We start from the raw sequence: 72,089 nt of genomic DNA on the forward strand, positions 1-72,089 counted from the left end.
GGAAACTTATAAAAGTTATACTTTGGATTTTGGGCAAAATTCCGGGGTTTCGGGAACTTATTTCATTTTTCATGTTTTCCGCAAAATTGATACTCTGATACGTTTGTTTTAATGGAAGAAACGGTTTCTAAGTTTATTTAATTTTACGAGTGTTTTGAATGATTACCAACTGTGGGGTTCCCGGGGTTTGGGGCCTTACAAGTTGGTATCAGAGCCTTGGTTCGAGGGATCCGAGCATCCCCCCGAATGCTTGGACTCGAACTGTAAGAAAAGAGACCAGTATGCCCACCGCGAGTAGCTGCACGCTAAGAGGTAACTTTAAATTATTTAGTCATTCCTTTACATTTAAGATTTCCCTTATGTGATTAACTGTTAAGTGTTAGATAGAGTGCTAATATGGTTAGGGGCCGGGGGTGATTAGGACGGGCGGGTAAAGTAAACGACTAATCACACTTGATCAACATCATTAGCAGTTTACCCTTACCTTACATGTTCTAAATGCCACTTGTACTTAATCATATTAAAACTCTGTCTTTGTAGGGATAAGTCATGGTTAATACTCGAACAACCAGGAGAGGTGGTTCTAGCGGTCGTGGTCGTAGGCCACGTGCCGAAGCCGAGAATGAAATTCCTACTCCCCAGCAGGAAACTCCGATTCGTGAGGAGGGGGTAACCAGCCTTAGATCCTACTTTACGCGCGGCTATCGCGGATGAGGTTTACCAGGTGCTCCATAGCGCCATCCCAGAGATCGTTGCTGAGTCCGTCAGGGTCATGGAAGAATCACTAGTTGGTAAGGGTTCGGATAGGGGAAGGAAGAGTAAGGAGGTGCAGGTCGAAGAGGAAGAGGAAGTGTATGTACCGAGTGGGGATGAAGATGAGGTGCGGACTGTTAGTGTATCGACCCAGGGTTGCTCGTATGGTGACTTTAAGAAGTGCGACCCCCCTTCTTTCGATGGTACTAAAGATGCCTTGGCAGCACACCAGTGGGTAAGAGAGATGGAGGCCGTACTGAGGGTCAGTAAGTGCAAGGGGGATGATATGGTGACTTATGCTACTGCCTCGTTTCGTTCCGAGGCACTTTGTTGGTGGATAACTTGGCGCAAGCTATGGGTGATCGTACGATTAGGAGGATGACGTGGGATGAGTTGAAGAAATTGGTTCTCGATCAGTTTTGTCCTCCGCATGAATTGGATAAGATAGAACAGGAATTCTTGACCTTGGAGGCTGGTTCTATGTCGCATCGGGAGTATACCACCAAGTTTAACAAGATGGCTCGCTTATGTCCCGACTTGGTTACTCCAGAAGCCAAGAGGATTAAGAAGTACGTGAAGGGACTTCCGGTGGATATTCGTAGGGGTGTGTTGACTACCGACATGAACTCTTTTCACTCGGTGGTCACTCTAGCAGGTACGTTATATGATCAGAGGGAGAAGTTACTGCCTACCGAGAATAGGAGGGCATGGAACGCAAATTCGTACGGTAAGCGCCAGGGGGGAACAATTTTAACTCGTCTGGGAAAAGGGTAAAGACTGAGACTTCTGAGTTTAAAAAGGATGCAGCGCCTGGTAATTGCAAGAAGTGCGGGAAGCCGCACAAGGGGGAGTGTAGGATGGGATATGGCACTTGTTTTCGTTGTGATAAGGTAGGACACCCCCATTTCGAGTGTCCGACATTGACATGTTTCCGCTGTAAGGGTTCGGGTCACTTGGCATCAAACTGTCCTTCCTTTAAGGCGGGGGGGGGGGGGGGTCCGGGCAGGGGACTTCCTCGAGGGGGAAAATAGATGAGAAGCCGAAGGCCAGGGCGAGGGCCTTCAACATCTCCAATAAGGAAGCGAAAGAGGAGGCGGATGTCGTTTTAGGTACTTTTTCCTTATTTAGCTTTCATTCCATCGTTATAATTTCTTGTTCCTTTGAAATCGTATGTTTTGATCGTGTAGCTAAGCAGTAGTATAATATTGTCCTAGGTACCTTTCTACTTGATGAATTACAGGCGTCAGTTTTATTTGATTCGGGCGCCAGTAGGAGTTTTGTGTCTACCGCTTTCTGTTCCTTGTTGAATAAATCACTCGAGCGTGTAGTCGATGGGTTTGAGGTTGAGGTCGCCGTAGGAAAATCCGTGTCCGTGTCTAGGGCTATTCAGGGTTGTTCCATCGAGTTGTCTGGTTATAGATTTCCGGTGCGACTGTATCTGATGCCGCTTGGTTGTTTTGATGTGGTGCTCGGGATGGATTGGCTTGCGAATGTTGATGCTCAGATCATTTGTGGTCAGAAACTCGTTCGTCTAAGGGCCCCGGATGGGACTCGGATTACGATCTTCGGTGATCGGAATGTTGCGACGCCACATATTATATCCATGCTTAAGGCGGGGAAGTTGATGCAGCGGGGGTGCGGGGCGTATCTGGCGTATGCTATGAATGTGAATACCGAGGTGGCTACCGTCGGTGATGTTCCTATTGTTCTGGATTTCCCGGATGTATTTCCAGATGATTTGTCAGATGTGCCGCCGGATCGCGAGGTCGAGTTCCAGATAGACCTTGTACTGGGCGCCAAACCCGTTGCCCGAGCTCCCTACCGCCTAGCACCGAATGAAATGAAGGAGCTTATGGCTTAGTTGGAAGACTTGCTCGATAAGGGCTTTATTCGACCGAGCATCTCGCCTTGGGGTGCCCCGGTCTTGTTCGTTAAGAAAAAGGACGGTAGCATGCGAATGTGCATTGACTACCGTGAGTTGAATAAGGTCACTGTTAAAAATCGGTACCCGCTCCCGAGGATCGATGACTTATTCGATCAACTCCAAGGGGCTAATTGGTTCTCGAAGATCGACCTTAGGTTTGGGTATCATCAGCTAAAGATTCGGGAGGAGGATATTCCTAAGACGGCCTTCCGCACTTGTTATGGACATTACGAATTTCTGGTGATGTCTTTCGGTTTGACCAACGCATCATCGGCTGCGTTCATGGACCTTATGAACCGGGTGTCTAGACCGATGCTTGATCGTTCGATTATTGTGTTCATCGACGACATTCTTGTGTACTCAAAAAGTGAATCCGATCACGCCGGTCATCTCAGGGAAGTCCTGGAGGCTCTGCGAAAGAACATATTGTATGCGAAATTTTCTAAGTGTTCCTTCTGGTTACGTGAGGTTCAATTCTTGGGCCATGTTATTAACCTGAGTGGTATTCTGGTTGACCCTGCAAAGGTGGAAGCCGTGAATGAATGGGAGTCTCCTATGTCTCCAACCGAAATCCGTAGTATTATGGGTTTGGCGGGGTACTACCGCCACTTTATTCCCGATTTTTCGAAAATTGCTTCTTCGCTAACCAAGCTGACTAAGAAAAGTGTTAAGTTCGTTTGGGGTACGGAACTGGAGGAGGCTTTTCTCGAGTTGAAGAACAGATTGACGCATGCCCTGATCTTAGCTTTACCTGATGGCACCGACGATTTGGTGGTGTATTCTGATGCCTCTTATCAGGGGCTTGGGTGTGTTTTGATGCGGCGAGGTCGAGTCATCGCTTATGCCTCATGACAATTGAAGCCTCACGAGGCGAATTATCCTACCCACGATTTAGAACTGGCAGCGGTTGTGTTTGCGCTTAAGTTGTGGAGGTACTATTTGTACGGTGTTCCTTGTGTTATTTGTACCGATCATAAGAGCTTAAAGTATTTCTTCGAGCAAAAGGAACTGAATATGCGACAACGTTGATGGTTGGAGTTGATTAAAGACTATGACCTGGAGATATGTACCATCCGGGTAAGGCTAACGTGGTGGCCGACGCGTTAAGCCGGAAGGAGAGACCAAAACCTATTCGTGTGAAATCCTACCAGCTTATTCTCAAACCCGACATTTTGAAACAAATAGCCAACTTACAGAATGAAGCGTTGCAGGTGGAATGGATTATGTCAAAGCGTATTTGGGGTCAGGAAAAGTTGTTGGAAGACGTTGGTGATGGGGTGAAATATAAGGATGGTCGTTTATGGGTACCGAGGTATGGAGGATTCAGAGATAAAATTTTGGATGAGGCACACAAGTCGCGCTATTCTATTCACCCGGGCGCGACCAAGATGTACCAAGACTTGAAGAAAAATTATTGGTGGCGTGCAATGAAATTTGAGATGGCTCAATACGTGAGTAAGTGTTTGACGTGTCTACAGGTTAAGGCCGAGCATCAGAAGCCATTTGGGAAACTTCAGCCGTTGGAAATACCTGAGTGGAAATGGGAACATCTTATCATGGATTTCGTGACTAAACTGCCTCGTACTCCTAGGGGCAATTATGACACCATTTGGGTAATCGTGGATAGACTGACCAAGAGCGCTCATTTCTTGCCGATTCGAGAGACTTTTAACTCTGAGCAGCTGGCCGATGTGTTTATTCGTTAGATCGTCTCTAGGCACGGGGTGCCAGTATCTATTGTTTCGGATAGGGATACGCGTTTCACCTCCAGGTTTTGGAAAAGGTTTCACGAGGAGATGGGCACCAAACTCCTCATCAGTACTGCTTATCACCCGCAGACGGATGGTCAGTCCGAGAGGACCATTCAGACCCTCGAGGATATGTTGCGGGCTTGTGTTATCGACTTTGGTGGTAGTTGGGACCGTCACTTACCGTTGGTGGAGTTTTCGTATAATAACAGTTACCACGCCACGATTGGGATGCCACCGTTTGAGATGTTGTATGGTAGGAAGTGTAAGACTCCAGTTTGTTGGGGTTCCATTGGTCAAAAGCAGTTTGGTAGTTTAGAGGTGGTCGAGGCTACGACTGAGAAGCTCGACAAGATTAAAGCATTTCTGAAGGCCGCGCAGGATCGACAGAAGTCTTATGCAGATAAAAGGCGAAGGCCTATTGTGTTTGAGGCTGGGGATCGGGTTATGTTAAAAGTTTCTCCCTGGAAGGGCATTATTCGTTTTTGTAAGTGGGGGAAGCTCAGTCGAAGGTTTATTGGCCCGTTCCGTATTTTGGCCCGAGTTGGCGAGGTAGCTTATAGACTGGATTTACCCGTGGAGCTCGCGGGGATTCATCCTACTTTTCACGTGTCTCATCTGAGGAAATTCTTAGCGGATGAGGAGGCCCATGTGCCTCTTGACGATATTGAGCTCGATGGTAAGCTGAACTACGTCGAGCAACCGATTGCTATCCTTGACCGTCAGGAGAGACGACTGAGGAATAAGGTGGTTAGGCAGGTGAAGGTGCAGTGGAGACACCGTAGGGGTTTCGAGGCTACTTGGGAGTCCGAAGACGATATGAGGAAGCATTATCCAGAGTTGTTCCTGTTGCATCGAGATTCGGGAACGAATCCCATTGTAAGGGGGGTGGACTTGCAACACCCGTTAATTCCGAATTCAAGGGTTAAAGGGTGTAGAGTATGTATAATTCTCGGGATTTATCCGACGTTTCTCGGAATCCTTTATGTCACCCCGGTACGTTAAAGAACTTAACCATTCCTTCCATTTTGCCTTACACTTGAATTTAGAAGGACTAGAGTGTAATATCTTATATTATAACAAAAAAAAATAATAATAAAACCCTAAACCTAAAACCCTGCAGCGATTGGCCAAGAGGCAGCCCCCCCTTCATTACTTCGACTTTTTGATCGATTCCAAGTTCCTAGAGGTAGTTCAAGGTATGTACTACAATCCCCTACACTCTTTTTGCTCACCCCTAATCGTTTTGATGCTCAATTTTGCCGAAACTTTTCGTTGGACAGATTTCGGCTAGAGTACAATTGACCCACTTCCCGTGGATAAAAATTAGAGTTTCCGTTGTAGAATGATCCCCAGGTATGGCATTTACATCATATAAAAATTTCGTGGTCATTGGAGGTGTTTAGGTCGGTCAATCGATTTTAATTCGAAAACTAGGGTTTATCGGGTGTAGAATTGCAAATTGTTGAGTTTGATGCGTTAGTTGATCGGGTGACTGACCGATTCAGTTTGTGCAGCCCTAGGAAGGTTTAAGGGCTGTGGAAAAATTATTTTTTTGGTGCTCGGGGCTGTCGTGGTTAATGCCTCGTCAATCGAGTTGGCGGTGCGCGATTTTTCGTTTAAATGTTAAAGTAAGTGTTATAAAAAGGAACCGTCAACCCTATCAACTCGGATGACATAATTATGATGAATTAAAAGAGTTAAGATGGAATTTGGTCCATTCGGGGCTGATTCGTATAACAAATGGTTTTAAGGCTTATTATACGCGCATTCGACCCGATTTGACCATCCTTGGGCCTTGGGCCAAGTTGTTGGGCTTTGGGCCAGGTGTTGGGCCTTGGGCCAAGTGTTGGGCCTTGGGAAAGGTATTGGGCCTTGGGCCAAGTTGTTGGGCCTTGGGCCAAGTTGTTGGGCCCTGGGCCAAAGTGTTGGGCTTGTACGGCCCATTAGGCTAGAGTGTTCCTACAGTCTAGTTTTGTAACGCGCTATGTATAATTTACAGGCCCTTGCTTGTGATTGTGCCCTTAGGAACTTCCTAGCTCGTTGCAAGTATTCGATCGATCTCAGGTGAGTTCATGATGCCCTTTTTACTCATTTTACTTTTGGGCTGGCATGCACACCTAAATGTTTTCTTACTTGATGAAATGTTTTAAAATGATTTTATATAGGCTTGCTAGTATATGGTAAGCCTTGGGATGTTAAATATATTTATATGTATATACATTATTTCCTGGCCTCTAATTGGCGATGTGGTAGTCGTTTCGACTACTGATGTTGTGTATGCCTACTTCGTGTTTGCATGAACTGATGTTACGTGTTTGGGTTGTACGTTTGCTTGACCCTGATGTTATACGTGGATGTTATATATATATACTGATATGTATATAAGGATGTTATTGAATGGATGTTTACATATATATTTGTATATGTATGTATGAGGATGTTTAAGTTTGGTAATGATGATTAGATGGATGTACCCTTTTACTTTTAGAACACCTTTGGTATGACTATCATGATTTTTACTACTGATATCTTTTACTTAAAACTTGAACTCACTCAGCTCAAGCTGACTTTGTGTGCATGTTAGTGTAAGTTTCAAGATTTGGAAGAGGATGCCTTATCGCTTGGACGTGCACGGAGCTACTTGGATGGTGAAGGGCATACTGGAAGGAAGAATTGTTATGAATATTTTATTTTAAGGAAACTTATAAAAGTTATACTTACTTTGGATTTTGGGCAAAATTCCCGGGTTTCGGGAACTTATTTCATTTTTCATGTTTTCCACAAAATTGATACTCTGAGACGTTTCTTTTAATGGAAGAAACGGTTTCTAAGTTTATTTAATTTTACGAGTGTTTTGAATGATTACCAACTGTGGGGTTCCCGGGGTTCGGGGCCTTACATAACAACTCTAAAAGTTGTGGGTATGTTCTTACCACTCATATGCCTGAGGCATCAAAAGATGAAACTCTTGAACAACACAGAAGGCGATTGAAAACGCGGAAAAATGACGATTATATATGTCGCGAACATATATTGAATGGGATGTGTGATGCACTATTCATGTGTATCAAAATGTTGCGTTTGCCAAGGATTTGTGGGATTCTTTAAAAACCATATATATGGCAAAAGACGCTTCTAGTAAAAGGTTTCTTGTAAGTAACATCAACTCTGACAAGATGTCGGATAATAGGCCAATTATGGATCAATTTATTGAGTTGCAACACATTCTTGGTCAATTTGAACAACACTAGATGCACATGGATGAGTCAATTGCAGTCTCTAGCATTATTGACAAATTGCCACTATTATGGAAGGATTTTAAGCATACCTTAAAACACCAAAAGGAGGAATTAAGTTTGATCCAGTTAGGCAGCCATATTAGGATTGAAGAATCTCTTAGGATTCAAGAACCGGGAAAATTGAAAGAAAACTGTAAACGGGTCAAAACTCGAATAACTTGGTTGAAAAGAATGGCAATTTCAAAAATGGAAATCAACTTATTGGAAAGAAAAGGAAGACAAATGTGGCTGTCAAAAACCAAATAAGATATTTGATGGATGTTGGAGGTTTGGCAAGATGGATCACAAGAAGAAGGTTTGGTAAGGTGGAAACAATGGTTCAAGTGGAGCCGGTCCAAGTGGGTAGAAAGATCCACCGCCTCAACCAGGTATGTTATCTAAATCATCTTTCAATTCAATAAATTTGTTTGAATCCAACCTGAATAATCCAATTGAATCATACCATGGGTTAAAATTAATAATAATGAGTTTGCTCATGATTTAATTATTTGCACAAATGAAGTAAATTTTAGTCCGTGGAAAATTGCTCCTGTACGCAGCCCAATGAACTATTTATTTGGCAATAGGATGAGATTACTGAAGTTAATAAAAGTGAGTTACTTGACTTAGACTTTGATTCAAATTTATTAACGATGAACACTAATAATTTGGAAAAGTGTTCGGATATAAAGTTAAATAAAATTGAACACATTTTACTAATTGTTGAATCATTTTATGTGCAGGATGATTTGATAACTTGGTAGGTAGACTCGGGTTCTACCAGCCATGTTTGCAAAGATTCAAGATGGTTCGTAGAACTAAAATTAATTAAAGATGGATCTGTGCTAAGGATGGGGAATTTATCAACCGAGCCTATCGAGGGGATTGGATAAGTCAAACTTTTATTTACTTCTGGGAAACAATTATTGTTAGATAATGTGTTGTATGTATCGGGGATTCGAAAGAATCTTATATCCGAAATTGTGTTAAATATTCATGGATTTAAACAAGTAATAGAGTCGGATAAATATGTGTTGTCAAAACATGGTATGTTTGTTGGATTTGGTTATCTATCTAGTGGTATGTTTAAACTTAATATTCATGTATCAATTGATAATGAATCTGTTTGCATGGCATCTTCATCTAGTAATAACGTAGATTCTATATCTAACCTGTGGCATGCTAGATTAAGACATGTAAACTATTCTAGAATGCAAGACATGGCAAAATGAGTCTAATACCAGGATTTGATATGAGAAATAATAAATATCTCACGTGTCAATTAACTAAAATAACTAGAAAACCTTTTAAAACTATAAAAAGGGACTCTAGGCTACTAGAACTTGTTCATTCTAATTTATGTGGTTACCATAATGCACCATCACTAGGAAATAACAAATATGTAATAACATTTATCGATGACGCAACTAGATATTGTTATGCTAATTTATTACATGCATAAGATGAGTCTTTTGATAAATTTAAAATTTATAAACAAGAGGTTGAACTATTTCATAATAATCTGATTAAAACCTTCAGAACAAATCACGGAGGTGTGTATTATGTTCCGATATATTTTCAATCCATCGGTATAATACATCAGACCATAGCACCGTATACACTTCAACAAAATGGTATTGCGAAAAGGAAAAATAGAACCTAAAGGAAATGGTTACTTCCTTATTATCCTACTCTAGTTTGAGTGACGAGTTACGGAGAGATGCTATGCTAACTGCATGTTATTTATTAACTATAACTCCCAATAAGAATAATGAAATAACACCGTATGAGATGTGGAAGAAAAGATCTTCAAATCTGCATTATCTAAGAGTTTGGAGATGTAGGACAGTTGTACGCCTTACTAATCCAAAAATATAGAATCTACGTGAGAAAGGTATAGATTGCATCTTTATTGGATATGCCTAGAACTCAAAAGCATATAGGTTCTATGTAATAGACCAAATGATTCAGTGTCCATAAACATTGTCATTGAGTCAAGAGATGCTATCTTTTATGAGGAGAGATTTACCTCAATACCTTGACCTACATATATGGATCGACACTCATGAAGTAGCACCAATGATTTTGCTGATCATACAGTTGTTCCTACCAAGCCAAGGAAAGTACTAGAGCTAGAAAGGCAAAGTCATTTCGAGATGACTTTCAACTATACTTAGTAGAAAGTTCAAAGGATGACATTGAATGTCAAATATCAATATTGCTTTAGTGTGGAGGATGATCCAAAGAATTTCGGTGAAGCTATGGATTTAAGAGATGCAATTTTCTGGATAGAAGTTGTGCAAGATGAAATTGATTCCATCTGCACAATAAAACTTGGAAACTTGCTAATTTACCTCTAGGCTTTAAACCTTTAGGGTGTGAATGGATTTTCAAGAGGAAAATGAAGGTAAATGGGAGTATAGACAAGTATAAAGCACCGTTGGGTATACAAGGCTTTAGACAAAAAGAAGGGATAGACTTCTTTAACACTTATGCTCCAGTTGCAAGAATGTCCACCATAAGATTATTATTAGCTCTAGCAGCTATACATATTCATCAAATGAATGTCAAAACTGCTTTCTTAAATGGTGAATTAGATGAAGAAATATATATGAGACAGTCCGAAGGATTTGTTAGGCCTGGACAAGAGCATAAAGTTTCTAAGTTAATTAAGTTTCTGTTTGGCTTAAAACAAGCTCCTAAACAATGGCATCAAAATTTTGATAAGGTTGTGTTGTCAGATAGTTTTATCCTAAACCAAGATGAGAAGTGCGTTTACAACAAATTTGATAAGGAAAGGAACCATAATTTGCTGTGTGTTGATGGCATGTTGATCTTTGGTACAGATCAAGGAAGTTGACAAAACTAAGGGCCTTTTGTCATCAAAATTTTCCATGAAAGATATGGGTGAGGCTGAAGTAATTCTTGGAATAAGAATTACTCGAGGGAGCAATGGAATTGCTATCTCTCAATCTCATTACATTGAGAAGATATTAAATAAATTCAACTGTATAAATTCCTCTCCAGTTGGAACTCCAAGAGATCCAACGATTAAGCTTATGCCAAATTAGGAAAGTCCTATTGCTCAGTAAGATTATGCTAAGGCAATAAGATGCTTGATGTATTCTATGGTTAGTACAAGACTAGATATAGCATATGTAGTGGGAAGGTTGAGCAGGTATAGAAGTAACCCAAGCTCACATCACTGGCAAGCATTGAACAGATTGTTTAAGTACCTTAAAGGAACTATGAACTATGGTTTGTGTTATTCAGGTTCGCCTTCTATTATACAAAGGTTTTTGGACGCAAGTTGGATTACTAATTTAGAATATCATTCATCTACTAGTGGATGGGTATTCTTACTAGGTGGAGGTGCAATTGCTTGGGCTTTTAAAAAGCAAAGTTGCATTACAAACTCTATAATGGAATATGAGTTTATAGAATAGCTTCAGTAGGAAAAGAAGTTGAATGGTTAAGAAATTTATTATATGAGATTCTATTATGGTCTAAACCTGTACCACCTATTTCAATTAGGTGTGATAGTGCTACTACACTGACTAAGGCATATAGTCAAGTATATAATGGAAAATCTAGGCACTTAGGTGTCAGACATAGCATGGTTAGGGAATTAATCATGAATGGAATAATATCTATTGAGTCTATTAAATCAAAACACAACATGGCTTCATTTAACTAAAGGTTTAGGAAGAGATCTCGTGAATAAATCAGCCATAAGGATGGGTTTGAAGTCCATTTCTTAGTATCCCATGTCAAGCTAACCAATTTCCATTTAATACAACGTTAAATGTTGAATTCAATATGGAAGGCTTGTTATGAAGATATTGAAACACAACATAATCATCCCAAGGTATGTGTTCAGACTGCAAGATAAGTAGGTTGAAACATAGTTTCTTAATAGTTCTTTGGTAAATTGCATTTGCAGGTGCAAGATGAGAACTACCTACTTCAAGAAGCTTGGACTTGGCTTTGATATACTACTTTGAAGTATGGGAAATAGGCTAGTAAAACAATATGTCAAGTTAGAACTATAGAATTGTGAACTTATGTGTGTATTACCTTCAAGTATCAAATGAATTGAATAGGTTTAATCATTACGACACCTTGATATTCAAATATTCGGATCCCGTAATCTACTAATGTGAAATTCAATCCGTAGAACATTTCATTTATGCATAAGTTTGATTATGGTGAAGTTTGTTTATGTTGATCATGGATATTAATAAAATGGGGGAGAAATATTGAAATTTTAGTAATATTGGCTTATACATATTCATGTTAATATATTATATATAACCTATAGTTAAGTTTTAGGCTAATTATGAAACATGAAATAAACTCAAGGGATAAAAAGTGAATATGTTATTTTGATCGATGGTTATTTTGAGATATATACACAACTCATATTGGAAACCAAAGATACATACGTTCAGACGTAAACAGGATTTTGTGAAGCATTGGTTTCTTCATCATCAATTCAATCAAGGTTCTTACTTTCATCTTCTTGATCTTATCCGATTAAATTAATTGTAAGTGCACAAACGATTTAATTTTAATTTCAAGTTCTTTATCAAATTAGGGTTTGATGAATTTAACATAGTTTTCCCTTTAGTTCAACACTACCAATGTCCTTCCACATCCTCGTGATGCTTTTTTTTAAAGTGGAATGGTGTTTGACCAACATGTTGAACACTTAGAACCTTGAGTTGAACTAAGCACATGCCCTAAAATCTATCTATATACCTATCTTGATAAATGCCTACAAAAAAATCATATGTATCATTCTCTGGTTGCTTCTCAGCCCTTCTCAAGCCACCAAATTGTTTGATTTGTAATTTGAGGCTTCTCATGCGTTTGACCCGAATTCGCGGTATGGGTCTCACCAAACAAATATAGTCCTTAAATGGTTATAACATCTCTTTTATTTATGAAACCCTTTCTTAATCAAACAATAATTTTCTCGGGTTATAGGTCTCGCCAAACCTGGATAGCCCTTAAATGAGTTATAACATCTTATTTATTTGTGAACTAACTCATTAATAATTAAACAATAATTTTTGCTATCATGGGTCTCCCGGATAGCCCTTAAACGGGTAACATCTCATTTATTTGGGAAACTATTTCAACATCAAACCCTAATTTAATTTCTCTTCTATAAATATTTTCCGTCACTGGTCTATCCTCTCCATCTCCGGTTAACTTCCGATTACCACCAATCATCGTCAACCTCCCCTCTTATGCACTAATTTTTAAGTTTACAAGAGACTCGCATAATATCCTTAGGCATTATGAAAGTAAAGAGATGTGGGGAAATTATAGTTTTGACTTTGCAGTGAGTTCAGCAAGAGGCCGTTTAGGTGGTTTGCCGTCTGTTTGGGATAATGCGGTTTTTACCAAACATTTCTATTGCATCTTCAATGAAATTACATTATTGTTGAAGGTACATGGACGCTTTTGAAAAGATGTTTTATGGTAATGTATATGCTCTTTAAGGGGATAGAGATAAACAGATTTTATGGTAGGATATTTTATTATTTATGCAAATGAATCCGGGTAACTATTTTATGATGGGTTATTTCAATGCCATTCGGTTCGAGCATGAACGGTTGGACTTGGTTTTTTCTTAGCATACTACCATCTATTTTAATGATTTTATTGATGAAGCCTTATTAATAGATGTCCCATTGGGGAGACTACTAGAGTTGATGCTAATTGTTCGAAGTTAAGAAAACTCGATAGATTTCTTGTGTCGGAGGATTTGGTTAATCGAATCCCGCATATTGAAGCTGAGGCGCTAGACTGATATACAGCTGATTATAGACCCATTTTGTTTAAAGAGAAAAAGATTAATTTCGGTCAAATCCCTTTCAAGTTTTATAATTCATGGTTAGATGTGGACAAATTTAATGAAACTTGTGTTGCGGATTTGAATCCTAATATTGTTGTTAATTCTTCGAATGCCTTCATATTGTTTAAAGAAAAATTAAAAAAGGTAAATGATGCGATGCAGGGTGTAGTTAAAAAGTTTTTAAGATTTTTTCAAAAGGTTTATTTCATACAATGTTGAGTTTTAAATTTATAAAATTGATTTTTTATCTTAACTAAGCCACACACAAATAGGCAAGTGTACCCATCGTATATGTATAATAGTATCAGTAAGAACCAAGTATCGATCCACGGATACACTTGTTTGATTTTTACTACTAAATCGTTGTATTTATTTTAACCGGAAGTAAACATCATAGTATTTTTGTAAGGCCCCGTTCCCGGTAACCCTACTTTGGTGTTGGATTTACTCATAAACACGGTTCTAAAATCAGAGTTAATTTAAACTTTCGCAGAATAGTTTAAAACTTCAAACATCACATTACAAACTTTCACTTTTGTCTTAACATACAAATTGTCTTTTCATAACATAACATAAAATAGTCATGATACTTCTTCATAGATGCCAGTCTCTTTAGCTCGTGCCGTGTGTCCCTCCTCAAGCCAGCTGCCTCAACCTATCTGCCTGCGTGCATACTAAAAGTCAGCTACGCTGAGTGAGTTCTAGTTAATCAATTTAACATACAATACATTCCTATCCTTACTCATACGCGTCCGAAGATACGTATTCATACCTTACTTTGCTATTACTTCTTTCACACATACTTTATATACATGCATACGTACTTACATACTTTCTTTCATAAAACCCTTTGGTATACCATAAGCTATTCTATCTTAAACATCTCAGATATTATAAGGGTCTGGTCCCTAACATCTTAGATATTATGAGGGTCTGGTCCCTAACATCTCAGATATTATAAGGGTCTGGTCCCTATCATCTCAGATATTATGAGGGTCTGGTCCCTATCATCTCAAATATTATGAGGGTCTGGTCCCTATCACCTCAGATATTATAAGGGTCTGGTCCCTATCATCTCAGATATTATGAGGGTCTGGTCTCTATCATAAGGGCATACTTTACTTGTCTTATGCATATAATATTTACATACACATTCATTCACATAACCATACTATAGCAATAACTTTCAATGCACGATCATACACGTATCATATACCTATCACTTAAGATAAGCCTTTTAACTGCCACTTAGAAGTATGCACAAAGCCCCGAAAACATAACAAGGAAATGGGGCTAGAACTCACCTGGAGTCGGTTTCTCTCGCCGTTAATGGTAATGCCCTACCTTAGTTGAGCAGGGCTAACTGTAAAATACATTACCTATGTCAATTATCCATTACTACTTCTTCCAACATCTAAGTTAATGAAACTCTCATCTAACGGGGGTTCGGGGGCAGCACACTTGGTAGCGGGGTCTAGGGGCGGCAGCCCCTAGCAGGGTCCAAGGGGCAGCGCCCCTGGCTGGGGTTGAGCTGCCAGGTCAGCTCGGAAAAATTTTATTTTCAATAACAGTCCTTTAACAAAAATGCATCAGAAAATGAATTTTATAAAATTTCGCATGGAAGAATTTCTCTTCGCATGCAACTGTTTCGCTTCGCAAGAAACTGTTTCGCTTCGCATGGCTTATGCGATGCGAAATTCTTCTTTTTCTTCGTTTTTACCATTTAATGGCCATTTTACTTCGTGACTCTTCCTTAGGACCCGATTTTACCCTTTTTAAGGGTTTTGGGTTGTACCAACTTTGTATACTTGCGTTTTATAAGGCCCGAACATCACATTTTTACCATATAACATTCTCGTGGGGTTATAACTTATCAAGTTCATGTTTTTCTTCCATCAAATACCCCGATCTATCCTTCTATCGGTTTGCATGTCGAATCCGACCTAAAACTTAACCTTTAAGACCAAAACTCACCTTTTGTTGGTCTCGGGTTCGGATTTGGACAGATCTGTGGAGCTTGGTGGTGTTTCTTGTTGTTTTATGGTGTTTACACCCAAGATTCTTCTTTCCTTTTGTTTGGATACGAATCCGAATTGCTTGAGAGAAAGTGTGTGTTTTCTAGTGTGTGTGTTGTGTAAAGAAATGGTGAAAGGATGGGGAATGGCCTTATATAGGGAGCCATGGGCCCCACCATCCACCTCCATTCCAATCTTATTCAAATACAAACGTGCACACAACCAAACTAACGACACACCGATAAAAATAAAACTTTCCGTCATTTATATTTAACAAAAAGTTGGACGTTACAAGTTTTGGTTTGACAAGTAAATTTTAAAAGAAATTTAAAAGCCTAAATTAAAGACAATATTTTTAGGTTTTATATTTTTATTGAGATGATCAAGGATAAGAAGTGTATCATCTTTGTTAAAATTCATCTTAACTTGGTTTAACAATTAATTGGTAAACATGTGATATAAGCTTGCTATGTTGATTAAATGTGGGAATAACACTTATTTCTATGTCATGTTGTTTGATGTGTGTTGGATAACCCTATAATAATGACCCTCACAACTAAGCTTTAAATATAAAACCAAAATCCTAAAACCACACACAACCGGCAAGTGTACCGATCGCAAGTAGTATAGACCTAGGAAGTTCGAGTATCGAACACGTGGATACGTAAGACGCTAAAGATTACTAACCCTAGACAAGACCTACCTTAGAATAATATTTAATTGATTTTTTTGATTTTTAATTACTTAACTGAACTAACCTAACTGACTGACAAAATTACCAAAAATAGAAAACTTAACGGGGAACTAACTGTGTTAACTTAGGATGGAGAAAAACGTCTACCTAGGTCTGAATCAAACTGTAGGCCTAACAAGCTAATGGATTGGATGACTTCAAGACACCAGTTCCTAAAGATGACACGAGTAAGGATCGCTTGGGCTCACTGGATCACCTCTCGGTCTCACTCAACAAGCCTAAACGACTCAAAATCGCCTAAAACGACCAAACCGGGAAACAATTGTTAACGTGTTCTAATGTTGACTCACCTCTCGGTGTCACCAACACTCGACCATAATGGCAATGAATACTACACAACCAAAGATAGAGGAACAATTCAACTTAAACCAAAATAGATCAACTAGTCGCTCAAAACACCTAAACTGTAACGCCCGTAAATTTCGTTAATCGGCTCGATCGTTTATAAATGTTCGTTTAAAAGCCGGGGTTTCATCTTTCTAATGTTGAGCCTTGTAATACGTTTCAAAAGTCCGTTTATCTATCCTTTTGCTCGAAACATCGCCTCTTATAACTTAAAGCGTTAGATTAGAATGTAGCACCCGGCATTTTCATTTAAACGACATGCACGTTGTAGAGTTTGTATGTTTATCGGGCTTGATCCGGCATTCTTCGGGGACCCCTCCTGGTCATCCTCTTAAGTTAAATTATTTAACCTTTCATCCAAGTTATCACGTTTTTCAAGTTAAAGGGGCCTAAGTGTAACATTATTATAATAAACCCTAACCTCCTTCCTTCTCCCTCCTCACTACCGATCGGCAGTAGCTCAAAGCCGCCCACCTCGATTTTTGTGCAGCTCCGGCCTTGTGCAGCCATCCCGAGTCTAATCCAAGGTCGGTTTTATGATTCCCCATGTCTTTTACACTTTAATTGATCATATTAACGCGTTTATTGGTTGTTAAGGTTGAGTTATGATTATAAAAATTTCTGACAGATTCGTACTCGTTTATTATAGGGCCTGTAACTTGATGATAATCCTTTGTTTTTGATCGATTCTCCTTTCCATGATCTTCTACTTTGAGTCTAGTTTCCAGAAAGGTATAATACGTAATTTTTGGACGAGATTTGAATACTTTTTATGATTTTATAAGATCGAGTGTCAAAGCTGATGCGGGATGACGGATTCTGGTCAGTCTTCCCGACAGCATAACCCTTTTTTGACAAGTCTAAATTGGTTGGTTCCACTACTGGAAGTTAATATTTTGAGTTAGGAACCAAACCCAATTAGAATCGTTTAATTTGGCTAGGTAATGAATTTTATAAAAATAAAACCATTTTGTTGCGCACTGAAATAGCTGCACATACCTTGCTGTGTTGGAGGAATTTTTATGATTTTTGTGTGTATTGGAAAAATATAATAAAAATACTTTTAGATACCCAAGACATTTATACAACTCTGGTAAAAAATTAATAATTTAATTCCATAGTTTTCCTATGTAATAAAATACATCTTTGCATGCTAAAATCTGCATGTTGTATTCGTTATTGATCGATAAGTTCGTTTTAGGCTTAACCGGTGGCTGCCCTTTCTCGCATCTTACGGGGCTGTTATAATTGAAGTTCGTGCTCGGTCATCTTCTTAGGTATTTCTGGTGTAATATACTTTAGTATCATGAGTTTTGGCATTCGTTAGATTGGTCAACTGTTGATGAAGTGAAAACTGGGTTTCGGTTGTCTAGTTTGTCAATTGTTGCGTCTAGCGCGTTGTTTGAGGGAATTAACAACCAATTCAGATGTTGTAGCCTCGGTATGATTTGTTGGCTGCGAAAAACTGTATTTTTATGTTATTGGGGCTGAATTGGTTGTCGGTTACTCAAACGGGTCGGTACGTCGCAAATTCGCGTTTATTGGTAATTTGTGCATCGTGCTTGCAAATTACCTACCCATCCAACCCGTGTAGCGTCGTGTTGACTTGTTGGCTGTGATTTTACTAAATTTGGTCCACACGGGGCTGAGTCGGTATCTAAGTGCATAAACAACCCGTTAACGTGCGTATTCGATAAAGTCAACAACTTTCGGGGGTAAATTGGGAACCCTTTGTCCCCGGGATTAACTAAGGGTGGTTTTGGTAAATACATGGCCTCGGGAGCTGAGTTATTGAATTTGGTAATGTCAAGGCTTTAGGTCAATCAAATCATGTTAGAACGTCTCGTAGGATAAACGAGTCGGTACGTTTAGTTAGTACTCTTTGTGTGCAATCCGACAGGCTTGTAAACTGTGGATTGGCTTTGAAGTTCTCAAACTCTTTGGTGTGTTGTGTGGCTCGTTTCAGGTGAGTTCATGATGCCCCTTTTTACTCTTTTCAAGTTTTGGGCTAGCATGCACACCGTAATACAATTTTACACGATTTTACTCGTTACAACCATTTGGATGGTATTACATAGCCTTATTCATATTTGTGCATTTATAAAACTATTTGTGAACTATATTTTATGCCTTAGGATATTGTAGACTCGTTTATCGTCTTATATTCCTTAAGGTTATACATATTACATGTGGTCTAGGCTCGAGGTTGCTATTAGGCCTAGTACTAATTCTTAGTATTAAACGATTTTTCCTGATGAAACGTTTAAACTATTTTATATAGGCTTGCTAGTATATAGTTGGCCTTGGAATGTTATAGTATGTCTATATATATATATATATATATATATATATATATATATATATATATATATATATATAAATTATTGTGTGGCTTATAATTGGCGAATGTTGTAGTCGTCTCGACTACTGAATGTTGCGTATGCCTACTTTGTGTTTGCATGCGCTGAATGTTACGTGTTTGGGTTGTACGTTTTCTCGGCCCTGAATGTTATTATTGAATGGTGATCTTGGCCGGGCCAAACTATATGACTCAGGTTCTTAAATCCTGTGGCGAGCCCTGAAAAGCCCGTGAGGGGAGAGGCTCGTGTGGCATGATCATCATCGGAATGTTACGTGTTTGGGTTGTACGTGTGCTCGGCCCAGAATGTTATTATTGAATGTTATTTATATATATATATATTTATTTATATATATAGGAATGCACGTATAGAGATGTTCATACGTAAGGATGATTATTTATTCAATGTGATGACCTAACTGGTGTATTTCCATTTAAAGTTTTAAAACCATTGGAATGATTATTAAGACTTTTGTTATAATATATGGATGTACATAGATATCTAAGTACGAATACTTAGTGTTGATGATGGCCTAACTGTTCGTATCCCGTATTACATTTTAGACTCTTGGAATGTTTTATAATCCCGTTTTATATTTAAACTCTTGGAATGTTTTATAATCCCGTTTTTATATTTTAACCATTGGAATGATTTGTTTAACTGTCTATTATTAAAACTTGAATTCACTCAGCTCAAGTTGACTTTGTGTGTATGTTAGTTTGACTTTCAGGTTAAGAAGTGGATGCTACCTCTTGGACGTGTTGGATGCTACTCGGGAGGTTGAAGGCATTTCTGGTCGAGGATTTCAAATAAAACAGATATTTTATTTATATTTGATTTTTGGACACTTGTACCCCCATGTTTGGGATTTTCTTTAAATAATTACACTTTTTTCCGCTGTTATTTACTCTTAACTTGTTTTAAATAAAAACGAATTGTTTGGTTTTAAATTTTTGTGAAATTGTGGATGTGATTACCAACTGTAGGATTCCCGGGATTTGGGGTCTTACATAAACCTGACAAGAAACGAACTCGCTCTCGCGCAATCCTTATTCTAGCATGCAAAGGCAAAGAGACAACCCTAACTTCTTATCACCTCTCGGTCTCAAAGAAGGTGTCTAACCGCTGTACTTAATCCAATAAATCATGCAACAAAACCCTATGGTTGTACTTACCGCAAACAAACCCTAAACACAAAGTCTAGAATCAAAAAATGCACCGATCAATCAATACAAAACTAATTAACCGACACACGGGGTTTATGAAATGAATCACCAAAATTTACTGCCCTTAAACACAACCTATTTCATGTCTAAATCAAACTTTACAATAACAAATCAAGTCTATCAATCAAACAATCCATAAAACTCATCAAACACTAACAATTAACATCATTCTTATGTAGAACTAACAAGATTAGCCGAAAATCATAATTGGACAGCAGCTAACACTCAATAAAATCATCATAAAACTCATTCCAATCATCATACCAATCATCCAATGATCAATACTAATCATAAACAATTCAATCTCTCAATCAAGTGCAAAACTAGTTAACAATTAAACAAGAGAATTAAAGTGTTGAACAATGAAATAAGTGAAAGGATATGGATGAATATGGGGCTGCTCCTTGCTGTCAAAACTGATGAGAAACGATCACCGACACTTGGTTCTTGCTCCTTCTTCCTTCCTTAGCCGCCAACACTTCAAACCCTAACCTTTTTCTTTTCTTCTTTCTCTTTTGCAGCTCCCGATCGCAACTTCTGCCTAGGGTTCTTTTTTTATTTTTATTTTTTTATGTTATAATATTATGTAGAGAATGGTCTTGTCCATGATGCATATGGGCCGGGCTTTGAGTTTTGTCTTGAAATCGTATGCGTAAAAGGCTTGTAAGCTCCTCGAAAAGTTCCGGTTTTTTCATTCTTTCACCCAAAACCTACAAGAGAATTAAAACTATGTAAAACCTATATAAATCAAGTTAAAATACATAAAATATAATATAATACGTAGATAAAATGTGCGGAAAATACGTGTGTTTTACAACACATCACTATTCCATGATAATTAAAGAAAGAGATATGCATAACTTCATGACCTCTACTAAAACATCATTTTTTATAAGCAAGTGGTTTATATTAAGTATATTTATAAAGTAACTTACTTTAAAGATGAGACAGTCCCTTAAATTAATAAGGGAATTGTTGTTGTTATTTTATTAAAAATAGCCTTTGTGTTATACTTAAAATACCAATTAAGATTAGTTAAGTTGTAAATGAATAACCTTGAATTACCAAGTATTAACCCACACAACTCTTGGACAATTATAGAACTCATGTAATAACCATCCAAGAGTTGTTTTGAAATAGATTATGTTGCACACTCATTTGACAAGTAATTTACCAATTTTAGTGGATGAATATCAACAATTCGTTTTCACAACATTGTCAGCATTCCCATTTTAAGATGACCAATTACAAGTAATACTTCATTTAATCCATGCTTATATTAGGATTCATGTTATTTAACCCAGCCCTTACAAGAATGGCAGCTCCCTGGCTTATCATCAAGCTCTGTACTTGGCGTCTCATTTAAGATTTATAGTTTATCAACCAAAGCCTCATAAGAGTGGAAATTTCTCGGCTTATCGTCAAGCTCGGCAATTGGAGTCTTTTTTAAGGTTCATATCTTTATTACCTAGGCCTCACAAGAGTAGCAGTTCCCTGGCTTATCGCCAAGCTCGGTACTTGGGGTAAATTTTAAGAGTATTTTAACATTCTTCATCAAGTGATATTTACAACATAACCTCTGCTTTTTATAAACGAATCACATGTTTAACCAATATTATTAAACTTCAATTAAGATTCATTATAAACCAAGACGATACTATGAAAGCTTAGCCAATAGTAAGCATAATGTTATACATCAAAGTAATAAATACAAACATGATCAAATTAGAACAATCTAACCAATTTGCATGACTAATCTTTGATGCTAATGACTTCTTTCAAGTGCTTAATCTCCTTGATCTTCAAATGGTGAATGAATGGGATAATTCCCTTATTAATGGTGGTGAAATAAGGTGGGTGAAATGGATTTAATGTAATTGAAGGTGTGCTAAATGTGAAAGATGAGCATTCAAAATATAGGCTGATCTGGGAGCTCAAAATGGCCAGTGTTGAGTTGGGCATGTTTGTGTTCATCAAGTTTTCCTATTATATTGAATGCTAGTTGTTAGATGGTATAACAGGAGAGAGAGAGAGAGAGAGAGAGAGAGAGAGACGAGAGAGAACACGGCTGTGTTGACCTCTGAGCACGGCCGTGATGAGTCAAGAAGAGTCTAAATTTGTGTTTTCTCTTCTACTATCAACATAGGCGTGTTTAGGTTGAACATGGGCCATGTTGAGCTTTTCAGAATCTTCTATTTTGTCTTTTCCTTTTGTACTTTCAAATGGGGTGTGTTGAGGTTAACATGGCCATGTTGTGACTTCCTGAATTTTGTCTTTTCTTCGTATGTTCTTGACATGGTCATACCTTGATTCACCATGGGGTGTGTTGAGTTCCTTTTTACAGTTTTTCTTTGTATATCTGCTCGTTTGACTCTTTATGGCTATATTTACCTACAATTAGAAATTATATACTTTAGTGGTTATTTATTTTAATATAATTGCCGATATTACACTTATTTGAAGATATTTTAGTACCAAAAAAAGATGTACAGATCTATATACATCAATAATGAACTTTTTAAAAGCTTGGAATTCTAAAAGAATAAAGCAGGAAAACATCAAATTCCTGGAATCACAATCCAGGCTTCAACATATTAACAATGTGATTGAAAAAGGGGAGGTGCCAGATATTTTGAAAATGGAGTGAAAAAGTCTATTAAATAATATTGATGTGTTAAAAGTAGTTTCATAATTGTTAACTAATTTAACTTAAAATAGACCCACTAAGTAATACTCTAGACTCTCTAAAACTCGACTAAAATACTAACCGACAAGTGAACCGGTCAACTTTAGTAAAGCTAAGTAAGTTCGGATATCGAACCCACGAGACTCTTTAAATTACGTTAACTAGCTAAATTAGACTCGACTAACTGACACGACTATTTATTTATATTATTTTAAGGGTTTTTTTTATTAAAATACTAAAATTTAAACTATTATTAAAACTAATTAAGAAAAGAAAAAGAAAACTAGATAATTTAATTTTGACTAATTTAGATGATAATGAAAAACCACCTATGCTAGAATCCCCTAAGTTGCAGTTATTAATTAATCAGGATATATTTTTTATGGAACTGGAATAATAAAATAGACACTTAAGAGAAAGCCCGAACAGGACCCCTGACCCTTCTCAAGAGGACACCTATGGGTTTCTAATAAGTTTTTAAGCACACCAGTTTTAAATATTCGATTTCCTTAAGGTTACCTAATTAGTTATGAACGAGTACCTTTATATGAACACCTACCTTACAGTGATCAAAGATAGTTTATTTAATCCAATTGGCTCGATAGAAATAGGTGACCAATCGAACTTAGACGGACTTCTTACGAAGAACTAAATCTAACAATCTTAATCAACGAAGATCTCTCAATAATCTATCACCTTATAGCTTTTTATATAAGTAGCACACTTAGGTCTATTTGTTTAATTATTATTATTCCTATGATCTTATTGCAATTCAATCATAAACTAGTCAAAAACACACAGTAGATGACCTAACAACAACCTATTATATGACAGACAATCACTAACCAAATTGTGGAATAATAAAACTCATAAAACAATCCTAAATACACATATGCATTAACTAAATAAAACCAAACTCTTTACTGATTCATAATACCATAAGGAAAGATAAATCCCAATCAAAATCAAACATTTAACAAAGGTTCATCATAAGCCTAAGCAGTCTATAATATTTAGCCTAGCATCGGATAGTCGAAAAAAATAAGAATAAAAGAAGTCATGGTAAAAAATAATGGAAACAAAAGATAATAGATGATAAAACCTATAGTGTTCGTCCTTGATCAAATAGCTATTCACCAGCTAATTCCTTGCCTTCAAAACCCCCAAAATGTGCAATCCTAAGCTCCAATAAACTCTAAATTCAGCTGGTGGTTGAAGGGTATGCTTAGGTTTAAGGTTAAGGGTGTTTATATAGTGCACTGGGACTCAAAACTAGATCAATTCACGAAAGTTCTGGAAACTAGGCTTCTAGGCGCTGCATGACTAGGCTTGGGTCCCCTGGCCGAGCGGTGCGGCATGCTCTAGGGGGCCAACTACCCGGTTCAACCGGCTATCTTTCCTAGTTCTTTTCCGGTTCAATCCTGATTCTTCCGGTTCTTCGTTTTAGCTTATTTTAACTAGTTTCTCGACCTTTTCAACCATGTTCAACTCCCGGAACCTATATTACATAAATATGTTAGTAGTATACAAATTCTATATAAAAACAAACAAAAAAACTAATAAAATATTATACAAAATATGCAAGGGAAATATATATATATATATATATATAGTAAGACCCCGAATCCCGGGAATCCTACAGTTGGTAATCACATTCAAAAATTCACAAAATTTTTAACCGAGCAAGTTTGTTTTATTAAAAACAAGTTCAGAGTAAATAAGCAGCGGAAATTCATAAGCGTCACGAATTTAGTCACAAACATTAAAGTCAAAAACAAGTTTAGTTTAATAACCGTCTCAGAGTTAAATAGACAGCGGAATAACGAATACCACGGTTCCCAACCCGGGAAAAGTACCAATCCATAACTTGTAGAAAACATTAAGTATTTGAAATTTCCAAAACCATAAAATAAAATAATTATCTTGTTGGAAGTCCCCAACTAGAAATGCCTTCAACCCACCGAGTAGTCTATAGCACGTCCAAGCAGTAATCTCCAATACTCAACCTGAAAGTCAATCTAACATACACACAAAGTCAGCTTGAGCTGAGTGAGTTCAAGTTTTCAATAAATAACATTCATTAAACAATTTAATTCCATGGGTATAAAATGTAGGAGAAGATCATAAGTAAATAGATATATCTTTCCTTGATCAAATCATAAGTCAATAAAATATTAAATAACTCTTCTTGATCAAATCATAAATAAATATAATAATAAATATCTTTTCTTGATCAAACACGCAACACAGGCCTCCTCACCCCGGGTCTTCCCTATGTAATATATTTGACCCGGTCACGGTTTAACAAAACCAAAAATCACGCAACGCGAGCCTCCTCACCCCGGGTCATCCCCAAGTAATATATTTGACTCGGTCACAGTTTAGCATACCTAAACACGTGATACGAGCCTATATGTAAAATTTTTATAACATAAACCCTAACTTGCTTCCATCTTCCTAATTTCCGATCGGCAGCCATGGGAGGGTCTCCTCCTCGATTTCCGTGCAGGTTTCCGCCATTCTCTGGCCGCCCGAGTCTAATTCAAGGTCGGTTCTATCATCATACAACTCTTTTTCACCATTAAAACCTTTGTTGAACATGTTAGGGTTGAGTTTTGATTATAACAATTTTCTGACAGATTCGTACTCGTTTTTTGCTTGGTCTGTAACTCGATGAAAATATATTGTTTTTGATCGATTCTTGTTTCTATGATATTCTACTTTGAGTTTAGTTTCCAGAAAGGTATAATACGTAATTTTTGGACGAGATTTGAATACTTTTTATGATTTTATAAGATCGAGTGTCAAAACTGATGCGGGATGACGGATTCTGGTCTGTCTTCCCAACATCATAACCCTTTTTTGACAAGTCTAAATTGGTTGGTTCCACTTCTGAAAGTTAATATTTTGAGTTAGAAACGAAACCCAATTGAAATCGTTTAATTTGGCTGGGTAATGAATTTTATAAAAATAAAACCATTTTGTTGCGCACTGAAATAGCTGCACATGCCTTTCTGTGTTGGATGAATTTTTATGATTTTTGTGTCCACTAGAAAAATATAATAAAAATATTTTTATGAACTTAAGATATTTATGCAACTCTGGTAAAAATACAATAATTTAATTCCATGGTTTACCTATGTAATAAAATACATCTTTGCATGCTAAAATCTGCATGTTATATTCGTTATTGATCGATAAGTTCGTTTTAGGCTTAACCGGTGGCTGCCCTTTCTCGCATCTTTCAGGGCTGTTATAATTGAAGTTCGTGCTCCGTCGTCTTCTTAGGTATGTCTAGTGTAATATACTTTAGTATCATGAATTTTGGCATTCGTTAGATTGGTCAACTGTTGATGAAGTGAAAACTAGGTTTCGGTTGTCTAGTTTGTCAATTGTTGCGTCTAGCGCGTTGTTTGAGGGAATTAACAACCAATTCGGATGTTGTAGCCTCGGTATAATTTTTTGGCTGTGAAAAACTATATTTTTATGTTATTGGGGCTGAATTGGTTGTCGGTTACTCAAACGGGTCGGTGCGGCGCAAATTCGCGTTTATTGGTAATTTGTGCATCGTGCTTGCGAATTACCGACCCATCCAACTCGTGTAGCGTCGTGTGAACTTGTTGGCTGTGATTTTACTAAATTTGGTCCACGTGGGGCTGAGTCGGTATCTAAGTGCATAAACAACCCGTTAACGTGCGTATTCGATAAAGTCAACAACTTTCGGGGGTAAATTGGGAACCCTTTGTCCCCGGGATTAACTAAGGGTGGTTTTGGTAAATACATGGCCTCGGGAGCTGATGTAATTGAATTTGGTAATGTCAAGGCTTTAGGTCAATCAAATCATGTTAGAACGTCTCGTAGGATAAACTAGTCGGTACGTTTAGTTAGTAATCTTTGTGTGCAATCCGACAGGCTTGTAAACTGTGGATTGGCTTTGAAGTTCTCAAACTCTTTGGTGTTTGTGTGGCTCGTTTCAGGTGAGTTCATGATGCCCCTTTTTACTCTTTTCAAGTTTTGGGCTAGCATGCACACCGTAATACAATTTTACACGATTTTACTCGTTACAACCATTTGGATGGTATTACATAGCCTTATTCATATTTGTGCATTTATGAAACTATTTGTGAACTATATTTTATGCCTTAGGATATTGTAGACTCGTTTATGGTCTTATATTCCTTAAGGTTATACATATTACTTATGGTCTAGGCTCGAGGTTACTATTAGGCCTAGTATTAATTCCTAGTATTAAACGATATTTCTTGATGAAACGTTTAAGCTATTTTATATAGGCTTGCTAGTATATAGTTGGCCTTGGAATGTTATAGTATGTATATATATATAAATATAAATTATTGTATGGCCTATATTTGACGAATGTTGTAGTCGTTATCGACTACGGAATGTTATATATGCCTACTTCGTGATTGTATATGGATAGATGGTGATCTTGGACAGGCCAAACTATACGACTCAGGTTCTTAAGTCCTGTGGCGGGCCCTGAAAAGCCCGTGAGGGGGGAGGCTCGTGTGGCATGATCATCATCGAATGTTGCATGTTTGGGTTGTACGTGTGCTCGACCCTGAATGTTTTATATATATTGTTATATGTATAGGGATGTTACGTGTTTGGGTTGTACGTGTGCTCGACCCTGATGTTATTATTTGGGTGGTATTTATAGGGATATAAATATATGGATGTATGTAGATGTCTAAGTACGAATACTTAGTGTTGATGATGGCCTAACTGTTTATATCCCGTATTATATTTTAGACTCTTGGAATGTTTTATAATCCCGTTTTTATATTTAAACCCTTGAAATGATTTATTTAAATGTCTATTATTAAAACTTGAACTCAGTTAGCTCAAGCTGACTTTGTGTGTATGTTAGTGTGAGTTTCAGGTTTAGAGGAGGATGCTTACCGCTTGGACGTGCTCGAGACTACTTGGTCGGTTGAAGGCATAACTAGTCGGAGATTAATACGCAAACTGTTTTCTTTTCATTTATTACTTTAAACATTTAAATTATGGTTTAGGGAACTTGGTTATAGTACTTGTGATTTTCCGCTGTTTATTACTCTGAAATGATTTTTAATAAGATGAAATTGTTTGACTTTAAATTTTTGAGAATTTTTGGATATGATTACCAACTGTAGGATTCCCGAGATTCGGGGTCTTACAAGTTGGTATCAGAGCCATGGTTCAAGGGATCCGAGCATTCCCGAATGCTTGGACTTGAACTATAAAAGAAAAGACTAGAAATGCCAACCGCGAGTAGCTGCACGTCAAGAGGTAATTTTAATTGTTTAGTCATTCTTATAAGTTTTAGAATTTCATTATGTGTATAATTGATTACATGTTAGATGGTATGCTAATATGGTTAGCGGCAGGGGTGCTTAGGATGGGTGGGTAAAGTAAACAATTAATAACACCTGATCAACGTTATCAGCAGTTTACCGTTACCTACCATGTTCTAAACGCTACCTGTGCTTGACTATGTTAGGGTTCTATCTTTGTAGGGATAGGATGTGGCTAACGCTCATGTCGTTAGCGTTAAAGTTCATCTCGTTCCTTAAATTCTCCCGTCCGTATCTCATCCTCTCGAATGCTTTGCGTGTAATTGTTTAGCTGAGCCGTAGCATGCTGTAACTCCAGGTTTCCTTTTTTACTTTTGAGCTTTTAGCTTCGTTCCTGTTTGACTTGAGCGCCAGTAGGGGTTTTGCCTCTATCGTCCTCTTGTGTAATTAGATGATTAGGTTTCGTCTCTATCCGCGTCCGTTCCTGTTGCGACGGGATTCAGGGACGAATCCCATTTTAAGGGGGGTAGACTTGTAACGCCGGCAAATTTTCGTTAAAAGGATCTATGTGTTGTAGAGTTTGTATTTTTACTGAGACTCGATCTGGCCTTCCTCGGGGACCTCTTTGTCTTTCTTGTAAGCCTATTTAGTTAATGTTTAATCCAAGACATCATAATTTATAAGTGGAAGGGCCTAGATGTAAAATTTTTATAACATAAACCCTAACTTGCTTCCATCCTCCTAATTTCCGATTGGCAGCCATGGGAGGGTCTCCTCCTTGATTTCCGTGCAGGTTTCAGCCATTCTCCGGCCTCCCGAGTCTAATTCAAGGTCAGTTCTAACAGCCCCCGGTTCCTTACATTCACCAATGCGACCCTTAGATACTCCCAGGAATAAAGAATTCCCAAATTACCCCTAGAAGCAGTAGGTAACACCAACACACGCGTTTAAGAGTTGTTTAGGCAATTAACCTCCAACTCAGCCCCGTGTGGACCCAATATTATAAATTCACAGCCAACAAGTCCACACGACGCTACACGAGTCAAATGGGTCGGTAACTCGCAAGCACGACGCACCAAATAATCAATAAACGCGAATACGCGTTGTACTGACCCGTTTGAGTAACCGACAACCAATTCAGCCCCAATACTTATAAAAATCATTTTCCAACAGCCCGTACATTAAACCAAAGCTATCCGAACTGAATTGGTCATCACTTACTTCATCTCTCGCGTTAAACGCAACAAAACACTATTCTAGACAACTGAAAACTAGTTTTCAATATACAACTAGTTGACCAATCAAACGAATACCAATGGACACGATTATAAAGTATGTTATACTAGACGTACCTATGAAGATTTTGGTGCAAAAACCCCAACCAAAACAGTCCTGAAATTGGTCAATTGGACTGCCACCCGGTAGGCCTAAAAACAACCGTTTTTCGACGAATAAACGAGCCATATGGATGAATTAAGGTGAAAAAGAGTTGAAACAATATAGTACCAACCTGGAACGAGTTTCGGGAGGCTGGAGGAGGGATGGTTTGCACACAAAACGAGGAGGGGGGTTTTTTGGGCGCCGATCGGAGGTAGGGTTTTTAATTTTTTTTTATATATAAAATATATTAACAATATAACATTCTGGCCCCTCCACATTACTAAGGGTTTAACTTGTATGAAAAGTTAAGATAAGTTTACGAGGGTGGCAAAGAGCTCCCGAGAGAATGTCGGGTCAAGCCCGAAAGGTGAACACAACACTACAAGGTTAAACCTTTTATCGGAAACTAACGGACGTTACAAGTCTACCCCCCCTAAAGATGGGATTCGTCCCCGAATCCCGCCACACAGGAACGAGCACAGAATGAGGCAACTCAAATCATCAAGTTATACACTGGACAAGTATAAATAGGATCTCTACTGAAAGATAGTGTACTACATTCTAGTCAAACTATTACACACAGGAGCTTTCGTTAAGAGAAGAAATAGTCGGTAAAATATTTTAACGATTAATACGAACGCAAGGAATTACCTGAAATCGTGTCCGCGTCCTTCTCCGCCTCTTTCATAGAGATATTGAAGGCCCTAGCCTTAGTCTTTGGCTTGTCTTCCAACTTAACACTAGAAGAGTTTCCCCGCTCAGAACCTCCCGCCTTATTTTCAGTACATTGAGATGCCAAATGCCCAGACCCCTCACACCGGTAACAAGTCAACGTCGGACACTCGTAGTGGAAGTGTCTGGTTTTCGCACATCTGAAACAACTGATAGACATAGACCTACATTCTCCACTATGCGGTTTCCCACACTTCTTGCATCTTTCGTCATACGTCTCCCCCCTGAAATTCGACATTTCAGCCCTCGCTTTCTTTCCTGCCGACACGGAATCATTGCTCCCATAACGCTTGCCATTGGATTTAGGGTTCGGCTTCCAGTCCTTTTTAGGTTCAGTCGGGTTCACCACTTCTCTCTGACCATACAAGGTGACGGCCAGAACAACCACTGAATGGAAAGATCCCATGTTCGTGGTCATCACACCCGTCTGAATATCCATCGGAAGACCTTTCACATACTTCTTAATCCTCTTAGCTTCAGGAGTAACTAGATCGAGACATAAACGGGCCATTTGATTAAACTTTGTAATATACTCTCGGTGGGTCATATTTCCTACTTCCAAGGTCAAGAAATCATGTTCAATCTTATCCAATTCGCGTGGAGGACAAAACTGATCGAGAACCAATTGCTTCAATTCCTCCCAAGTCATCCTCCTAATAGATCGATCACCTATCACCTAAGTCAGATTATCCCACCAACACAACGCCTCGGAACGGAACGAGGCGGTAGCAAAAGTAACCATATCCTCCCCTTTGTACTTACTGATCTTCAGTACCGTTTCCATTTCCCTCACCCACTGATGCGCTGCCGATGCATCCTTAGTATCATCGAACGTGGGAGGATCGCACTTCTTGAATTCCCCATACGAACAACCCCGAGCAGAGACGCTAAATGCACGAACCTCTTCTTCATCCTCACTTGGCACTATCACCTCATCTTTAATCTGAGTCTCTTTACCATTTCCCTGCTTACCCGCACTCTTACCAACCATTGTCTCTTTTGCAACCCTAACAGCCTCAGTACAATCTCGGGAATGACGCTATGAAGAACTTGATAAACCACATCCGCGTTGGTCGCGTGTATAGAAGGATCTAAAGCGGGGTTATCCCCCTCCTCCTGAATCGGGGTCTCTTCCTGCTATGGAGTCGGGTCCTCTCTCTCAGTCTCGACATTTGGTCTACGACCATGACCGCTAGGATGACCACTCTTCGTTGAACGGGTACTAGCCATATCCTATTCCAGACAGAACTCCAACACGGTCAGGTACAAGTTGCATTTAGAACATGGAAGGTAACGGTAAACTGCTAATAACGTTAATCAAGTGTTATTAATTGTTTACTTTACCCGCTCATCCTAAGCACCCCCAGTCCCTAACCACATTAGCATTCTATCTAACACTTAGAAATTAATCATATAATGGAACTTTTAAAACTTGTAAGAATGACCGAATAATTAAAATTTACCTCTTAGCGTGCAGCTACTCGCGGTTGGCATTTCTAGTCCTTCTCTTACAGTTCAAGTCCAAGCATTCGACGATGCTCAGATCCCTCGAACCATGGCTCTGATACCAACTTGTAAGACCCCGAATCCCGAGAATCCTACAGTTGGTAAAGACATTTAAAATTCATAAAAATTTTAAACTGGGAAAGTTCGTTTTATTAAAAACAAGTTCAGAGTAAATAAGCAGCGGAAATTCATAAGCGTCACGAATTTAGTCACAAACATTAAAGTCAAAAACTTGTTTAGTTTATTAAAACCGTTTCAGAGTTAAGTAGACAGCGGAATAACGAATACCACGGTTCACAACCCGGGAAAAGTACCAATCCATAACTAGTAGAAAACATTAAGTATTTGAAATTTTCAAAACCATAAAATAAAATAATTATCTTGTTGGAAGTCCCCAACTCGAAATGCCTTCAACCCTCCGAGTAGTCTCTAGCACGTCCAAGCGGTAATCTCCAATCCTCAACCTGAAAGTCAATCTAACATACACACAAAGTCAGCTTGAGCTGAGTGAGTTCAAGTTTTCAATAAGTAACATTCATTAAACAATTTAATTTCATGGGTATAAAATGTAAGAGAAGATTATAAGTAAATAGATATATAACTTTCCTTGATCAAATCATAAGTTAATAAAATAATAAATAACTCTTCTTGATCAAATCATAAATAAATAAACTAATAAATATCTTTTCTTGATCAAACACGCAACATGGACCTCCTCACCCCGGGTCTTTCCCAAGTAATATATTTGACCCGGTCGCGGTTTAACAAAACCAAAAATCACTAACACGAGCCTCTTCACCCCGGGTTATCCCCAAGTAATATATTTGACTCGGTCACGGTTTAACATACCTAAACACGTTATACGGGCCTCCTCACCCCGGGTCTTACCCAAGTAATATATTTGACCCGATCACGGTTTAACAGAAAGGCGGGCCTCCTCACCCCGGGTCATCCCCAAGTAATATATTTGACCCGCCGGGACATAAACATGCAACACGGGCCTCCTCACCCCGGGTCTTTCCCGAGTAATATATTTGACCGGTCACAGTTTACCAACACATACACATTTACAAACATCTACTTCAAATATTCAGCCAAACAATATCATCACATACAATCCATATATAATGGATAATCTAGGAATTTAATACTAGGCCTAATAGCAACCTTGAGCCTAGACCACAAGTAATATGTACAACCTTAAGGAATATACGACCACATCGAGTTTAAAATATCCTAAGTCATAGAATTTAATTCAAACATAGATTCATAATTGCACAACCACGAATAAGGCCATATAATACCATCCAAATAGTTTAAAGGAGTAAAATCGGCTAAAATTGTAATACGGTGTGTATGCAAACCCAAAACATAAAAGGATTAAAAGGGGGCATCATGACTTACCTGACACAAGGCACGATTTCACCACGAGCTTGAGAACCCCTAAGTATCCCCAAAACTCAAACGCCTGTCGGTTTACATACAATCATTACTAATGACATCGAAAGGACTTGTTTATCCTACGAGACGTTCTAACATGGTTCGAGTTACCTAAAGCCTCGACCTCATCAAACTCAATCATAAGAGCCTCCGGGGCCTTACATTCACCAACGCGACCCTTAGATACTCCCGGGAATAAAGAATTCCCAAATTACCCCCGAAAGCGCTAGGTGACACCAACACGCGCGTTTAAGAGTTGTTTAGGCAATTAACCTCCAACTCAGCCCTGTGTGGACCCAATATGATAAATTCACAGCCAACAAGTCCACACGACGCTACACGAGTCAAATGGGTCGGTAACTCGCAAGCACGACGCACCAACTAAACAATAAACGCGAATATGCGTTGTATCGACCCGTTTGAGTAACCGACAACCAATTCAGCCCCAATACTTATAAAAATCATTTTCCAACAGCCCGTACATTATACCGAAGCTATCCGAACTGAATTGGTCATCACTTACTTCATCCCTCGCGTTAAACGCAACAAAACACTATTTTAGACAACCGAAAACCAGTTTTCAATCTACAACTAGTTGAGCAATCAAACGAACACCAATGGACACGATTATAAAGTATGTTATACTAGACGTACCTACGAAGATTTTGGTGCAAAAACCCCAACCAAAACAGTCCCGAAATTGGTCAATTGTACAGCCACCCGGTAGGCCTAAAAACAACTGTTTTCCGAAGAATAAACGAGCCATATGGATGAATTAAGGTGAAAAAGAGTTGAAACAATATAGTACCGACCTGGAACGAGTCTTAGGAGGCTGGAGGAGGGCTTGTTTGCACGCAAAACGAGGAGGGGTGCTGTTGGCGCCGATCGGAGGTAGGGTTAGGGGTTAGGGTTTAATTTTTTTTTAATATAAAATATATTAATAATATAACATTCTGGCCCCTCCACTTTACTAAGGGTTGAACTTGTATGAAAAGTTAAGTAAGATAAGTTTACGAGGGTGGCAAGGAGCTCCCGGGAGAATGCCAGATCAAGCCCGAAAGGTGAATACAACACTACAAGGTTAAACCTTTTATCGGAAATTAACGGACGTTACAATATATATATATATATATATATCATTATATCATATATCCCCACAATTAAAATTTTTTCGTCCTTGAAAAAGTTTAATGCAATGGAATCAAAATCGGAAAATACGGTTGTAACGCCCCGGCTTAAAACGGAAACACCTAATCACAGCACCTGTAGCATGCACATAAAATAAAAGTCAACTACAAGTGGTTGGTGAGAATCATCACAGTTTGTTATAATACATAAAAAGCATAAAATGCTATGAACTGTGTAATCAACGCAAGTAAAGTCCTTTCCAATTGGTAACAACCAACGTACTCGGGATATCACACAACGCACGCAAGGTCCTTTCCAGTTGAGGCCGATCAACGTACTCGGATAGCACAACGCACATAAGGTTCTTTCCAGTTGGGGACAACCAACGTACTCGGATAGCATAACACAGATAAGGTCCTTTCTAGTTGGGGACAACCAACGTACTCAGATAGCACAACGCACATAAGCAGGTAAATACAAGTCCATAATGCGAATTGTAGTTTGAATAGGCAAAGTGAGTAAGCAATCGTTTGTATAGGATTTGCATACTACCCCCAAAATGTAAAAACACTTAAAAAGGGGGTGTGAGAAACTCACCTCGAAATCAAAGATAGCTTGAAATATAAACCGAAAGCACAATAATAAAACCGAAGCAACCGAACATCTTGAACTATAATAAGAGTTACTTATTTGTTGGGAACATGTATTATTTTATTATAACTTTTATTAGCATTTTATGGCTCCTCTTAATATAATAATATATTTAAACTCTTAATGGAATTTTAATGATTAAATATTATAACTAATTCTAATATGAAAGTTATGGTATTTACGGTTCATATGTCGAAAATAATTATGTTAATGAATTATAATGGCTAACGAAATCGAATAAGGTTATCCTTAACGAATTATAAGCTAACAAAATAAAGTTTAGCGAATTAAAGTGGACGAAACTAATATTAAAGTTAACGGACTATTATTTAAATATTATTTCAACTAATAATTTATTATTAATATGAGAATGCTATTATATTTACGAAGCATGGGTTTTATCTTAAACGACTATTTTAGCGTTTATAAATATTAATAAAAAATTTATAAAGTAAACGAAATGGAAATATAATATAATATAAACGGGTTTTACAGACTTTAACAAATAGAAAAAGTTATTTTTAATGAAAATAATAAATTTATTTATATAAAAAAATTTATTTAACTTAAAGTAATTTTATTTGATTTTTAATAATCTTTAATGATTTATTTGCTTAAAATAATAAAGAATAAAAGGATTCAGAAAAATAATGAAGAGAATGACCTGACCCGGGTACCCATAGTCACATAAGTTACCAATTGAGCTAGTTTGTTAATCAGTTTAGATATAGAAATAGTTTATATATATATATATATATATATATATATATATATATATATATATAACATGATGTTCATCTTCTTCATTACCAAAAAACCTAAATCCAATTCCCTTAATATGATTCATGCTCATTTAGATTGATTTAGGGGTTTGTTTATCGGCTTGTGATGAATCAAATACATATAAATATTACCTGAAACTGTCTCTGATTGACGGAGAACCACCTCTCACCGGAAAGTGGGCTTAGACGGATCAATTGATGATTATAGAGGGTGTTTTAGATGTAATTGATGTATGAGACGAGTTTAGTTACAGGTTTGGGTTCATTTTATACTACCAATTGAAACGTAGAATGATTTAGGGTCGTTAATGAGATTTTAATAAGATTCTGCTGAGTCTGGTAATATAATTGATGATGAATGGACGTTATAACTCAATTAACACATTGATTACGGTTGGTCAATGACGTCTAAAGTCGTTATAATAATCAATTGGGTCAAACGATGGTTAAAGGGCTAGATTTAAGGTTGCTAGAGAGTTTCCTCGTCGCCGGCAGCGACCTATACCAGAAAAACGAGGTTGATGGGATGGGGGGCTGGGCTGCGATTTTATAATATATTAATTTAATTGAAAAGTTTCACTTTTGCCCCCTGGACTTTCTAGATCTATTAAATTAGAATTTATTTTATGTTTACATTTTGAACCTTAAACTTTCAAAAGATATATAAACTTGACAGAAATATATTTGAATTACTTTCGTATTAAACCCGATAGTTTGTAAATCGATTAAAATAAAGACTTAAAACCTTGGAAGTTCGTTAATTGCACAAAATGCGTAGAAAGCGAACGAAAAATAATCGTAACTAATTGAGTATTACATGTTGGGTCGGATTTCTATAAGGAAGATTGGAATCTTCTCAACCTCCTCAGGAAACGGCTAAGTATGGACTTCGAGCAAGCTTAGACGATCGAGCATGGTTTTACTACTTCGAGCAAGGTCTTCAGAACCTTAAATGGTTAATTCTTCTAAGTGTTAAAGCTTCGAGCAAGCTACACTTCAACGAGCAAGAGTATTCTTCTATCGAGCATGGATTACCAATCGAGCAAAAAACTTGGTCATACATGTTTTAACCAAGTGTTACGAGCACAGGATGGTCGAGCACATGGGGACAAGCATGGATGCAATAAGAAGATGTCATGTGATCTAAGCAAGGGCTTCAAGCACAGTTTAGTTCCCCGCGCAAGATTTACATCCGAGCACGCTAAAGATTGCACAATAAGTGTAAGGACAAAACTGGAGACATAAAGAAGAATGAGCTTGCTCGATGGACTAGTTCGAGCAAAGCAAGGATTGGTCAAGAGGAATGAAGCTTGCTGGAGGAAAATATCTTCACTGAAGATATTCTAAGTAAAGTATGCTCGAGGACATTCATCAAGCATACCTAGCATAGTGAGTCTGCTCGAGCAAGATTGTTACCTTGCTCGAAGACTCAACACTTGTATTTATTTTGTCTTTCATTATGTAATGATTAGGAACTTCTAGAAGGAATGTCAGGGTCTATAAATAGGGTCCTAGGTTTCCATTTAGGGCACGGATAACGACGCACACAATACGAGAAACATTCTAAGGAATATTCTATTTGTTTCTTCGTACAGCCGCCGCCATCATACACGAAACCCTAGACATTCCTTTCACTGTTGTATCAAATGATATATTAAATACAGTGAATATTTGTCTTTGATTATGTTCTTATTGATTATTCATTATCGTTTCGTGTTTGCTATATCACACCTTGGTTCCCACTTGTTGGATATCCTGATTCCGCCGGGATATTCAATAGGCCTTTGAGTAACTGAGTCAGTGTGTTCTTGTCAACCTTTCCTAAGGTTTCACCTGACTCACGGTCCTGACAAGTGGTATCAGAGCTTTGGAAGCTCACTGAAGGCCACGGGACCGAAGGTTTGTGAAAAAGCTTGAAGCTTTACTCTGTTTCTCTGCTGCAAAGGTCAGATCTGATAACATGGAAGACCAAGAAGTGTCAACCAACAAAATTCCTAGATTGCTCGGACAAGAAAATTTTATCAAATGGAAGGTGCTCTTCGAAGCAGCTGTAAACTACAACGACCCAGAGCTTTGGACTTCTATCACTGACGGAAACTATGTTCCTTCAACTGCTCCGAACAACGACGCCACTGTTGAGCTAAAAATGAAGAAAAGGAACGATAAGGCTCTATCTATGCTGAAGTTAGGTCTGTCTTGGGAGATACTAACAACCGTCAACCATCACAAAACTGCTAAAGAAATGTATGATGCAGTTATTGATATGTTTGAGGGAAATACAGAACTGAGAGATATCAAAAAAGATAGACTGAAACAACAGCTGAACAGGTTCAAGTTTAAAGATGGAGAAAAACTAAAATCAGTCCGGCAAAGGTTCATGGTGATTGTTAATGATATAAGAACAACTGACCTGCAGATTTCTGATTTTGAGCTAAACAAGAAGCTTTTGTCATCTTTGTCTGGTGAGTGGTATACAGCCAGCAAATTCATCAAGGAAAAGGTGAGTTTCCCCAACTTTAAGTTGGATAATGTAATTGCATTTCTCAAGGCTGCAGAACATGAGATGATCGAAAACCACATAATTAGAGAAGATAAGCCAAGTTTTTAAGTGAACAATGCTCTTGTAGCTCCAATGGGAAATCTCTCAATCAAGAATCAGCAACCAATCATTGAAGAGCCATCTGAGACAAATTCAACTTGTAGTGGTCAGCCAAGATTTAATGTTCAGCTGATAGAAGATGATGTAGCCTCAACAGCAAGTGGGCAGTCAACATTTGTGAAGAACAATACAACTCAAGGAATAGACTACCAAGATTTGTTCTCCATGTTTACTGACTCATATCATGCATTTGTGGCCAAGAACCTGATCAACACAAGCATTGTGCAGGAAGATCTTGAGCAAATAGATGCTGATGACCTGGAGGAGATGGACATAAAATGGCAGGCTGCCATGTTGGCTGTGAGAAGCAAGAGGTTATACAACATAACTGGAAGATCAAGCTTCAGTGGACCGAATGAGAGAATAGGTTTTGACAAATCAAAAGCAATCTGCTACAACTGTCAACAACCTGGACACTTTGCAAGGGAATGCAACATACCAAAGCAAGCTGGTAATCAAGTGAATCAAAATCAATTTTATCAAAACCAGAACCAGAATTTCCAGCATCAAAGAAATCAGATCACCAACCGAAACCCCTATCAAAACCAAAATAGACCCTAGCAACAACCCTTTCAGCCTCAAGGGAACAACCAACTGCAAATTCAAACTAATCAGAAGAGAGTTAATCAAAGCAATGTGAATCAGATTAGGGATCAAGGGGACGTTGCAGTAACAAGGGTGCCTCAGGATGGGGAGTTTGATTGGAGTAACCACGAGGCTGAGATTGAAAAGGCTATTTCTGCCTCAGTCATAGGATTTGCTTTCTTTGGGGCCATTCTATAATGATAAACAAATATAAGCCAATAAATATTAATTCCAGTATTCGGCACATTGTAACCATAATCACAATAAATGTTGTACAAATAAATAAAACAACACACTGGTATTTCACAAACTATTCTATGCATTGATAACAAAAAGTACATTGACTTAGCCTGATAAAGGCCAGTGCTTGCCTGTATATATCAAATTCTGTCACTACGTGACTGCTAGACTTAACCCTGTAAGGGTCAGTGCTTGTAATAATGTACAAAATTGTGCCCTATGTTAACATAACATACTACTATATACATACATGGAGTATCAAAAGATCACGTACACATATCTGTAACATCCTGCATCTATCCGTACAAATGATAGACTAACCACAAACATTAACACAACAACACTGTAATCATCCAGTAACAGTCCACAGTCGAACTGTCACCATATCCAAACACCAGCGGTGGTAGGCATCTGACTGCTGCAGGTTCAAAACTATCTGCTGTAACGTCGATAAGCACTGGGTCACATCCCTCCTTTCGTGGTTAATGTTAGCTATGGCTATCGAGTGGTCTATCACACGGTCAGTCAGAACAGCCATCCAAGATTTGTTTCCTGCGTTTGGGAGATCAGGGCGAGGAGTAGGTATACTCAACGAACGGGAAGATGAAGTATCCTCCTCGGTAGTGGGTAGATCTGAATGGAATTAAGGTAGGGTCAATCGGGGTTACCCGAATATGGGCAGTATGTCGGACTCGCGCAGTAGCTGAAGTGATCGGCGACAGGTTTATAGGTGGAGTGGGTGATCTGGCTACTCTAGCAGGTGAGCGATACTGAATATTAACTTCGTTTTGATCTCTGCGTGGTGACCTGGGTGGATAGCTATCGCATCTGTATCCAGACAGATCAAGCACATTCCTGGGTAGCTTTCTACAAATAACTTCTTCCACCTCTTCCTCATCCTCCTCCGGTTCCTCTTCTAGGTCCTCCTCCTCTGGATCCTCCTCTGATTCCTCTTATGGGTCCTCCTCCGGTTCCTCGTCCTTAGCAGAGATTACCGGTTCTTCTTCCGGTATGTAGTCGTTATTCCTTGACATGACTCTACACAAAGGTTAGTTATAAGAATAATATATATTGCTAGCGCTAACTATTGTCGAGGAGATTAATTAATTAAGCCAAATTTAATATTAATTATATTAGAATATAATATTAGTTTTATTAACATTTTAATTTTAATTATTATTAGAATTAATACGGAATATAAAGGAATATAATATTCATAATAAAATTTACCGTTATTAACAGTATCGTACATACACGTATTTGTACACCTTGATTCAGATAAGCACGTATGAGTGTTTTTTATATATATATATATATATATATATATATATATATATATATATATATATATATATATATACACATATATATATACTTACACATTACCTTTTATACACATATGTTGCCACTTTTACCTAACCACACGTTCCGCGACTTCTCCCTGAATTCCCTCGTACAAGCAAGTCTGTTATTATGTTCCGGACCACAATAACTCACTTGCTCAACAAGTTCATCCTGGCATCCAACAGTATATAATATTAAATTATTATTTAAATATTTTCCCAGAGTTAATCGAGCCTACGGTTATATTTTAGGTACCCTAAGGGATAACCTAATCCTTTATAACCAATGGCTCTAATACCAACTTCTGTCACACCCCGACTAGCACATGCGGAAGCGTAAAACGGAAATGTAACAGACACCTCTGGTATCAACACATTGTTTATAAAGAAACATTCCAAACTAATTTACTATATATTACATTTCCTTGTTCTATCATCGTTTTACAGTCTAGGTGATACAAACCAAACTAGTTCATTAACTATACGATCTTACTACTAACTTCCTTGCTTCTATTCACATACCATCAACCACACATCTTGGGCAAGTAACAGATCACCAAATCATTCCAATTTAGGTACACCTGAAAAGCAGTTTAAAACGGGTCAACTACTAGAGTTGGTGAGTTTCACGAGTTTCAAGAAAACAGTTATGAGTATTCACAAGTTAACACTTGTAATCATGAAATAAGTATGCATGTATGTTAATGATGTAATTATGCTAAGCTACAGTGAAGCCTTGACTGTATGTGCTGCGTGCATCCATTTCCCACGCTCAATCAACCACTGTGCCTCCCTTTCCGCCCACAACATGCCCCGGTAGCTATGTCTTACACTACATAGCCTGTATATATAAACATGGTCATGTGCAAACGGCGCTATGTGACACGGTAACCAGGCCGATTCCGTTTGGGTTTGTCAAATCAATAGTACTATTTACAAGCTACCGGCTAGAAGTTAATCACTTTGTTAGTGGGGACTTTCATGTGTTAGCACTTAAATAATTCACATCATCACATGTTTCAGATAAGTATAAGCAAACATGCTTTTCACCCAAAAAGTTCGTAAAACAGTTTAGAAGTGGGGTCATGAAACTCACTGTTTAGTAGATACTCAGTAGCACGTCGGTTCGAGGTTTGTATAACTTGCAATCACGGTTTCCTATAATCAATATTATAATAATATTAATATTTTAATATTATTATAATCTCAATACTAAACTGGGCTGTATAACTAATCTGGGTATAGCTGGAACGCCCAGAAAGTGGCAATAGGCTTAGGTTGTGATTTTGTTCAATGTCTAATACTTAAAATCGAACTTGGCTCAGATTCTCGTTTTCCCAGCTGGGCCAAGTTGTTCGTTTATGCGTTCAGAAAACAGTTATGGGGAAATAAGCTTGGGTAAATGTATTGGTTAATAAAATGATTAAGTTATAAAGAAGGATCACATACTAGGGTCCCAGATTAGCTACGGGGCCCGTTTCCGTTTATTCAGTTTAATTTAAGAAGAAACGCGAACAATCTATCCGGATTGTCCAGGTTTCTCATAGAAAAGATTGTTTTACTTAATTAATCCAAAAATATGATTTTTGATTACTCTTGGTGTTCTGATATTCCCGCAGGTTCGTTAGTCGCGAACTTGCCGGTTTTTACAAAAACTGAATTTGTTTAATCTTTAAATTAGCATAATTAATTAACCGTTAATCATTAAATTATGAAAATTTAGCCACTTATCAATTAAAATATGTAGATTTTTATAAAAATATTTCTGGAATTATTTACTGATTTATTAATTTATAAAAATTCATTTTATCAGCTATATTTCGCCTGAAAATCGTCCGTTTATCCCAAAAAATTTCCAAAAATTCTACAAAAATTCCTGAATACTCAAATTATGTCCCAAAACAACCTGTATCAATTTCAGAATGTAAAAAGCTCGGCCCAAATTCGGCTATAAAAATTCACACGAGCGCATATGCACAAAACACCCTTAGACTTCTCCAAATAATTCCAAAATTAATATGTGATCAAAATACATTAAATCTGAGTTCCCATAAATATTTCATAATTTTTGAAGTAGTTTAACTATTTTTCCCCATTAAACGTCCCAATTCGGTAATAAATTCGTCAAATATTCTCGGATGGTCAAAAAATTACCAAATTTTAACAAAGACTCAATGACATGGTCCCTGATGTCCCTGCAAAATTTTAAGGCCTAATAATATGCACATCACAACCTTAACCTAAACAGCCCGTAAGCGAGTATTTCGGCATTACCTTCGCGGTTTTGGTTCGTTTCCGCCTTTCTAATCAACTTTTCAAGCTCTTGTGCTCCTATGTAGGCTAGATAAAAATCCTATATCACAAACCAAGCAATTTTTCATTAACATAACAGCCCTTAACTTAGGGTTTCGGCTAGTGCACAAAAACGAACTTTTGAACCGTAAAAATGCCGTTTCAAAATAGGTTCCTTACCAAGGCCATATTACTAATATTATAGCTTATGTTAGACGTATATCCCTTATAGATGGCCCCCCGAAATATCTGGGTCATAAACCGACCCGTTCGGTTAATTGTTCGTTTGATACGCAAAAAGCGTTTATTTGCTTAATCGGTAAATACGTACTGAGGTGTACCTTGTTTTGGCTCAAATGTCACATTCTCCCCCCGTTAGAAAATTTCGTCCCCGAAATTTGATTATTCAACTTTGTCTTTATTTGGAAACAGGTGCGGGTATTTCTTTTTGAATTCGGATTTCCGCTACCACGTGAATTCGGGTCCCCGTTCTGAATTCCACCGAACTTTGACTAGAGAGATTTTGTTGTGTCTTAATTTTTTTATTTTCCCTCTAATATTTCCACCGGTTCTTCAACGAAATTCAGTTTTTCGTTTATGTTTAAGTCTTTTAATGGCACGATTTCGGTTTCGTCAGTAAGACACTTTTTCAGGTTCGAAACATGAAATACATCGTAAATAGAACTCAACTCCAAAGGTAATTTCAGTCGGTAGGCTACAGGACCTATCTTAGAAATTACTTCATACGGTACAATGTGTACCGGGGCAAGTTTACCGGTTTTTCCAAATCGAATGACGTCTTTCCATGGGGATACCTTGAGGAATACTTTATCACCTATTTCAAAGGATAACGGCTTTCTACGAACATCGGCGTAGCTTTTCTGTCAATCTCGGGTGATTTTCAATTTATTAGAAATTTTACGGATTTTATCGGTGGTTTCTTGAATCAAGTCAGATCGAGTAATTTGAGTGTCTCCGACTTCAGTCCAACACAAAGGTGATCTACATATCCGCCTGTACAGCGCTTCATATGGTGTCGCTTGAATGCTACTGTGATAGCTATTATTATACGAAAATTCAACCAGTGGAAGATGTTGATCCCAGTTTCCACCAAAGTCTAGTACACAAGCGCGAAGCAAATCTTCTAAGGTTTGAATGGTTCGCTCAGATTGACCGTCGGTTTGGGGATGGTAGGCGGTGCTTAAGTCAATTCGGGTTCCCAAAGCTTCTTGTATGGCTTGCCAGAAACGAGAGGTGAAATGGCTATCACGATCAGAAATAATTGAAACGAGTACGCCATGTCGGGACACGATTTCATTTAAGTAAATGTGAGCAAGTTTTTCGGTTGTGTAAGTGGTTCGGATTGGAAGGAAGTGTGCGGATTTGGTTAGTCGGTCAACTATCACCCATATTGCATCATTTCCTCAGGAAGTTTTAGGGAGGTGGGTTACAAAATCCATGGTAATTTGTTCCCATTTCCATTGTGGTATTTCCGGTTGGTGCAACATTCCCGAAGGTTTTTGATATTCGACCTTAATCCTCGCACAAGTTAAACACTTACCGACATACGTGGCTATATCCTTCTTCATACCGGGCCACCAATAATACTCCTTCAAGTCCTTGTACATCTTATCTGTTCCAGGGTGAATGGAGTATTTGGACTTATGGGCTTCGTCCATGATCAAGTCACGCAGATTGTTGAGAGTGGGAATCCAAACTCGGTTTTTGTAATATAAAATTTCATCAGTTCTTTCTTCAAAATTTTGTTCGGTCCCATGCAAGTTTTCATCTTCCAAGTGATCTCCTTTCAAAACTTCGTTTTCAGCAATACGAATTTGTTCGGTGAGACTGGTTTGGACAATCATTCTAAGTGCTTGGACCCGTAGTGGTTTGATCCTGTCTTTTCTACTTAAAGCATCTGCCACTATATTAACCTTGCCCGGCTGGTATTGAATCTCACAGTCATAATCGTTCAACAGCTCTACCCATCTCCTTTGCCTCATGTTTAGTTCTTTTTGGTCGAAAATATGCTGTAGGCTCTTGTGGTCGGTGTATACTATACATTTGGTGCCATACAAATAGTGCCTCCAGATCTTAAGTGCGAAAATAACCGCGCCCAGTTCCAAATCATGGGTGGTATAATTCTTCTCGTGCACCTTTAATTGTCGAGAAGCGTATGCTTTGACTTTGTTTCTTTGCATAAGTATGCACCCTAAACCTTTCCGGGACGCGTCAATAAACTACCAAATCATCAGTTCCCTCTGGAAGACTCAGTATCGGGGCTTGGCATAGTTTCTGTTTCAGCAATTGAAAAGCCGCTTCTTGTTCTTCTCCCCATACATAAGCACGATCTTTTTGAGTCAAGAGAGTTAAAGGTTGGGCTATGCTAGAAAAATTAGCAATAAAGCGTCGGTAATACCCAGCTAATCCCAAAAATTGGCGGATCTCTTTCGGTGACTTTGGGGCTTGCCAATTTTTAATGGCTTCAATTTTGATCGGGTCTACATGAATTCCGTGTTGATTAACAACGTGCCCTAGAAATTGTACCTCTTGTAGCCAGAATTCACATTTTGACAGCTTGGCATACAACTTTTCCTGCCTCAACAGCTCCAAGATAGTTCGTAAGTGCTGCTCGTGTTCCTCCTTGGTTTTCAAATATATCAAAATGTCATCAATAAAGACGATAACGAATTTGTTGAGGTACGGTTTACAAACTCGATTCATAAGATCCATGAAAACTGCGGGAGCATTAGTCAGTCCGAACGGCATAACAAAGAATTTTTAGTGGCCATAACGAGTTCGGAACGCCGTTTTAGACACGTCTTCCTCTTGAATTTTAACTTGGTGGTAACCGGATCGAAGGTCAATTTTCGAGAAATAGTTTGCCCCTTGAAGGTGATCAAATAAGTCGTCTATTCGTGGAAGAGGGTATCCGTTTTTTTATGGTAACTTTGTTTAATTCTCGGTAATCAATGCACATTCTAAAACTTCCATCTTTCTTCTTTACAAACAATACCGGTGCTCCCCAAGGAGAATAACTAGGACGTATGAAACCCTTATCTAACAACTCCTGTAACTGGTTAGATAATTCTTGCATTTCAGAAGATGCCAATCGGTAAGGTGCCTTAGCAATAAGGGCTGATCATGGGATTAAGTCAATACGGAATTCAACCTGTTGGTTCGGTGGTAATCCAAGTAGATCATCGGGAAAGACATCGGGGTATTCACGTACAACGGGAATCTCTTCTATACATTTCTCATCAGGGTTCTTTATAGTCACGTTTGCCAAGAATACCATACAACCTTGGCGTAAGCATTTCAACACTTTGAGATGAGACACGAGAGGTAATATCGAATCGGATATCTCTCCTTGTACCACAATCATCTCACTATTCGAAAAGGGGATTTTAACTGTCTTGTCGTTACACACAATCTCTGTCTTATTCTTGGTTACCCAGTCCATGCCGACAATAACATCAAAACTTCCTAACTCTACCGGGAGTAGGTCAATAAGGAATGGGTGGTCATTAAGAATAATGGAACAGTTTTGGACTATTTGGTTGACAGTTATAGAGTTACCGTTAGCGAGTTCTATAGTATAGGTATTTGTTAATTCACTAACTGGCATATTTCCCAGGGATACAAAGCTAGAGGAAAGGAAACTTCTATCGGCACCAGTATCAAATAATATAGAAGCATATTGATCAGAAACAACAAATGTACCTGTTACTACGTTCGGGTCTTGTCGTGCTTCTCCTGACCCGATAATGAACGCGCGTCCTCTAGGCGCACCAGACGTCGATGCTTGGTTCAGTCTAGTAACTGCTCTTGGATTCAACTTGGGGCAGTTTGTTCTAATATGTTCTGTACTGCCACATTCATAGCAGGCACGGTAGGTGGTTGTGGCTGCAGTCTGCTGGATAGGTTGTTGGCGGATTGGCTGAGGTCTGGGTGGCTGTGGACGACGAGGTTGAGTTGTTTGGGTTGATCGGTTCACAATTTCTGTACCTACTCTGTAATTAGGGGCATAATGCCCAGTTCGACCTCATTTCTAGCATACCGGGAATCTGCATTCTCCCACATAATGGTAATTACATTTATCGCATTTTGGCAAGGGTCCCTTATACTTGTCTTGCTTCGTATCGGAACCAGTTATTGCATAATTTTTTATTGTTGGACGTGCACGTTTGCTTGATTGTCCTCCTTGTGATCTTGTCCCGTAATCGGTTCGTTTCATACCCACTGATTCTCCAGCCTTTCTCAATACTCCGCTTCTTACCAAATCAAAAGTCACAATTCCAGCTTGAGTCACGGCATTTTCAAAAGATGTGTGACCCACGGAGTTCACCAAACTCCTCTGGGCTAAACTCCAAATATAACGTTTAACTCGTTTGTCTTCGGGAGTTACTAACCAGGGTACTAAACGAGTTAGTTCATTGAAGCGGTTTGAATATCCCAAATGATCCGCTCCTTTCATTTCTAAGCTCCAAAGTTCATGTTCTAACCTTTGTATTTCATTTTTTGGGTAAAAATGATCTATACATTAATGTTTTGAGTTCAGCCCAAGTCATGCGGTTAACCGAATCTTGCCCTTTTATCTGAACTGTAGTGTTCCACCACATCAAAGCATGATCCGTAAAAGTAGAGGTAACATACTTGACAATGTTTTCAGGTGGACAATTGCTAATATTGAGAAAAGATTCCGTCTTCTCTATCCATTTGATTAACCCGTTTGGCCCTTTTGTGCCCTTGAAATCAATCGGTTTATAGGCCATAAAGTTTTTAATCGAATATTCTCTTCGAGAGGGATTAGAGTTGTTATTGTTATTGTTTGGGTTCGGTGGAGGATTATTGTTGTTGACATTATTTGTAACAGGTGGGGGATTATTTGCATTGGGAGGGGTGTTTGTATTAAGTGGGGGAATGTTATTTGTGACAGTTTCCGTATTGTTTGGGGGAACATTATTGATGGGTTGTTGGTTTGTTTGCATATTTGCGTTTCCACCGGCAGTTACCTGTGTTACAATAAGTGGGATTACTGCCTGCATTTGCCGAGCAATCATCTCGGCTATTTCTGCCTCAGTAATAGGATTTGCTTTCTTTGGGGTCATTCTATAATGATAAACAAATATAAGCCAATTAATACTAATTCCATTATTCGGCACATTGTAACCATAATCACAATAATGTTGTACAAATAAATAAAACAACACATTGGTATTTCACAAACTGTTCTATGCATTGATAACAAAAAGTACATTGACTTAGCTTGATAAAGGCCAGTGCTTGCCTGTATATATCAAAATCTGTCACTTAGTGACTGCTAGACTTAACCCTGTAAGGGTTAGTGCTTGTAATAATGTACAAAATTGTGCCCCATGTTAACATAACATACTACTATATACATACATGGAGTATCAAAAGATCACGTATACATATCTGTAACATCCTGCATCTATCCGTACAAACGATAGACTAACCACAAACATAAAAACAACAACATTGTAATCATCCAGTAATAGTTCCACAGTCGAACTGTAACCTTATCCAAACACCAGCGGTGGTAGGCATCTGACTGCTGCAGGTTCAGCACTATCTGCTGTAACGTCGATAAGCACTGGGTGACGTCCCTCCTTTCCTGGTTAATGTTAGCTATGGCTATCGAGTGGTCTATCACACAGTCAGTCAGAACAGCCATCCAAGAGTTGTTTCCTGCGTTTGGGAGATCAGGGCGAGGAGTAGGTATACTCAACGAACGGGAAGATGAAGGAGCAGGTGAGCGATACTGAATATTAACTTCGTTTTGATCTCTGCGTGGTGACCTGGGTGGATAGCTATCGCATCTGTATCCAGACAGATCAAGCACATTCCTGGGTAGCTTTCTACAAATAACTTCTTCCACCTCTTCCTCATCCTCCTCCGGTTCCTCTTCTAGGTCCTCCTCCTCTGGATCCTCCTCTGATTCCTCTTATGGGTCCTCCTCCGGTTCCTCGTCCTTAGCAGAGATTACCGGTTCTTCTTCCGGTATGTAGTCGTTATTCCTTGACATGACTCTACACAAAGGTTAGTTATAAGAATAATATATATTGCTAGCGCTAACTATTGTCGAGGAGATTAATTAATTAAGCCAAATTTAATATTAATTATATTAGAATATAATATTAGTTTTATTAACATTTTAATTTTAATTATTATTAGAATTAATACGGAATATAAAGGAATATAATATTCATAATAAAATTTACCGTTATTAACAGTATCGTACATACACGTATTTGTACACCTTGATTTAGATAAGCACGTATATATATATATATATATATATATATATATATATATATATATATATATATATACTTACACATTACCTTTTATACACATATGTTGCCACTTTTACCTAACCACACGTTCCGCGACTTCTCCCTGAATTCCCTCATACAAGCAAGTCTGTTATTATGTTCCGGACCACAATAACTCACTTGCCCAACAAGTTCATCATGGCATCCATCAGTATATAATATTAAATTATTATTTAAATATTTTCCCAAAGTTAATCGAGCCTACGGTTATATTTTAGGTACCTTAAGGGATAACCTAATCCTTTATAACCAATGGCTCTAATACCAACTTTTGTCACACCCCAACTAGCACAATGCGCAAGCGTAAAACGGGAATGTAACAGACACCTCTTGTATCAACACATTGTTTATAAAGAATCATTACAAATTAATTTACAATATATTACATTTCCTTCCCCCCACAACATGCCCCGGTAGCTGTGTCTAACACTACATAGCTTGTATATATAAACATGGACATGTGCAAACTGCACTATGTGACACGGCAACCAGGCCGATTCCGTTTGGGTTTGTCAAACCAATAGTACTATTTACAAGCCACCGGCTCGAAGTTAATCACTGTGTTAGTGGGGACTTTCATGTGTTAGCACTTAGATAATTCCCATCATCACATGTTTCAGATAAGTATATAGATATAAGCAAACATGCTTTTCACCCCAAAAGTTCGTAAACAGTTTAGAAGTGGGGTCATGAAACTCACTGATATGGGCTTAATTATATATAAATATTATAATTGTTTCCTACATTCTAAGTAACTTTTGAGTTGATTTTTTTTATCAATCGGTCTTATTATTTCATATTTTGAATTATTAGTTTTATGAGACAATGAGCTAAAACCGAACAATTTTTTTTACTAAACTGAGGCCGCCGGATGAAATTTAAATAGATATTATTATTATTATTTTTCGTTAGAATCAATCTTGCAATAATAATAATTATTATATTAAGGTAATCTATACCTAAACAATACAAATATATATAATAAAATAAAAAGAAAAAAAAACAACAAACAAAGAAGTCACGTGGGTTTTACTGTTACTCCACAATTATTAATGTAGTTCAAAATTCTTTGTGATAACTAATTAAAAAATATGTTTAACGCAGGGCCGAGTAAATATGTGAACATTGAAATTTAATAGAGCCCATAAAGTGAGATAAGAGCCCATCAGAAAGAAATAAAAAGCAACATCGGTTTCTGTTATGAAAGGAGGAAAAAAGCCGCCCCTGTTGACGGCAGGGTTTCGGAGCACGAAGAAAGAAAAAGTTGATTGGCTCAAGCAACCAAGTAGGAGCCTAAAAATCTACGGCCAAATTAAAGGAAGCAAGCAAGCATGTCAAGTAGTCAAATATCAAAAAGCGAATTAATTTAACCAGGCTAGTAGCTCAATTAATATTATTTGTTTTACGAAGAACCGTGACTTATATTTTATTTTTGTTTCGTATCTTTTTATGAGTAGCTAAATACTTTTTACTATCTAGGTTTTGGTTGAGTACTATGTTATATTGATGGTTTGACGAACTATTATTTGACGTTGGTTGATTTAGTATTATGGTAAAGTTTTTAATTAGTTTGTTCATGATATATATGCGTAATTAAATCCGATTTTTGCTTTAATAATTATTCCACTTGTGTTTGATAGTCATTGGTGATTGTTAGATGCATGATTAGGTTGTCTACTTTGTGTTTTCAACTTGTTTGCGATTTATGGTCGAAAAAATCGTAGGATTAATTATAGAGAGCGGATTAGATTTAATTATTCTATCTCTAGAGAGGCCGAGAGGGAATTTAGTGTTGTGTCATCTTTGTCTTTTGTGGGGTTGGGGTACTAATTGCACGGGAGTGGGTTAGCCTAGGTCCCTTAAGATTATTGTGATACAAGTCGTGTTCAAATTAATTAAAAATACCCCCATTTTATTAATATATTGTATTCGAAGAGACCGGGAGGTGATTTGGATTTTGGGGTACCATAGTATTATTAGGTAAGGTGAGACCGGGAGGTTTTCCAAACCTTTAACAATTGAGCTTCACATGTCATTAGAGTTCTAGAGTGTCGTTGGTGAGGCCGGGAGGCGATCTAGCGTACTTTAGTGGTCTTTAGTGTCATATTCTTTAGATATTGTTTTTCAACCAAGTCAAGTTCGTTAACTATTAATTTAACTAGTAGGATTCCATTACCTAGGTAGTCGTTTCTCGCATTTGGTTAAAACCTAATTTTTATAAAGTTTTGTTTTTAGTTTAAGTTTTACTTAGTTAAGTAATATTAGTTTAATTAATATTTAAAAAAAATCTAAAAAATCAAAAGAGAGTCTAGATAAGTAATTAATTAGGTTTAATAATTAGAGTTTACCCATAGTGTCCTAGGTTCGATATCCGTTCTTACTTGCTAGCTACATAACGACCGGTAAACTTGTCCATTGTGTGGTTTTTAGGTGAATTCGGTAAAACTTGGTTATAATATTATACACACTTTTCACACATCAAGTTTTTGGCTTCGTTGCCGGGGACACTAGTAAATTCTTTGTTTAAACCGAGTTGATTATCTGATCTGTTTATTTGTTCATTTGCTTTTTAGTTGCCTTTAGGTGCCTTTACTTGCTATTTTTACCTTTAGGTTTGGTTTCTTTAAAAAAAATAAAAAATAAAAAATAAATAAAATAAATAATCAATTTTTTTAAATAATTTTTAGTTTATGCACCATACTCGTTCACAAGGACCACCTCCGTATTCTGCATCAGAAGAACCAGAGAGAGATCTTAGCGAGAGGCTTAAGGAGCTTAGAGGAAGCGTGAGTTCTATACCTGACATCCAGGTATGCGTCCCTGCTCCTAGAATAGATATGGGTGACGCCGTTCCACAACCACCGAGACAGACCGTTCATGCTAAAGCCAATGATGGCATCGTGGGAGCCCGATCTGCAATCGTCCGACCAGCTGCGACTAATAACCAAAACTGGCAAATTCCCTCTCATGTCATGAATTCCATCACCAATTCTGCTCAGTTCTACTGCTTGGATGACGAAGATGCTCCGGGACACCTGCCCCGATTCGTTCGGATCTGCGAAACGTTTAATATTAATAATATATCGTCCGACGTCATTCATCTTAAGTTGTTTCCATTCTCACTTTCCGGTCGTGCTGCATCATTGTTCGAATCTTTGCCAAATGCCTCAATCGCCACATGGGCCGACCTTCAATCAAAGTTCCTAAGAAAATATTTCCCTCCATCGAAGGCCGGACGTCTACGCGAGCAAATCCATTCGTTTCACATGGACCCCGATGAGTCCTATTTTTCTGCGTGGGAACGTTTCCAAACTCTTCTAAACCGTTGTCCTCAACATGGCCTATCCGATTGGGCTGTGGTTGAAAAATTCTATAATGGTCTTACCCCCAAAACTTAACAGCGGTTTAATACCGCCACTGGAGGAAGCATGCTCGATAAGCTCACTATGGAGGAGGCTGAAGAAATGTTCGAGAGCATAGCGTTAGCAGACCAGCATACACCGAGTAGAAGGTCCGTTTCGGCTGCCAAGGCCGCTGCCATCGCATCATCCCGTGGAGTGCATCATGTTGATTAGAATGCGAGACTGTCGGCACAGTTGGAGGAGTTGACGAAGGAGGTTAGAGATTTAAAGCTGCAACGAAAGTGCGAGATTTGTCACAAAAATCACGAGACAGCCGAATGTCCCGTTGATTCTCAGGAGTATGTTGATTTTCTTACTAATCAAAATTGTTCCGTCAATTCTGGGTGGCGAAACAATAACTCTAATTGGCGAGCAGGTAACTCCAGTTATCAGCAACGCCAAAATCTGTTCCAAGAACCCGCCCCAGAACCTGCTCCTGTGCCACATAATACTTCCAAGATCGAGGAGCTGTTGGCTAACCAATCTCAATTGTTAAATCAGCTCTTACAGAATCAGGCCAACACAAAATCCACTCTTTTGCAGCATGAGACGATTATGAAGGGGCAATAGGTCGCATTTCAGAATCTTGAGGCCAAGTTTGGTGAGTTTTCCGCAAAGATTGATCAACGACCCTCGGGGAGTCTTCCTAGTGACACTGTCCCTAATCCCGGTCCTACCTATTCTAATCCATTTCCAAATGCTCATGCCAAGGCAGTGACCACCCGAAGTGGGAGAAGAGTTGTTAGCAGCGCACCAAGAGAGGAGAAGGAAGTCGATGAGGAGTTGGAGTTAGAGACGCCACCTGACAAGGTGAACCGAAGGGGAGACCCAGCAAGTACCTCACAGTCAGCTGGTGCGTCAGTTGAGAAGGAGAAGCAGGTTGAGCAGGAACCGATGCGCGTCTATAAGCTAAAACCGCTATACCCTGGTCGTCTGGTGAGGAAGAATGATTCGGAGCAGTACTCTAGATTTCTCGACATGCTTAAGAAGCTCCATGTGAACATTCCGTTTATCGAAGCTCTTGCGAACATGCCAAAACGTGCCAAGTTTCTTAAAGATTTGCTCACTAATAAGAAGAAACTTGAGGAGCTTTCGACTGTTACTCTTAGTGAGGAGTGTTCTGCCGCCGTACAGAACAAGCTTCCTTGGAAAATGACAGATCCGGGCAGCTTTACCATTCCTTGTCTGATTGGTAATCTTAATGTTAGCAATGCTTTGGCCGACCTCGGTCCAAGCATTAACCTGATGCCCTACTCTGTGTTTGCCAAACTTAACGGGGGAGAGCTGCTTCCCACCCGAATGAGCATCCAGCTGGCAAACCGATCTGTGAAGTTCCCAAGGGGCATTGTGGAGAACATGTTGGTGTAGGTGGACAAATTCATTTTCCCGGTCGATTTTGTCATTCTCGATATGGATGAGGACTCGAACGTTCCGCTCATCCTCGGCCATCCATTCTTAGCCACCGCACGTGCTCTCATTGATGTTGCCTATGACAAATTGACTCTTCGAGTTCATGATGACACGGTCACATTCGACGTGCAGAAATCCATGAGACATACTCAGCAGCAGGATGACACTCTCTACTTCATCGACACTTTCATGACGCATGTAGGCGATTATCTTACGAAGTTCTGCGAGAGAGACACATCCGACACTCAGATCATCGATGTGGAGAATCAGTTAGTCGAGATGACAGTATTTGATTTTGATCAGGAGCAGCAGTTGCCTGAGTCAGGAGGACATGAGTCGATCATGAGTTCCCAGATTTTTTCTGATGTCCTAGCGGTTGAAGAGAGAGAGAGTTTCCGATCGAAAAACCATCTATTGAGAACCCCCCATCCTTAGAGCTGAAAGATTTACCATCTCATCTCGAGTATGCCTTTTTAGGGGAGGGGTCTCAACTTCCCGTCATCATCTCTTCGAGCTTGGAGACGGAGGAGAAGGAGAAGTTGATGGTTGTTCTGAAATCTCATAAGCATGCCATCGCATGGAAGCTTCTGGATATCAAAGGTATAAACCCGTCGTTTTGCACGCATAAAATCTTTATGGAAGACGAGTTTAAACCTGTGGTGCAACCACAGAGGAGGCTTAACCCGAACATGCAGGAGGTTGTTAAAAAGGAGGTTATTAAGTTGCTCGATGTTGGTTTGATTTTTCCGATCTCTGACTCGCATGGGTTAGCCCAGTCCAGGTGGTCCCTAAAAAGGGCGGTATGACAGTTATCATGAATGAAAAGAATGAACTCATACCGACACAGACTGTGACAGGGTGGTGAGTTTGCTTCGACTACCGCAGACTTAACGAGGCCACACGAAAGGACCATTTCCCACTTCCATTCATCGATCAGACGCTTGAGCGTTTGTCAGGGAAGCAGTTCTATTGTTTCCTTGATGGCTTTTCCGGTTATTTCCAAATCCCCATCGCCCCGGGAGATCAGGAGAAGACCACATTTACATGTCCCTTTGGTACATTCGCGTACCGGTGCGTGCTATTTGGATTGTGTAACACTCCTGCTACATTTCAGCGGTGCATGGTGGCCATTTTCCATGAGTTGATCGAGGATTCCATGGAGGTATTTATGGATGATTTTTCTGTCTTTGGGAATTCCTTTGATGATTGTCTGCGTAACTTAGATCGAGTGCTCGCTAGGTGTGAAGAGATGAACCTTATGCTTAATAGGGAGAAATGTCATTTTATGGTTTGTGAGGGTATTGTTTTAGGTCATAAGATTTCTAGTGCGGGGATTGAGGTCGATAGAGCTAAGGTAGACACCATTTCCAAACTTCCACCGCCTACTTCTGTGAAGTCTATTCGTAGTTTCTTAGGTCATGCGGGGTTCTATCGCCGATTTATTAAAGACTTTTCAAAGATTTCCCGTCCGATGACCCAGCTTCTAGAGAAAGATAGGCTGTTTAATTTTAGTGAGGAGTGTTTGAGGGCCTTTGAGTTGATTAAGGAGAGATTAGTGAGTGCTCCTATTCTTATTGCTCCTAATTGGATTCTTCCATTTGAGATCATGTGCGATGCGAGCGACTTTGCTGTTGGGCCGTGTTAGGACAGCGTCGAGAGAAGCATTTCCATCCCATCTATTATGCTAGCAAGACCCTTAACGATGCTCATGAGAATTACACCATGACAGAGAAGGAACTTCTTGCGGTTGTTTTTGCGTGCGATAAATTCCGTTCCTATCTCGTGCTTTCTAAGACTATCATATTCTCTGATCATGCGGCTCTGCGTTACCTGTTCGCTAAGAAAGATGCGAAGCCCCGACTCCTTCGTTGGATCCTTCTGCTTCAGGAGTTCGATATAGAAATTAAAGATAAAAGAGGGGCTGAAAATGTCGCCGCTGACCACTTATCGCGGCTAGAAAATCCCGACATGAATGAGACCCAGGAACAGGGGATTGGTGACGATTTCCCGGGTGAGACTCTGCTGTACTTAAAGGCGAGTGAAGAGGGGTTTCCATGGTTTGCTGATCTTGCTAATTATCTATCCTCTGGTGAGTTAGTGCCCGGACTGACATATCAGCAAAAAAGTTCTTTGCAGATATCAAGTTCTACATTTGGGAAGATCCGTACTTATTCCGTATTGGTTCAGATCAGGTGATTCGTCGATGTGTTTTTGGTGATGAGGCTTGAAGCATTCTTCGACATTGTCATAAGGGCCAAACTGGTGGCCATTTCGGTGCGACTTATACCGCCAAACGCATGTTTGATGCAGGATTCTATTGGCCGACTATTTTTCGAGATGCGCATGAGTTTGTTCGTTCGTGTGACGCGTGTCAGAGAGCCGGTAACATCTCATCCCGAAATGAGATGCCCCAAAACCCCATCCAGGTGGTTGAGGTCTTCGATATACGGGGCATTGATTTTATGGGTCTGTTCCCTATGTCTAGAGGGAACAGATACATCCTCGTTGCTGTTGACTACGTGTCGAAATGGGTGGAGGCTCAGGCCGTACCCAGAAATGACGCACGGGTTGTAGTGGGATTCCTTCAGAAACTCTTTGCTCGATTCGGTACTCCTAAGGCCTTGATCAGTGATCGGGGTACCCACTTTTGTAACGCTCAGATGGATAAGGTTCTGAAACGTTATGGGGTCACCCATCGACTTTCTACAACCTACCATCCTCAGACTAGCGGTAAAGTGGAAAACACCAATCGTGGCATTAAGAGGATTTTAGAGAAAACAGTGGGGAACAGTCGAGCGGACAGGGCTGAAAAGTTAGATGATGCACTCTGGGCCTTTCGTACTGCATTTAAACCGCCTATCGGGACCACTCCCTTTTGGCTAGTTTATGGAAAGGCGTGCCATCTTCCTATCGAGTTAGAGCATCGTGCGTATTGGGCTTTAAGAGCCGTAAATCTTGATTTATCTGCGGCGGGAAAGAGTCGTTCTCTTCAAATTCATGAGGTTGAGGAGCTACGGAACGAGGCGTATGAAAGAAGTTGGGGGTATAAGGAGCGGACAAAGGAACTTCATGATAAGCATATTAAGGGGCCCAAAGAGTTTAAGTGTGGGGATAAGGTTCTTCTATATAATTCCCGGTTGAAGTTGTTTCCGGGTAAATTGAAATCCCGATGGGCTGGTCCGTTCGTTGTGAAGGAGGTATTTCCGTATGGAGTGGTCGAGATAGAGGCTGACGATGGACATTCTTGGAAAGTGAATGGGGATAGACTAAAGCATTATGTTGGAGGTCCACTTGGAGATCGCGAGGAGGAGGCGATCTACCTTGATCCGTCTGGATTGTAGAGGATGAGAGCACACTCGGGACTTTGCCCGAGTTGTAGAGTTTGTATAAAACTTAGTTGCATTTTTTACTTTTATTTTTATTCTTATTTATTTTATTTTATTTTTCTTTGAGTCTGTTTTAGTCCTTAAAGTCTGTTTGATGTCTGCTTTGGGTTGTTTTGAATTTTATTTTGCAGGATTAAATTTTCTCGTTCGTACTCAATCTTCATTCGATGAGGATTTTTCTGAGCCTATCATATTGTAGAGGACACCCAGAAGCTACGGCCGCGAATGAAATGCTATACGGTCGCCTAGGAACAAGACTTGTGAAGAAAATTGCATCATTACCAGGGGAGTCTATTCCAATTTACTTGTTTTAGATTTTAATTCTATTTTATTTTTTGTCATTTTCTATTCCTACATTGGGGACAATGTAGATTTTAAGTGTGGGGATGGGAAACTGACGTTTTTCTTAAAAAATAAATAAATAAATAAATAAAACAAAAAATAATAAAAAAAATGTTAAAAAAAAAATAAAAAAATTGTCCTTAAGATTGTTTTTCTGCATTAAATAGGAGATGATATTAATTTACCGATGAATTTTGACAACTCTCTTGAAAATTTTTATGAAAAAAAAACAAGAAGAAGTTTTTAATCAACACATATACTGGGATGTAACTGAACAGGTAGACTCTGTATTTGATGTGTCAGTAGGCTCAACCCCTTAAGAATGAAAGGACAGTATGATTGTAGATTTAATTGAACTTAAATTGCTTGATTTTTAGTGGGATACATATTAGACTATAGAAAATGGGATGAAAGGTCGGGCCATACTCAAGCCTTATGTTAAATTTGATCGTAAAAATTAAAAATTTTATAGAAATCTCAATAGACTAATCATACAATGCTTGGAGAGGTTTAACGTTAGGGTATGCCTAAGTAGCCTGTGATATAAACATAAATTTCATACTTCTAGTTTTAGTGGTTAACACTTCATAGGCGTATGGTTTTATAACCTTAAATCCTGTATTGATGGGATGCTCCGGGGTTCGGACACCATGAGTCTTTATGCGGTATATCATCTGGGTATTCATATCTCCTAAGTGGATTGATGAATATTAATAGAGCTCAAAGAGCAAACCCGCAGTTTTTCTGCTATGTATAAGTCATTAAACATGATCATCTCGTACTTCAAAGTACAAATACACTACTGACTTGATCATCCACGCTGTTAGTCATATGGGGTGCCCTTACTCGCGTCCTAATACCATTAAGAAATGGACCACAAGGGACACGTCATATGTAAGCCCTACAGATGAATTCGTGCATACTCACGCATGGAGATGGACTTTGGGGTGTTGCTTAATAACGGGGGTATGTCATGTAGTGGGGAACATTTAATGGTTAGTTACTTAATACATACCTTAATCGTATCTAATGGCTGCCAGGTAGACCTTAATGCTTAAGCTTAGGTGGACAAACAATATCCTTGATCGTCTTTAGCTGTTCTTATGTTGGCATAACATGTTTTGATCAACTAGATATAAGGTTTAAGTGAAGTTGTGGTGGCTTGGTCTGATAAAACCGTGTGAAGTTGTTCTTAATTGTGGGTCCCACTAGATCATATAAACTAATAAACTTGTTGCATCTTACTTGTCTCGGTAAGTATTAAAGGGCATGGGTTTGGGTGGACAATAATATTGGCAATCGACAAGATTTATCTTATTAGGCGAATTACATGGATAAGTATATCGGTAATCGTGATTGATGTGTTTGATAGTTTTAATATTGAAAAAAAAAAAAAAAAAAACTTCAAGAGTTGTGAGTTTATATTGTATATCTCAGTTATGATCCTGTGCAGACTACTTTTTCAGGGACAAAAAAGGTTTAAGTGTGGGAATATGTGATATGGGCTTAATTATATATAAATATTATAATTGGTTCCTACATTCTAAGTAACTTTTGAGTTGATTTTTTTTATTAATCGGTCTTATTAGTTCATATTTTGAATTATTAGTTTTAAGAGACAATAAGCTATAACCGAACAATTTTTTTTACTAAACTGAGGCCGCTGGATGAAATTTAAATAAATGTTATTATTATTTTTCGGTATAATCAATCTTGCAATAATAATAATTATTATATTAAGGTAATCTATACCTAAACAATACAAATATATATAATAAAATAAAAAGAAAAAAAAACAACAAACAAAGAAGTCACGTGGGTTTTACTGTTACTCCACAATTATTAATGTAGTTCAAAATTCTTTGTGATAACTAATTAAAAAATATGTTTAACGCAGGGCCGAGTAAATATGTGAACATGGAAATTTAATAGAGCCCATAAAGTGAGATAAGAGCCCATCAGAAAGAAATAAAAAGCAACATCGGTTTCTGTTATGAAAGGAGGAAAAAAGCCGCCCCTGTTGACGGCAGGGTTTCGGAGCACGAAGAAAGAAAAAGTTGATTGGCTCAAGCAACCAAGTAGGAGCCTAAAAATCTACGGCCAAATTAAAGGAAGCAAGCAAGCACGTCAAGTAGTCAAATATCAAAAAGCGAATTAATTTATCCAGGCTAGTAGCTCAATTAATATTATTTGTTTTACGATGAACTGTGACTTATATTTTATTTTTGTTTCGTATCTTTTTATGAGTAGCTAAATACTTTTTACTACCTAGGTTTTGGTTGAGTACTATGTTATATTGATGGTTTGACGAACTATTATTTGGCGTTGGTTGATTTAGTATTATGGTAAAGTTTTTAATTAGTTTGTTCATGATATATATGAGTAATAAATCCGATTTTTGCTTTAATAATTATTCCACTTGTGTTTGATAGTCATTGGTGATTGTTAGATGCATGATTAGGTTGTCTACTTTGTGTTTTCAACTTGTTTGCGATTTGTGGTCGAAAAAATCGTAGGATTAATTATAGAGAGCGGATTAGATTTAATTATTCTATCTCTAGAGAGGCCGAGAGGCAATTTAGTGTTGTGTCATCTTTGTCTTTCGTGGGGTTGGGGTACTAATTGCACGGGAATGAGTTATCCTAGGTCCCTTATGATTATTGTGATACAAGTCGTGTTCAAATTAATTAAAAATACCCCCTTTATATTAATATATTGTATTCGAAGAGACCGGGAGGTGATTTGGATTTTGGGGTACCATAGTATTATTAGGTAAGGTGAGACCGGGAGGTTTTTCAAACCTTTAACAATTGAGCTTCACATGTCATTAGAGTTCTAGAGTGTCGTTGGTGAGGCCAGGAGGCGATCTAGCGTACTTTAGTGGTCTTTAGTGTCATATTCTTTAGATATTGTTGTTTAACCAAGTCAAGTTCGTTAACTATTAATTTAACTAGTAGGATTCCATTACCTAGGTAGTCGTTTCTCGCATTTGGTTAAAACCCAATTTTTATAAAGTTTTGTTTTTAGTTTAAGTTTTAATTAGTTAAGTAATATTAGTTTAATTAATATTTAAAAAAAAATCTAAAAAATCAAAAGAGAGTCTAGATAAGTAATTAATTAGGTTTAATAATTAGAGTTTACCCATAGTGTTCTAGGTTCGATATCCGTTCTTACTTGCTAGCTACATAACGACCGGTACACTTGTCCATTGTGTGGTTTTTAGGTGAATTCGGTAAAACTTGTTTATAATATTATACATACTTTTCACACATCACTCACTGTTTAGTAGATAATCAGTAGCACGTCGGTTCGAGGTTTGTATAACTTGTAATCACAGTTTTCTATAATCAATATTATAATACTATTAATATTTTAATATTATTATAATCTCAATACTAAACTGGGCTGTATAACTAATCTGGGTATAGCTGGAACACCCAGAAAGTGGCAATAGGCTTAGGTTGTGATGTTGTTCAATGTCTAATACTTAAAACCGAACTTGGCTCAGATTCCCGTTTTCCCAGCTGGGCCAAGTTGTTCATTTACGCGTTCAGAAAACAGTTATGGGGAAATAAGCTTGGGTAAATGTATTGGTTAATAAAATGATTAAGTTATAAAGAAAGATCACATACTAGGGTCCCAGATTAGCTACGGGGCCCGTTTCCGTTTATTCAGTTTGATTTAAGAAGAAACGCGCACAATCTATCCGGATTGTCCAGGTTTCTCATAGAAAAGTTCGTTTTTACTTAATTAATCCAAAAATATGATTTTTGATCACTCTTGGTGTTCTGATATTCCCGCAGGTTCGTTAGTCGCGAACTTGCCGGTTTTTATAAAAATTGAATTTGTTTAATCTTTAAATTAGCATAATTAATTAACCATTAATCATTAAATTATGAAAATTTAGCCACTTATCAATTAGAATATGTAGATTTTTATAAAAATATTTTTGGAATTATTTACTGATTTATTAATTTATAAAAATTCATTTTATCAGCTATATTTCGCCTGAAAATCGTCCGTTTATCCCAAAAAATTTCCAAAAATTCCTGAATACTCAAATAATGTCCCAAAACAATCTGTATCAATTTCAGAATGTAAAAAGCTCGTGCAATATTCTTTTCGGCTATAAAAATTCACACGAGCGCATATGCACAAAACACCCTTAGACTTCTCCAAATGATCCCAAAATTCATATGTGATCAAAATATATTAAATCTGAGTTTCCAAAAAAATTTCATAATTTTTGAAGCATTTTAACTATTTTTCCCTATTAAACGTCCCAATTCGATAATAAATTCACCAAATATTCACGGATTGTCGAAAAATTACCAAATTTGAACAGAGACTCAATGACATGGTCCCTGATTTCCCTGAAAAATTTCAAGGCCTAATAATATGCACATCACAATCTTAACCTAAACAACCCTTAAGCGGGTGTTTCGGCATTACCTTAGCGGTTTTGGTTCGTTTCCGCCTTTCTAATCAAATTTTCAAGCTCTTGTGCTCCTATGTAGGCTAGATACAAGTCCTATATCACAAAACAAGCAATTTTTCATCAACATAACAGCCCTTAACTTAGGGTTTTGGCTAGTGCACAAAAACGAACTTTTGAACCGTAAAAATGTCGTTTCAACCCTTTAATCCGTGTTTATGGCTAAAAAACTATCAAAATAGGTTCCTTACCATATGTATGATCAAAATATGTTTATGGATCATTTTTAGGATTTTTACACGGTTAGGAATGATTTTTGGCAATTAAAACATGTTTATATGGTATTAATCAAGGTTAAACAAGTGTAAAAGTAGCTTATTTAAGTTGTTTACCTTAGGGTTTAGAAAGTTTCTGGAAATTTTGGTTGCAGCTGCTTGGACCTCAACTCTTTATCAAATAGAATGAATAAACAAGCTTAAGGAGTAAGTTTTATAAAAGAATGAGGGTGGGGTGTGGATTGCGACCAGAAGGGTGGTTTGGGCCCCCTTGGGCCCATTTTGGCCCAACAATCTGTTTTTACAAGCCCATATACGAAAAGCCTGGTCCAAATTTAGTTCGGGTTAGGTTTTTGGCGCGAAAAACTTATCGGGTGCGTTAAACAGTGCGAAAACGTGTGTTTTTCGGCTAGTTTTGTGTAAAATTATAAAAACAGACTATGTTTGTGAAATTCGAAAATATTTTCATGGATCGATTAAAACATTTCAAAGAAGTGTTTGGTAAGTCTTCTTCGGCTTAACTGATGATACAATGCTTGGTTTGTAACTATCTTTCGCGTTTAAATCTATAGCGGGTAGTTAAATGAGCATGTTTTCGTTTAACTTGTTTGCTATCGAACTAAGGCCATATTACGAATATTTTAGCTTATATTAGACGTATATCACATATAGATGCCCCCCCCGGAATATCTGGGTCATAACCCGACCCGTTCGGTTAATCGTTCGTTTGATATGCAAAAAGCGTTTATTTGCTTAATTGGTAAATACGTACTGAGGTGTACCTTGTTTTGGCTCAAATGTCACAAGCATACATAACCCAATCAAGAATGACAGTTGAAATTGAAAAAGTTGTATGCTGAAGAGAAGCTGAAGAATGCTGATTTGTTAATTCAAATGGAATTCTTGAAAAACCTTGTGTCTACAGGAAATATAGTGGGATTTGTGGATAAAATGATAGAGGAAGAGAAATACAAAAAGGTGCCACCACCTTTCTGTGACAGCTATCTACTAAAATTAGACAAGGAAAGCAGGAATGAATATTTGAAACAATTTAAGAATGTGTTTGATGACAATGATGATTTTGTAAAACAGTATGAAGATGTGATGTGGATGAGAATGGAGAGTTTGTAGCGAAGCAGAATGAGGAACCAGAGATCAAGAAGAATGCAAAGAATGATGGTGAGAAAAAGCAATGGAGTGAATACTCAAGTGAGGAGAGTACTTGCAGTTGTGGCAGTACCAAATCATCTGAGGGAAAGAAGAAAAAGAAGGGATCAAGCAAGAAGAAAAATGAAAAGATTCTCTACTACCAAAGATGACTCCAAAGTTGAAGAAGCACTATGAAAAGATAAGAAAAGAACATGTGGTTTTTGACATTTGTGCATGACCACAGCAAGAAATCAAGAGACGAAATGAAGTGGATATGAAATCTTCTTATGATCAGTCCCATCCTCCAATCTATCCAGTTTTCTCAAATCATGAACTATTTGACATTGGAGATGTGGAGTATGCACCCAGGAGAAGATTTGTTGCAGAAGAAGAAGGTAGCTGTTCAAGACCCCCATCCAAGTTGACGCCAATAGTATTTGTTAAAGAGAAATATCATCTCGAGCCTGATCTGAACAAACCAATCAAAATGGACTTCAGCAACTCTCTATGTCCAAAAACATCCATAGGCTTTGACTTCCCCAAACTAAGTGACAGAATTAAAGACAAGCAATTGCTTGAAGACATGGGGAGCTATGCCAAGGTATGGTGCAAGAAGTGTGATGCGTACGGTCACCACACAAATTCTTGCTGGTTTGAAAAAGAAGATTTGTGGTTCCTGATGTGGTTTGTGGATTTGACATGAAAGGATACAAGGAGATGTATCAAAGATATCTGAATGAAGAGAAGAAAAGTTCAAGTGATGAAGAGAACAGATCTGTCTTGGAGAAGTGACTGGAACAAGTTTTGAAAATCAATGATGATATAACAGTATCAAGCAAACCTGCAAAGAACAAAAGGTCAACTGACAAAGGAAAGGCCAAGATGAGAACTGGTGTTCTTAATGGGGATGAAAAGTTCTTGCTAAAGCAGGGTTATGAACCAAGACGGTTTAAATGGAAGACAAAGAAGGAGTTGAATGAACAGAAAGACTATGTGATTGAGCAAACTGAAAACATAATCATGTCACAAGTTGTGAAGGTTGTGTCAGACTCAGACTCAGAAGAAGAATGTGAAGTTGTCTATGAAGATCCACTTCCACTTCCACTTCCAGTTCCAGCTCCTGATGAATCTTCACTTGAAACTGAATTACAAACTGATGCAGTTTGTGACTCAGAATCCAACTGACTCTCTTTTGTGTGTATGTGAAGGAACAGTCCTTGAACAGTAATGACTTATGGTACATGCACAGTGGATGTTCCAAGCACATGACCTGTGACAAGAGTGCTCTTATCAATTATGAAAGAAAATATGAAGGTCCAGCTGCTTTTGGGAGTGATGAAAATGGAGGGAAGATTGTTGGAAGAGGAACATTCACCAATGGCAAGGTATCCTTTGAGAATGTGCCGCATGTTGAAGAACTCGCATATAAATCTTCAATTATTTTTAATCCCTCTGCCTCTTCATGTTTATGACAAAGGGTACAAGGTGGCCTTCAATGATGAACACTACCTAATTCAGCATTTCTCAAGTTTCTCAAGTTTGTGACAAAGGGTACAAGGTGGCCTTCAATGATGAACATTGCCTAATTGTGAAGCCTGAGTTTGTGATTCCAACTGAGATGATCATGATGATGGCTCCAAGAAATGGCAACCTCTATGAACTAAGAATGAACACTGCTACATCTAGAAGTGGTTCATGTTTTGTTTCCAAAGCCACTTAAAATGAGACTAAACTGTGGCACAGGAAGATGTGTCATGTCAACTTGAAGAACATGAACAAGCTAGTGAAAGGTGAACATGTTGTTGGCCTTCCCACAAGAGAATTCAAGCTTGAAGAAAAATGCACGTCTTGCCTCAAAGGGAAACAACATAAATCCTCACATAAAAGCAAAGTGATAAATACCATTAATGAGGTGTTGGAACTACTACACATGGATCTGTTTGGTCCAGTGAGTGTTCCAAGTATTGGAAAGAAGAGATATTGCCTAGTGATCACAGATGATTACTCAAGATTTACTTAGGTATACTTTATGGGCAGCAAGGATGAAACCCCAGAATTGATCAGAACCTATGTGCTGAAAATGGAAAATCAATTTGAAAGGAAGGTGAAAGTCATTAGAAGTGACAATAGGAAAGAATTCAAGAATGGAATAATGGAATAATTCTTCACTTATAAGGGGATATTTCAACAATATAGTGCACCTAGAACTCCTGAGCAAAATGGTATTGCAGAAAGAAGAAACATAACACTTATTGAAGCTGCAAGGACCATGATTGCTGATGAAAATCAGCCAGTCACTTTCTGGGCAGAAGCAATCAACACTGCATTTTATGTGTAGAACAGGGTTCTACTAAACAAGGCTCAAAATAAGACTCCATATGTGGTTATCTTCAAAATAAAGACTTATGTGAAGTTCTTAAAGCCTTTTGGATTCAGATGCTCACTGTTGAATACAAAGGACTATCTGAACAAATTCCTGTCAAAATCTCTGGAATGTTTCTTTGTGGGATACTCATCTCATTCAAAGGCTTACAGAGTTTATGTGAAGGAGCACATGGTGGTCATTGAGTCCTCAGACATAATATTCAATGAAAACCACTTTAACAATGTTAAAGGTCCTAGATGGCTATTTGACTTGGAGAAGATGATCAAGTTTTTCAAAATCTATAATGAAGACATGGATGACAGCATGTGTAGAACTAGCTTTGAAGATAAAGGAAAACAAAAACAATTTGATCTGGATAAGCTATGGTCATCTATTGCTCCTAAACCAAATGGATTTAACTTTAAGAGAAGCAACCAAGGAGAAGCTGAAGTTGAGATGAATGGACAAGAAGCTGCAGTTGAAGTTTCTAATGAAGTTCCAAGTGATGTGGAGAGTGAACCCATTCGAAGTCAGCAACCTGTTCATCCTGAAAGGACAAATCAATTTGAGGACATGTTTCAGTCTTTTTTTGACTCTCTACAAATTGGGTCAAATGAAGCATCATCATCTCAGATTAATGAAATTCAAGTAGCTGGTGAAAGTCAAAAAAGAATTGAAAGTGAAACTGCTGAGTTGAATATGACTAATCTTGAGACAGAAGTGTTTGCACAACAATTTGTGCAGACTACCTCAGTTGAAGAAATCACCCTACAGAGAATATCATAGGCGACTTGCATGAAAGAGTGACTAGAAGCTCTTCTGAAAAAGCAAACATCTACCTGTATGCCTGCTTTCTATCCCAAGTTGAACCAAAGAACATCAACCAAGCTTTAAAGGACAACAGCTGGGTAGAAGCTATGTAGGAAGAGTTAGCTCAATTCAGAGACTTACATGTATGGGACTTAGTAGACAAGCCTAGAGGCAAGTATGCTATTGGAACCAATTGGGTGTTTAGAAACAAGAAAGATGAGAGGGGAATAGTGATAAAAAACAAAGAAAGATTGGTGGCTCTAGGATGCTTACAAGAAGAGGGAGTGGACTTTGAAGAAGTTTTTGCTCCAGTTGCAAGACTAGAGGCTATCAGGATCTTTCTGGCATATGCTGTCACACCCCAACCTACGGCGGAATATGCCAGGGCGCAAAATAATTGTATCATAGCTGAAAAGTGTAACACCCGTCAAACTTCAAGTTTAATGATTTAGCGCATGTAAAGTATGTATAACTCTGGGGACTTAACCGACATTTCTCAGAAGCCTTTACGTCATCCCGGTACGTTAAAGAACCTAACTTTTCCTTCCATTTTGCCTTACACTTCAATCTGGAGGGACTAGAGTGTAATATATTATGTTATAACATAAACTAACCCTAGCCCCCCCCCCCATTGTTACGATCGGTAGTAAGAGGAGACCCAAGACCCACGATTTTATTTTTTTGCAGCCAATTCTAAGCCTTAGAACTTCAATTCAAGGTATGTACTACGATTCCCCAAGTCTTTTACACGTTAATTGATCCTTATATTGCGCGTATTGATCGAAAAACGTCTTGCTATAGGCTAACCGGGTGGCTGCACAATTGAGCTTTTCCGGGGCTGTTTTGAGTTAGGTTTTCGCATCAAAATCCCACTAGGTATGACATGTACATCATATTATAATTTCATGGCCAGTGGAGGTGTTTAGATCGGTCAATCGATTTTAGTTCGAAAACTAGGGTTTACCGGGTGTAGGATTGACAATTGTTTAGTTTGATGCGTTAATTGATTGGATGACCGATCGAATCAGTTTGTACAGCCCTAGGGGGGTTTAAGGGCTGTGGAAAAATTAATTTTTGATGCTCGGGGCTGTTTTGGTTAGTGCTTCGTCAATCGAGTCGGCGGTGCGCGAATTTTCGTTTAAATGTTAAATTGAGAGTTGTAAAAAGGAACCGTCAACCCTATCAACTCGGGTGACATAATCATGATGAATGAAAAGATTAAAATGGGAATTTGGTCCATTTGGGGCTGATTCATTTAACAAATGGTTTTAAGGTTTATTACGCGCGTATTCGACTCGATTTGATTACCCTTGGGCCAAGTTGCTGCTCCTTGGGCCAAGTGTTGGGCCTTAGGCCAAGTTGTTGGGCCTTGGGCCAAAGTGTTGGGCTTGAACGGCCCATTAGGCAAGAGTGTTCTTACGGTCTAGTTTAGTAACGTGTTGTGTATAATTTACAGGCCCTTGCTTGTGATTGTTCACTTAGGGATTTCCTAGCTCGTTGCAGGTGTTCGATTGATTTCAGGTGAGTTCATGATGCCCTTTTTACTCTTTTAACTTTTGGGCTAGCATGCACACCTAAGTGTTTTCCTACTGGATGAAATGTTTTAAACGATATATATAGGCTTGCTAGAATAGGGTAGGCCTTGGAATGTTAACATATATACATATATATAAATTATTGTTTGGCCTCTATTTGGCGAATGTTGTAGTCGTTTCGACTACTGAATGTTGTGCATGCCTACTTTGTGTTTGCATGTGCTGAATGTTACGTGTTTAGGTTGTACGTTTGCTTGACCCTGAATGTAATACGTGAATGTTATATATATATATATATATGTTGTTATACATATATGGATGTTTTTAAAGGATGTTTACATATGTATGAGAATGTCTAGTCTTCGGAACGATGACTTAATGAATGTACTCCTTTATTTTTAGTTTAAAAACTTTTGGTATGATTATCATAATTTCCATTACTGATAATATTTATTTAAAACTTGAACTCACTCAGCTCAAGCTAACTTTGTGTGCATGTTAGTGTGAGTTTCTGGTTAGGAAGAGGATGCCTTATTGCTTGGACGTGCACGGAGTTACTTGGACGGTGAAGGGCATACTGGAATGAAGAATTGTTTATGAACATTTTATTTCAAAGGACTTATACAAGTTATACTTAATTTGGTTTTGGGCAAAATTCCCGGGTTTCGGGAACTTGTTTCATTTTTCATGTTTTCCGCTAAATTGACACTCTGATATGTTCGTTTTAATGGAAGAAACGGTTTTCAAGTTCAACTATTTCATTAAGTATTTAGAATGAATACCAACTATGGGGTTCCCGGGATTCGGGTCCTTACAAGTTGGTATAAGAGCCATGGTTCGAGGGATCCGAGCATCCCCGAATGCTTGGACTCGAACTGTAACAAAAGAGACCAGTATGCCTACCACGAGTAGCTGCAGGCCAAGAGGTAATTTTAAATTTTTTAGTCATTCCTTTGCATTTAAGATTCCCTGTATGTGATTAATTGTTAAATGTTAGATAGAGTACTAATATGGTTAGGGGCCGGGGGTGATTAGGACGGGCGGGTAAAGTAAACGACTAATTACACTTGATCAACGTCATTAGCAGTTTACCCTTACCTTACATGTTCTGAATACCACTTGTACTTAATCCTATAAAAATTCTATCTTTGTAGGGATAAGTCATGGTTAATACTCGAACAGCTAAGAGAGGTGGTTCTAGTGGTCGTGGTCGTGGTCGTAGGCCACGTGCTGAAGTCGAGAATGAGATTCCTACTTCCCAGCAGGAAGCCCCGATTCGCGAAGAGGGGGATAACCCCGCCTTAAACCCTGCTATGCGTGCGGCTATCGCCGACGAGGTTTACCAGGTGCTTCATAGCGCCAATCCTGAGATTGTTGCAGAGGCCGTTAGGGCCATGGAAGAGTCATTGGTTGGTAAAAGTTTGGATAAAGGGAAGAAGGGTAAAGAGACGCAGGTCGAGGAAGAGGAGTAGGTGTACGTACCGAGTGGGGATGAGGACGAGGTTTGGACTATTAGTGTATCTACTCGGGGTTGTTCGTATGGGGACTTCAAAAAGTGTGACCCTCCTTCCTTCGATGGTACTAAGGATGCTTCGGCAGCTCATCAGTGGGTAAGAGAGATGAAGGCCATTATAAGGGTTAGTAAGTGCAAGGGGGATGACATGGTGACTTATGCTATATCCTCGTTTCGTTCCGAGGCACTGTGTTGGTGGGATAACTTGGTGCAGACAATGGGGGATTGTTCGGTTAGGAGGATGACGTGGGACGAGTTGAAGAAATTGGTTCTCGATCAGTTTTGTCCTCTGCATGAATTGGATAAGATGGAACATGAATTCTTGACCTTGGAGGCGGGTTCTATGTCGCATCGGGAGTATACCACCAAGTTCAACAAGATGGCTCGTTTATGTCCCGATTTGGTTACTCCCAAAGCCAAGCGGATTAAGAAGTATGTGAAGGGGCTTCCGGTGGATATACGTAGGGGTGTGTTGACTACCGATATGAACTCTTTTTCACTCGGTGGTTACTTTAGCAGGTACGTTGTATGACCAGAGAGAGAAGTTACCGCCGACCGAAACTAGGAAGACATGGAACTCAAATTCGTACGGTAAGCGGCCCGGGAGAAACAATTTTAATTCATCTGAGAAAAGGGTAAAGACTGAGACCTCTGAATTTAAGAGGGATGCGACGTTCGTTAATTGTAGGAAGTGCGGGAAACAGCACAGGGGGAATGTAAGAGTGGGTCTGGCACTTCTTTTCGTTGTGATAAGTTTGGACACCCTCATTTCGAGTGTCCGACATTGACTTGTTTCCGCTGTAAGTGTTCGGGACACTTGGCATCAAGCTGTCCTTCCAGTAAGGCGGGGGGGGGGGGTCCGGTCAGGGGACTTCCTCGAGGGCGAAGATGGATGAGAAGCCGAAGGCCAGGACGAGGGCCTTCAACATCTCCAAGAAGGAGGCGAAGGATGATGCGGATGTCGTTTCAGGTACTTTTCCTTATTTAGTTTTCATTCCACCATTATAATTTCTTGTTCCTTTAAAATCGTATGTGTTGACCGGGTAGCTAAGCAGTAGTATAATATCGTCCTAGGTACTTTTCTACTCGATGAATTACAGGCGTCAGTTTTATTTGATTCGGGCGCCAGTAGAAGTTTTGTGTCTACCGCTTTCTATTCCTCGTTGAATAAATCACCCGAGCGCGTAGTCGATGTGTTTGAGGTTGAGGTCGCCGTAGGAAAATCCGTGTCCGTGTCTAGGGCTATTCAGGGTTGTTCCATCGAGTTGTCCGGGTATAGATTTCCGGTGCGGTTGTATTTGATGCCGATTGGCTATTTCGATGTGGTGCTCGGGATGGATTGGCTCGCGAATGTGGATGCGCAGATCATTTGTGGTCAGAAACTCGTTCATCTAAGGGCCTCGGTTGGGACTCAAATTACGGTGTTCGGTGATCGGAATGTTGCGACGCCACATATTATATCCATGCTTAAGGCGGGAAAGTTGATGCAGCGGGGGTGCAGGGCGTATCTGGCGTATGCCATAAACGTAAATACCGAGGTGGCTACCGTCGGTGATGTTCCTATTGTTCGGGATTTCCCGGATGTATTTCCAGATGATTTGTCAGATGTGTCGCCGGATCGCGAGGTCGAGTTCCAGATAGACCTTGTACCAGGCGCCAAACCCGTTGCCCGAGCTCCCTACCGCCTAGCGCCGAATGAAATGAAGGAGCTTATGGCTCCATTGGAAGACTTGCTCGATAAGGGATTTATTCGACCGAGCATCTCACCTTGGGGTGCCCCGGTCCTGTTTGTTAAAAAGAAGGACGGTAGCATGCGGATGTGCATTGACTATCGTGAATTAAACAAGCTCACTGTTAAAAATTGGTACCCTCTTCCAAGGATCGACGATTTATTTGATCAGCTCCAAGGAGCTAGTTGGTTCTCGAAGATCGACCTAAGGTCCGGGTATCATCAGTTGAAGATTCGGGAGGAAGATATTCTTAAGACTGCCTTCCGCACTCGTTATGGGCATTATGAATTTCTTGTGATGTCTTTCGGTTTGACCAACGCACCGACTGCGTTCATGGATCTTATGAACCAGGTGTGTAGGCCGATACTCGATCGTTCGGTTATTGT

Source organism: Bidens hawaiensis, unplaced genomic scaffold, assembly GCF_021521415.1.
Source record: "Bidens hawaiensis isolate Kalapana, Puna unplaced genomic scaffold, B.hawaiensis_p1.1 tig00011507_1, whole genome shotgun sequence".
NCBI lineage: Eukaryota > Viridiplantae > Streptophyta > Magnoliopsida > Asterales > Asteraceae > Bidens > Bidens hawaiensis.